The sequence below is a fragment of the Juglans regia genome, chromosome 14 (genome assembly GCF_001411555.2).
Source record: "Juglans regia cultivar Chandler chromosome 14, Walnut 2.0, whole genome shotgun sequence".
Classification (NCBI taxonomy): Eukaryota; Viridiplantae; Streptophyta; class Magnoliopsida; order Fagales; family Juglandaceae; genus Juglans; species Juglans regia.
In genome coordinates, this window is record NC_049914.1 from 511,466 (window position 1) to 581,363 (window position 69,898).

General features: G+C 35.8%; 7 protein-coding genes across 10 annotated transcripts; 3 read left to right on the forward strand and 4 right to left on the reverse strand.

The window, feature by feature from the left end:
- Positions 1-5,478: 5,478 nt before the first annotated feature.
- LOC109001543 (protein DETOXIFICATION 43-like) lies at positions 5,479-15,086 on the forward strand. Its single transcript, XM_018978892.1, has 14 exons — positions 5,479-5,667; positions 9,707-9,913; positions 10,228-10,349; positions 11,588-12,061; positions 12,272-12,465; positions 12,619-12,754; positions 13,040-13,136; positions 13,270-13,370; positions 13,457-13,620; positions 13,734-13,805; positions 14,114-14,230; positions 14,322-14,417; positions 14,506-14,627; positions 14,833-15,086. Exons 2-14 carry the CDS (start codon positions 9,828-9,830, stop codon positions 14,888-14,890), a joined length of 1,839 nt encoding a protein of 612 aa, XP_018834437.1. The 5' UTR covers positions 5,479-5,667; positions 9,707-9,827; the 3' UTR covers positions 14,891-15,086.
- Positions 15,087-17,244: 2,158 nt separating this feature from the next.
- On the reverse strand, positions 17,245-21,717 carry LOC109001542 (zinc finger CCCH domain-containing protein 30-like). The gene is made up of 2 exons (XM_018978887.2): positions 21,312-21,717; positions 17,245-19,971 (listed from the first exon to the last, which is right to left on the reverse strand). The coding sequence occupies exon 2, from the start codon at positions 19,958-19,960 to the stop codon at positions 17,759-17,761; it is 2,202 nt and encodes a 733-aa protein (XP_018834432.1). The 5' UTR covers positions 19,961-19,971; positions 21,312-21,717; the 3' UTR covers positions 17,245-17,758.
- A 4,924-nt stretch (positions 21,718-26,641) lies between these two features.
- On the reverse strand, positions 26,642-27,653 carry LOC109001492. Of its 2 annotated transcripts, none has more exons than XM_018978797.2 (3): positions 27,513-27,653; positions 27,008-27,232; positions 26,642-26,910 (listed from the first exon to the last, which is right to left on the reverse strand). In XM_018978797.2, exons 1-3 carry the CDS (start codon positions 27,564-27,566, stop codon positions 26,782-26,784), a joined length of 408 nt encoding a protein of 135 aa, XP_018834342.1. In that variant the 5' UTR covers positions 27,567-27,653; the 3' UTR covers positions 26,642-26,781. The 2 variants fall into 2 exon arrangements, with proteins under 2 accessions (XP_018834342.1, XP_018834343.1); XM_018978798.2 differs by having other exon boundaries at positions 26,642-26,898; positions 27,513-27,636.
- An 855-nt stretch (positions 27,654-28,508) lies between these two features.
- On the reverse strand, positions 28,509-36,322 carry LOC109018844 (cellulose synthase A catalytic subunit 3 [UDP-forming]). Of its 3 annotated transcripts, none has more exons than XM_035685408.1 (15): positions 36,067-36,322; positions 35,590-35,758; positions 35,049-35,244; positions 34,421-34,641; positions 34,223-34,337; positions 33,927-34,125; positions 33,350-33,616; positions 32,816-33,161; positions 32,539-32,676; positions 32,106-32,231; positions 31,802-32,014; positions 31,372-31,636; positions 30,807-31,009; positions 29,882-30,232; positions 28,509-29,384 (listed from the first exon to the last, which is right to left on the reverse strand). In XM_035685408.1, the coding sequence occupies exons 2-15, from the start codon at positions 35,611-35,613 to the stop codon at positions 28,800-28,802; spliced, it is 3,249 nt and encodes a 1,082-aa protein (XP_035541301.1). In that variant the 5' UTR covers positions 35,614-35,758; positions 36,067-36,322; the 3' UTR covers positions 28,509-28,799. The 3 variants fall into 3 exon arrangements, with proteins under 3 accessions (XP_035541301.1, XP_035541304.1, XP_035541303.1); XM_035685411.1 differs by having other exon boundaries at positions 35,590-35,744; positions 36,067-36,271; XM_035685410.1 differs by lacking the exon at positions 36,067-36,322 and adding an exon at positions 35,890-36,043.
- Positions 36,323-38,001: 1,679 nt separating this feature from the next.
- Positions 38,002-45,915, reverse strand: LOC109018846 (carotenoid 9,10(9',10')-cleavage dioxygenase 1). The gene is made up of 15 exons (XM_019001036.2): positions 45,807-45,915; positions 45,355-45,714; positions 44,261-44,331; positions 44,092-44,106; positions 43,563-43,674; positions 43,151-43,250; positions 42,409-42,471; positions 41,712-41,822; positions 41,444-41,628; positions 41,144-41,282; positions 40,287-40,404; positions 40,107-40,208; positions 39,567-39,818; positions 38,716-38,827; positions 38,002-38,278 (listed from the first exon to the last, which is right to left on the reverse strand). Exons 2-15 carry the CDS (start codon positions 45,580-45,582, stop codon positions 38,249-38,251), a joined length of 1,638 nt encoding a protein of 545 aa, XP_018856581.1. The 5' UTR covers positions 45,583-45,714; positions 45,807-45,915; the 3' UTR covers positions 38,002-38,248.
- A 4,773-nt stretch (positions 45,916-50,688) lies between these two features.
- On the forward strand, positions 50,689-54,549 carry LOC109018843 (polygalacturonase QRT2-like). The gene is made up of 9 exons (XM_019001032.2): positions 50,689-51,179; positions 51,387-51,515; positions 51,766-51,933; positions 52,060-52,080; positions 52,179-52,386; positions 52,551-52,632; positions 52,822-52,930; positions 53,790-53,906; positions 54,058-54,549. Exons 1-9 carry the CDS (start codon positions 50,820-50,822, stop codon positions 54,271-54,273), a joined length of 1,410 nt encoding a protein of 469 aa, XP_018856577.1. The 5' UTR covers positions 50,689-50,819; the 3' UTR covers positions 54,274-54,549.
- Positions 54,550-65,773: 11,224 nt separating this feature from the next.
- LOC109018849 (cytokinin riboside 5'-monophosphate phosphoribohydrolase LOG1-like) lies at positions 65,774-67,811 on the forward strand. Its single transcript, XM_019001040.2, has 7 exons — positions 65,774-66,287; positions 66,428-66,525; positions 66,644-66,674; positions 66,769-66,868; positions 66,957-67,027; positions 67,152-67,295; positions 67,545-67,811. The coding sequence occupies exons 1-7, from the start codon at positions 65,892-65,894 to the stop codon at positions 67,614-67,616; spliced, it is 912 nt and encodes a 303-aa protein (XP_018856585.2). The 5' UTR covers positions 65,774-65,891; the 3' UTR covers positions 67,617-67,811.
- Positions 67,812-69,898: the final 2,087 nt, after the last annotated feature.

The window sequence follows — 69,898 nt, forward strand, 5'->3', positions numbered from 1 at the left end:
ATAAACAAGATCTCTCATTACAAGTTCTCTCTTTCTCAGTAATATTTCTAATACAATTTGGCGTCTCCTCTATCCAAACAATTTATGTATCTAATCGTAATGCTTCATTCGCTAAAGTATGTGCTGCCTCATTTGTATTCTTGTACACGAATTCAACACTCCAATCTTTTCATGATCAGATTAGCTTCTTGCTAGTTTCCACAATGCTCCCATAAACAAACATGTCTTCTTCATGATTATTAACTGCCTTGACTATTAGTTGAGCATCACTTTCAAAAAATCACTCCTTCCATATTCAAATCCCTACATAATTTCATTGTCTTCCACAAAGCATAGCTTTCAGCAACTGCTGGGTGATCTACATTTCTCTGTTGGCCCTCAACTGCAACCAAAAATTCCCCCTCTTCACCTTCAAAAAATTAAGTATTTAATACAAAACTACTTCTAATTTATTAAACTGTCAGTCATCAACATAAAACATGACAAAAAAAAAAAAGAAAAAAAAAGAAAAGGAAAACCCAATTGATTTTAGGTCAGCATATTTTTTAGGTAATAATTTATATAGGGCTCTCGTTGGGTGGGTGCAGAAGTACTTAGAATAATAAGGAATTATTCCATGACATTCTTTCCATTAAGTACTATAGAATCATGTCGCCATAATATCGTGGCATTCACAACACATTAATGGATTCCATCTTCGACATTATACTTAATAGGTGCAAAAGAAAGCTATATATATATATATATATATATATATATATATATTTGTATGTGCGCACACGTACAAAGCATGAGCTAGTTGAAGGGACTCGGCCATGTTTTGACAGAAGTTGGTACGACGTCCGGCCCTGCATATCGTGGCTTCCACACGAAGGTGGATTTAATCATCTCATTGAAAATATGACAAGGCACGATAACAACGCGGCTTCCACACGAAAGTGAACTCCACCATCATATTATATATATATATATATATATATATATATATATATATCTCTCTTACATTTTTGGTTGCTCAACTATGGATCATGTCTTTTCCTATATATATATATATATATGAAATAAAAAAACTATGGATCGATATCTTAATTTTGTGATTTCTCCCTTTTAATACATGAAGAGAATGTAGCTTTTCCTAAGCCCATATCTACAAATTAAAGTTGAAGACCTGCATATTATTATTATATATTATATAATTGTTTGTCTGCATATATATATATATATATATAATTCATTTTTTCTTGTTAATTAATTAGCTTCTGTTCAACAATTAATTCCCCCGGCCCACTTGGAAAGCTATCTGTTTTATTCGGCAATTAATAAACTAAACAAAGCTTAAATATTAATAAAGGAGCAAACACTATTTCAATTTTCTCTATATATTAATTATATATGTAATCTAATCATGACGTATCGTTGAATATATAATGCAGACGTGATGAGCATCATGCATGCATGGGGTACACCGTAGCTCCATTATCGTTAATATATTACTGCTCTTTGTTTTTCTTTAGGACACAGAAAAGTACAAACATGAATTGGCCGGCTAGGATATATAAAAGCTCATGTATGCAGCCCACCTTATCATGATTATATTTTGACTACTTGACTTCATCATGGTGATGATGATATATATATCTCTAATGATGATCTATCATCATTTCGGACTATATATATATATATATATAGGATACACATGAATTAATACATACACGAGTTAGCTAGCTAGCTAGGTTTAAGTCTTAATTATAAGTAGGATAATTAATTTATATCTATTATCTGGGGTGAAATTATACCCTTTTCGACATTTAATTAACAAGCGCTAGCTAGCTAGTTTACACCTCAAATTAGAAAGAATTAACATAATGCACCATTAAACTCTAAGAAATTAATAATAAAAATAAACAAGCACAATTTTCTTTTTCTTTTTTCCTAAAAAAAAAATCACAGATTTATAGCTAGGGATAAAGAATTTACTTCAGTATTCTATCTTTAATTTCCCATATTCATTAATTAAGATTTAACTACTACTAAGATAGCTAGATTGTGTTATATTAATAATTTTTATATATCTTAACATGAATTAATTAAATTGAATAACCGTACTGTTAGTTGTCAATTTTACAGTTGAATAATAATGCAATGTGCATGTCAGTAATTATAGTAATTTTGAGTGCAAATTAAGGGTAATATGTATATATATGTATATGTTAGTTGGAGGATATAAAATTAAAAGTGTATTTTTTTTTTCTGATTTTGTCAAGTTCTGGATGATCTGTTAGAATGAGTAATATATTCGTGAAATTTATAAACATTGTACAATAATCATTAAAAATTAATTATATATATATATATCCTGAATGGAAAATGAATACACAATATTTTTTACAATATTTTATATAATTATGTTTTAAATGAAAGATAAAATATCTTATAAAAATAACATCATTTTATAAAAATATCTCCACCTTATAATATTATTATGAAATACGATATGAAAATGTATTAACGTGTGCATACTCATCCCGATTAATTTACTCATGGATCATGCTACAGCTCCCGCTGGAGTCTCCCGTTGGGAGCTGTAACATATATTTATATGTGTTTTTTTTAAGTTGTTTTTTATATAAATTTTTTTAATATTTTTAAAAAATAAAATAAATTTAGAACATCATTAAAAACACTTTCTTAATCAAAAAGTAAAAAAAAAAATTATTAAAAAATACTTTCTTAATCACGAAGTAAAATAAAAAATTATAAAAAAATATTTTTTATTTTACTTCGTTATTAAGAAAATATTATTTAATAATATTATAATTTTTTTTATTTTTTAAAAATATTTAAAAAATCTATATAAAAAAAAAACTAAAAACTACACATAATAGAATACATTAGGGTACGTTTGGGTAGTGAGAAGTGTTGAGAATGTTTGTAAATAGTAGTAAAAAAGTAATAATAAAATGTTGAATAGTAGTAAAAGGTAGGTGAAAAATAATGAATAATAAAAAAATAGATAAAAAATAATAATAAAATAAAAAATAATAATGAGAAATGTATTCTCACTTGCCAAACAAAACTTACCAGCGGGAGCTAGCATTTTCCATTTACTCATATACAGACGGAGGGACGTGGCAGCTCATGTACTCTTTGTCGACAGAAGCAATTGAACGTAGATCGATGTAGATTACATGACTCTTTGCTCTTGTACTCCTAGTCGTGATGTGACGTACGGGAATTAAATGATCATAGTAGTCTCAGGGATCATCACGATCGATCGGGATCATGTCCTCGATCAATATACCCTAATTTTAATTATATATAGCCTGATCTTGCATGTTAACAAATTGCAAGTTCGTGTATAAGGAAGATAATAAAATATAAAAAATAATAATTACAATCATGAATGTTTAAGTATCATATAATTATTTAAAAAATAAATAAATATCATGAGTATCGCAGAGATCATGATATATAGATGAGACAATTAATTATCTCGTGATCAGGAATAGTACTAAAAGTATTAGACGCCCCCAGCTCCCCTTCCCTTCATGTGGTGGCAGGCAGGCAGGCAGGCATATATAATTGGCATCGCGACATTATTAGTTCAGGCTACCTTGCACGCGAAATTAAGTGGAGTAGCACTATTACTACTACTACTACTATACTCCGCCTTTATCTAATTATATGTCCACACTTAAGTGGACTTTATTTTCTTATCTTAACTATACTACTATTCATTCCGTACGTTTGAAAATGTCTTGATTTAAAGTCTTATATATCAACACGCGACCAGATCATTTTTTTTTTTTTCCAATTATATATCGCACATATATACAGAGAAGATTTTAATTCATTCATCATGATCAGGCTCATCTTTTGCTTTTTCTCCATCCGATCATAAAGCACCGTGGATTGGATTAATTTCTAAGCTGGTTAAAAACCCTTCAAAAGCATATATACATGATTAATGCATACATGTGTGTGTATATATATATATATATATATATATATATATATAAGAATTTAGAAATCTGTACGTACAGTTAATTTATATGAAACTTAAAGATGAAATAACTAACAAATCTGATCTGTAAAGTTAATTTATTGGGACTATTATTAATTGGCAGGCATATATGCATGCATGCATGCATTTTCTTATCCTTACAATTCGTGTATTATCTACAATTTTATCAGACTCTCATTTCATTAATTAACAGTACATGATACTACTCTTTAGTTTCTTCCATTACTTACTAGGAAAAGTTTTCTTGTCGCGCGGTATTAATATATATTATATACTAGGGAATGGTCCCGAGTACGTTAGTCTTGGGGTGCACCTAATATAATGATTTAAATAAAAAAAATGAAAAAGTCAGTAGCTTATTAATTTGTTTGGAAAAAGAAAATACAAGATTAAAGAAAAACAAAAAATCTAAATTAAAAACAAAATCTAAATTTCAACAAAGTATGAGCATTGGTCAACATCCATATTAGATTATCAATTTACTCTCTATATAATAATAAAATATTATTAAATTAATAATTTTTTAATTTTTATTTTTATCACATTTTATAGTTCTACTAATTAAAATATTAATAATAATTATATTCTAATCAAATTAATTAATAATATTCAATTTTAATTTTAAAAAGAATTATATTCTATTAATGGCCTTTTAGTAAAACATCATGATCCTTTGTTAAATTCTACAAGTGAGCTACACGTCAAATAGTCAAGAATTTTAAGGACCATTTGGTAAAACAGGATCCTTCATTAAATTCTACAAGCGAGCTACAAATCAAATGGTCAAAAGTTTTAAGGATCTTTTGGTAAAACATGACTAATTAACGGAAAAATAAGAAAATTTAACGGAAAAATAATAAAAGTTACTATTCACAATTAGATAATCATTTATTATAATATAGTAGATATAACAAATTAAGGTACTATGTAAATTGTATCGCCGCACCGCAAATTTAAGTTATATATTAGTATTAATGGTGGGGAATATGTCGTTATCTAAAGGAGCTTAACAAAACTTTGACGATAGATATACATGATCCACTAGTGTTAATCTCATGCATGCAGCATGCACCAATCTATTAAACTGCATTTTGCGCGGGGTATGGCCTGTTGGGAATCCTACGTAGCCCACCTTTGCAAAAGTTTGATTGCTATCTACATATATAAAGCACTTCAACTTGTAGCACAAAGCAGAACAACATCTTGTATATGTTATACCTTATAATGTGTTGGTGGATTTCCACCTAATTTCCAGAATATGACAAAAATAACATGGGAATCCATAGATTTTCATGCAACCATTGCCGAGATTGCTGTCGTGGCAGTGAGAGACTGGCAACTTCTTTAATTGCACTGATTAATTAATCTTCCCATGTGTCGTTTTTCCAGCCCAAAGGACTGGAAACTAATGCTCATGTGCAATATCTCTGATCTCTTCCTCATGACGCACTGACATATATGCACTAATAATTTTGTAATGGTAATATGAGTGTTGAGAGTGAGGAAGGGGTACTTAAAAAGACCAAGCTGATGATGATCAGTAGGTTGATATATAATTTGGCGCGCGTATGAGCAAAGATCAGAAGTTGGCGTGTATATAAAGAGGACGTTTGTGTTGTTTCTTGGAGAGAGCAAATGCAAAGGTATGCCAATTTTCTCAATTGATATGCTTCTTCCACTATTTACATTAAATTCTAAATTGAGGCGACTTGTTATTTATTATAAGTACTTCCTAGCTCTCAAATATTTCTCCGCATTGATCCATCATATATGTTTTCAGTAGCAGCCATATAATTATATATATTAATTGGTATATATATATATATATATATATAAATATGATACTCTATATATAGAAGCTTTCTGATATTCTTTCTTAGACAAAATATATATATGTATGTGTGTGGATGCATGTGTATGCAAGCTAACTAGCTATGCATGTCTCTATCATTAAATACATCTATATATATATATATATATATGCATTAGTTCATGATCATATGGTAATATTAGTTAGACACACACGTACGTGAACTCAAAATTAAGGGGAATAGGACGTTGTGGTGTTAATATCGATAAGCATCAGGTATATTGTGGTACTTGTATTATCAGAGATCATCAGTACTCATAGATATGTATGTGTTTACATTTACAAAAATTATATATGTATATATATGTGTACATAAATGGATGTATATCTAGTTAATAATGTTATCCCTAAATTTTGTCCGTTAATAAGACCAGAGACATCTATCTTCTCTGAATTGCAAGCAATTAATATTGTCTTTTTCAGACTTCAAGCTACAAGAACAACTTCCAACTCACTAAAATCTGAAAATTGCTCCGATCCATTGAGATTTTTTCTGCATGTTTTGTGCTCATATTTTTGCTGCCCATTAATCTGCAACATATATTAACTGTATACGCAGTGCTTACATTAATGTGGTTCCTTTTTGTTCTCATAAATGCTTTTCTCCATCAAATCTCCCTATAGTTAAAATTAGTTTAACGCAACATATAATATTTATTAATTTGTTAACTTAACTGTATGTACGTATAACGTGCTTTTTGGCAATTTGAGATGTTAGGGATCGAGGACGACGTCGGTGCATTAATTGAGCTTTTGGAATCCACTGTTTATGGAGCTACTAATTAAACACGTATTCTTGGGAAGTCTCACACGATTTAGAAACAAATTAATTATGAGTTTTATACAGAGTTATTTTACTCTTCTTATTAGGCCTTTTATAGGGAGAAATGAATATTTTTACATAGTATTAGAGTTAGGTTAATCTATGATTAATGATGGACTCTTGCGACCTATCCACGATGATAGTATCGGATATACCGGCCCACAAGTGAGGAGGCATGTTGAGAAGTCTCATACGACTTGAGAACAAACTAATTAATCATGAGTTTTATAAGAAATTATCTCACTCTTTCTATTAAACTTTTTATAGGAAGAAATGAGGGGTATAGTTAAAAATATTTTACTAGAAAATAAACGAGTCACTCATGATTCATCACTGGGGGTATGTGTTGACTCGTTTCACATGCATGCCCTCATTTAAAGAAGCATAGTCAGAAATGCTCCAAATTATAGACAAGTCTTATTATTTATTAGTGAGATTAATTATTTTTCAAACAACTTACATGTATGAAATTTTTCTACTTGAAACTTTTACCTAATATCAACTTGTCTTATTATAGACAAGTCTTATGATTTATTTGCATGTATGAAGTCTTATTATATACACGTCATCAGAACCCCAGCTTTCGATCGAGCTCCAGATCGCAGTTTCGCCGTTCTTAGTCATAGAGGGTGGAGAACGTCCGTACAGGGTCCATCTTGGCCGTCAACTCAAATTAGACAGATTACCTAACCAAATGGCTGGATGCAGTAGAGTTTCGGTGGGAAACGTAGGTTGTCAGCATTGACCAAGCTGCAGAAACGTGACTCATGACCTTAATTATTAGTACCCGGAACCAAAAGATACATCCCCAGTTAGTATTCATTCCTTAATTGACCATTTATTTATTTGGTGATTATTCGATCACTCCACGTACTGCACATACAAGTATGTAACATAATATATACGAGCGATCGATGTGACCAATATTATAATAAAATTCAAAGGAAACATACCGCGAGGTACCACATATATATATATATATATATATAATATAGTTCTTTGTTGAAAATTAAGGACTAGCTAGTACATGATTTGAGTCAAAAAAATAATTTTTTAAGGTTTCACTTGTTGTGGCCTTCAAGTTTTTTAATTCCAATACTTTAAGGTTAGATTTGGAGGGTGAGATGATAATTTTATATTTTGTTTTGAAGTTTAAAATATTAAATTTTAATATTATTATTGTTTTGAGATTTGAAAAATATGTATTGAGATTTAAAAAAATTAAATTGTTTATTATATTTTGTATGAGGATTTGAAAAATATGTAATGATGAGATGAGATGAGATGAAAATTTTATGTTTTATTTTATGCCCCAAACTTACCCTAAATCACCCTGATGCAAGAGATATATATATATAACAATCCGTTCAGTTGAACTAGCCCCAGCAAGGTTCGTTGGTTAATAAATGACGCGTTTAACAGTATTAACACATGACATGACATGACATAACATGATATGAGAATACTATGCTAGCTAGCTGCATGCAGGTGGGAATTAGCTAGTTATAATATATGTTTGGTTGGTTAGAAAATTATGTCCGAACGAAGAATATAATTCAGTCTTGGAAATAAATAAATTAATAGGGATTAAGTACTAGAGGAAAAGTACTACTGCAGGCTGTGAGGCAATAAGTCTTCCGATCTGTAGTAATTGTTTTCAGATATGAGATGAGATGAGTTGAGATTAAAGTTAAAAAGTTGAATAAAATATTATTAAAATATATTTTTTAATATTATTATTATTTTAAAATTTGAAAAAGTTGAATTGTTTATTTTATTTTGTGTAGAAATTTAAAAAAATTATAATGATAAAGTGAGATGAGATGAGATGAGATGAGATGAGATGTTTTTGGAAAAGGCCAAGAGACTCGCGAGTCTCTTAATTTCTTTCCGTGCTAGTTCTTTGTTTATCCTTATAAAGTTGACGCCCTTTCAGTCTAACTAGCTAGCTAGGGGCTTGGTACTCCCACTTTTCCTTGGTAGGTTTCACCCCAATATTATTGCTATGGCACGAAATAGAAGGTCTAGAAACAAAACAAACGTCGGAAGTTTCGCAGTACTTCTGGCGAGGCTTAATTAATAACTCATGTTAAGAGATCCGGTCAAAAAGCCAGTACTGAAATTGTTTCCTTTCATGATTTTCCACCCTTTGATGCATTAATATTATTTTTTATGGTCCAAAAAGCAATCCGGGTCCATATATAAGTACTCCATATATAGTTTAATCATTCTTTGTGGTTCACCTGAGGATGGACGGGTCGAATCTTGTTGCACGATAAGAAATGCATATAAACATATATATGGATAGAGTACTGGCCGGCCGTTCTCTCTCTTTTGAGATTATTCTGATTTTTTTTTTTAGTACTCTATGTAGATTCTTGTCGTAAACGCTAGCTATCTGGAACATGTGGAACTGAGGGAGGTTAATCCATGCAATCCCCAAGTCTCCGTCGGTGACATCTCTCTAACACCATTCATCGTTAATTAATGCATACAAATTACAAAAAGGTACTGTACTTATTTCATGTAATGATCTTTGAACGTACGTTCACCTAAATTGACTGCACCATACTGAGGAAGGTTCAACTTTGATAAGGAACGTCGTCTGATCAGAGAAGTCATAAAGCTATATTAGTTCTCGAAAACTAACTTGAATAAAGAACCGAGGGAGGTTTCAACTATCACCGAGTTATAGATTTATTAGTTTAAATTCATTCTCTTAACTTCCTTGTAGAGTGTGCCTTTGTGTCATTGGCCTAGGAATATATAGTACTTCTTAGGCCGTGTCACTAGCTAGCTAGCGGGCGCTTCGTGATATGCATGTTGCTTGATGGTCGTTAAGTGTTCATTTTCGTTTCAAATTCTTTAGACACTCATCAACCACTGCATATCGTATGGAATCACTTGAATTGTTTAAAAAATTGTTATGCACATGCTTCTCTGTTATAATATTCGAGTAACAGGTATTAAATTATCTTTCACTCTGCAGATTATATAGCCTGCTGGCATCTTATATTCTCAAGTAGTACTGAAACAACTGCATCAGAAACGCACTTCCAACCAGCTTGGAGTTAGAAATTTAACATTGAAGTTGCTTGGCACTCAATATCATGGCTGATCAGGACAGTATTTTACGTTCAGCTGAGAGAAAGTACTGGAAGAGGATGCCCATCTTTGTTTTCTTTAGAGATGCAAGGTACGATCGATTTGATCAATGCGATGCATTTTCAAATATGTAAATGCTGTCTATTTGTGTCCAAGATGCTGCATGCTAGCTAATGAATTATATACAGTGGGTTGATTCGACTATTAATATCATGTATTAATATTTAGAGGCCTTGCTGTTATATACCTAGCACATGCATGTCTTTTCCCTGGAGGAGCGAACATAAATTAAAATGTGAAATCTATGTACGTCTGTGTGTGTGTGTGTCGGAGATCATCTCTGTTTGTGTTACAGACATATGTCGACCTAATGCTTGGTTAATTTCACGAATGTGATTGATCCAGACTGGTTTTCAAGTTGGATACTCTAGGTTGGGAGATACTGGGCATAGCATTACCTGCTGCCCTCGCCGTGGCTGCTGATCCCATTGCTTCTCTGATCGACACTGCATTTATTGGTCATATAGGTACGTACTAGTTTCATATGTATTATATATACATACATATACATTACATATTCTTCGTGGTTTAATTAGTGAGCTCCATGTGCTTTTGTTTCTATCTGACATTATCATTTATAGATTATATATGAACGAAATCCTGATCGGATTTATATCTCTTTTCACGCTGAATTCTCGAATTTGCCTCGCTCAACAATTGTCATTCAAATTAGCATCCTTGAGTTTCACGAAAATCTTAGCCTTAGCGCAGTAATATATTTTATGTATAGAACCTCCTAGGTTAATTGGAAATATTAAGTTTGGTCACTATATTTAATATTCAAGGCCTCGTTTGTTTTTACATGAGTATATTTTAACTCAACTCATCTCATCACATCATTTAATTATTATAAATTTTTTAAATTCTCGTACAAAATAAAATAAATAATTCAACTTTTTCAAATTTCAAAACAAAATTAATAATATTAAAAAAATATATTCTAACAAATTTTTATTTAATTTTTTAATTTTAATCTCAACTCATTTCATCTCATTTTATTCAAAAACAAACGAGACCTAAACTTCTACCATGCATGTGGGGTTTTCCATTATGCTGGGCCCTGGCCACCATCTGGGTAGAGATCTTGAAAGGTAAATGATATGTGTTCCTAGCTGCTTGTTCTTTTCCGCTTAAAACAAAAATCATTTGTCGTTCAATTTGCATGGCCGGCAGCTTTGGTCAGCTTTAGACGGGGGCCAGCGGCCCTTTTGAGTCAATTGTTTTCATACTTTTTTGTAAAGCAGAAATCAAGTTAAGGGTGATCTGCTTTGTTATTTTACTAAAACTGGCTCCCAAAAATACCTAATTCTATTAATTTGACCCCCCTAAATTTTAATTCGTCCCTGATGAACAGTGCCTGCATGCACTAGGGGGCCAAATTTGGCATCTCGATCCATCCCTATAAATGCATGCATGGGTGGTGGCTAGCATCAATAAGATGTGTGTGTGTGTGATCATAACAAGATCCAAGTACTTGGGATGTAGGCACTTGTCATAAATTAAGCTTAAGGGTTTGAAAGTAGAAAAATGTCCCCTATGAAGGTGAAGTGCTCCAGACCCGTTAGCTGCGCCATTAGCTACTTCAGCTGGTTCCAATGAGAGATTTTGATAATAAGTGGCCTCATTTATGATATATATATATATATATATAAATATATATATAATGATCTTGAAGCATATTTCTTCTTCTTCTTCTTCTGTACAGGACCAGTGGAACTTGCAGCTGCAGGAGTCTCTATTGCCTTGTTTAATCAAGCTTCGAGGATTACCATATTCCCACTGGTCAGCATTACAACTTCTTTTGTTGCTGAGGAGGATACTGTTGCAAGAATCGTTGTCAAAGAAGCAGATAGGGGCTCTGGTAAGCACAGTGAAACAAAGGAGTGCACACCCGAAGTTGACAATATGCTTGAGGATATGGAAAAAGGTGAAGCCGAAAAAAAGGGACATCGTCAGAACTTGGAAAACAGTTCAGTGGAAAACAGTGAAATGAAAGAGTTTATGCCGGAGGCTCTTAAGCTCGACTTGGAAAAAGGTTCAACCAAACAAAATCATGTCGACAATGCGGAAAGCAGTAGTACTTCAGCCCAAGAGAGTCAAAACAAAGAATTAATGCAGCCAAGTTCTACGCTAGCGGATCATCATATGGACAAAGATGCAGCAACAAAATCAGAAAATGGTACTTGTACTTTTTAACTTTCAATTTTAATTGCGAAATTAATTTGTGCATCGCCTTGGCCGGGAGAGCTAAAGCTGCGTCAGAGTGACATTGAACTTAGATTTCATATTTTCAGGTGTATTACAATGTTCAGTTAATTTATGAGAAACACAATGAATGATATACTCATTCGATCGACATGTTAATTCTTGGTGAATTGTTAAATTTCAGATTTCGACACAACTGTGGACAGCAAATCTGCTATTGGCTGCAGCAGCAAAAAGAAGACCAAAACCAAAACGGAGAAGCGACATATTGCTTCAGCATCTACAGCACTACTTTTTGGTGCAGTTCTTGGCGTCTTTCAAGCTGTAGTGCTTGTTTTTGGGGCCAAACCTCTCTTGCATGTGATGGGTGTGAAATCTGTGAGTGTTCATTAATTACCAGTACCATGCTCGTAGTACATGTATAACGTGATAATAATAGCATGTACCATTTCAACACCTATCTATTGAGTATATATATGGCGACAAATGAGTCTCTTATTTTCCTCTTTTTTAATTAACCTCTCTGAACAGAGTTCACCTATGCTGGTCCCAGCCCTGAAATACTTGAAATTAAGATCACTCGGTGCTCCTGCAGTTCTTCTATCGTTGGCCATGCAAGGGATCTTTCGAGGGTTTAAGGATACAAAAACTCCTCTATATGTCATTGGTAGGCTCAGTTTTAGTTTTCTACCCCCTGCTTCCTTTTTCTCATCCTGCTTTACTAAACAAGACGTACTGTAACAGCATGCAGAAATTAACCCAAGTTCTTTATGTTGACCTATCTATTGAAAGATATACTGGTGATATTAGTTGTTCCAATCTATTGAAATATACAAGAACATAGGTCGAAACAAATTAGCATCTTTAGCCAAATTATTAGCTAGCTCTAACTTGAGATTAACGGACATCTCCCCTGATTCTAGTTCATTTCATCATTTGTTCTTAAATATAGTTGTGGGCTATACAACAAACATCATTTTGGACCCGATACTTATCTTTGTCTTGCGTATGGGCATCAGCGGTGCAGCAATTGCACATGTTCTCTCCCAGTAAGTACTAGCAATTATTTTTTCTTTCTTTCAAAAAATTCAAATAATAGAAAAACTTAAGCATCCATTTTCCAAGGGATCTGCAGTACTGATCATGCTATTATTATCTGACGGCTGATGATCGAAATTGTAGGTACTTGATTTTGTCAATCCTCCTGTGCATGTTAATGAGAAAAGTTTATCTCTTACCCCCAAGTCTTAAGCAATTGCAGTTAGGTCGATTTCTCAAAAATGGTAAGAGGCCTAATTCCTACACATGATCCTTAAGTATTAATTACGAGAATGAATAATAATCTGTTCATATATTTTCGTGGACGCAGGTGGTCTGCTATTAGCAAGAGTTGTAGCTGTGACATTCTGTGTGACGTTGGCAGCCTCATTGGCAGCACGGTTGGGTCCAACGCCTATGGCTGCATTCCAGACTTGCTTGCAGGTCTGGTTGACATCATCCCTTCTCTCAGATGGCTTGGCTGTTGCTGGACAGGTAAATTACCTTTTTATTGTTCTCTTCTCCCTCGATCTCTGTCGATCAATGGCTAATATATTGTGAGCAATCAGTAAATCATTCTTATCTTTTTCCTGTTAACCTGCTCCTAGGCAATTCTAGCCTGTGCATTTGCTGAGAAAGACTACAAGAAAGCAACCGCTACTGCAAACAGAGTACTACAGGCACGAATTTATCTACGATAGGCCAATATACATGCCATATCTAACACATCTTTTTGAATAATTAAACTTATCATTTCCAATTAGCTATATTTTTGCGAAAAAGTGGGGATTTACATCATATAATAGCAGATACTTTAGAATTCGAACTTTGACTCCATTTTACTTTCCAGTAGATGAAATCCACAATTCCCGATTTCCGATCGAGTACATTAATATTAACTTTGTGTATCATATTTATCAATAGTGATATTGTAATTTCTTGAATTTATGATCCGGTCTCTTAATTTATGAGGAATTTTGTTGTGCAGATGAGTTTTATTCTTGGGGTGGGGCTTGCTCTTATTGTCGGAATTGGTCTGTACTTTGGAGCAGGGATCTTCTCCAGAGATGTTAACGTTCTACACCTTATAAAAATAGGACTCCCTGTACGTAGTACTCCAACCTAAAACTTGTTATAATTTTCAGAAACTTGATTGAATTTTGTCTCTCATGCCATTGCACCCATGCATGTACCAGTTTGTTGCTGCTACACAACCTATCAACTCATTAGCTTTTGTCTTTGATGGAGTGAACTTTGGAGCGTCTGATTTTGCCTATTCTGCGTACTCTTTGGCAAGTTCATAAAACAGAGAGAGTTTGACATTATGTAACTCATTGCCTTTCAATTTTGATCTTTCATAACATGTTCCTAATTGTTCAGGTTCTTGTGGCCGCAGCAAGCATTACAACCTTGTTCATTCTTTACAAAAGTAACGGATTTCTAGGAATCTGGATTGCTCTAACCGTCTACATGTTTCTGCGCACATTTGTTGGTATTTGGAGGTAATTATATTTTCCCGTTAACTAATTACTTTCTAGTTACAGTTTCGTAGTATATACATTAAGCTAACCCAATTTAGAGAAATCAAAAGTTGAAAACATGCTAAAAAAATATACTTGACGTACGTACCTCAGTTTGTTCCTGGGATTTCATAGCTTCTATGCATGCTTTGAAATAGTTTATTAATGAAAGGCTGTAAATTTGCAGGATGGGCACTGGTACAGGACCTTGGGGCTTTCTCAGGAGTCGATCGTTCTGGTCCTAGCTAGCCAGGCATTCCAACGACCTCAACCAACGTCTTTACGTTGCTCTTTCTCTTTTCTTTTCCTTTTTTTTATTCTTGTCATGCTATGTAATTGGTACTCAGAACCTAATATTTCTTTGCATTTTTCGCACTACTCCTTAATTATTTGTATCAGTGTTGGACCTATATATTAATATATGTTCTTGTTACAACGTTATTGTGGTTTTTTACCCTTTATCAATTATGAATATTCATCTTGGTTTAATCTAATAATTAATTAAGAATAAATATAGATAGAAGTTACTATTGAGAGCATCCATTTTACACATATGATGTGACATCATTTAGACCACATCTCCTAAGTGAGTATTAGAAATAATCAATTAGAAGCAGCCACGCAGTGAATATAAAGTATGCACTGTTATAATAGCTTCTCTCTAATATTACTCATTAATTAATATAAAAACTGAAGTCTCGAGTAGGAGATGGTTTACTTCAATTTTTTTTTCCCCTCATAAAATAAATTAAATAGGAAAATGACTTCCTTTCATTTCACATTTATTTCTTTATTTGAAATCATTTTATCAAAAACTAATTCAGCCCCAAAAGGTAGTCGGAACAACTACCCAAGCACTTTCCAACCACTAGAGCCGAACGTTTATGTTGGAATCTGGTAATTCATCCACATGATGTTTGCGCACAGTTACCGGTACCTGTTGGAGGCAATGTTCCTTATGATCAATATCGTTTGATGTTAACAACTATAATTGCAGGATGGGGACAGGTCAGCAACTTGTCCTTGGCGCTTCCTCAAGAGGCAAAATGCATCCATCCATCAAAGTTCGTAACTCTCATGAATGCTATCTGCCACCTCAACTACAACTTACATAGAATGAGACACTGTTCGACCATTTAGTTCTTTTAGTTATATAAAATTAAATTATTTTATTTTATATAATTATTATAATATTTTTAAATTTATATAAAATATAATAAATAATTTAATTTTTTTAAATTTTAAAAAAATAATATTATAATTTTATATTATAATAATATTTTATTTAACTTTCAACAAAATATTTAAAATATCTAATCTGATGATAACCAAACTAAGAGTTATCGTCCCTAAGCTTTAGCAACAGTAATTATAGTGAGCAGCTACAAAAGTACCGCGAGCCCGGGTAAAAAGGAAAAAGCATGAGGAATACTAACTTATCTCCTTTCTGAAACGATTTATCTTTTAGATTCGGCTGCTTATGAAATATTTATTGAAAAATTATAGTAGTGTACAAGCACCGTATAATTATTTTAAAAAAAATAAATAAATAAAATATCCACAACTACATATAACATTAATCATATTTATTATTTCCTAGCGAGTCTTTACTTGGAATGGTCCGAATAATATATGCTACGTTTTGCAATGTGAATCATGTTGCTGTTAACAGCTCCGTTTCTTGTTTGATTTCAAAGAACCAAAAAAAATCCATCATGCCTTGTCTTTGAAACTGGAAACTATCTGAAGCAGCATAACGTGCGACACCCATTGAGGTTGTTTCTTTTACTTAGTGTAAATGCCAGTTGCTACAATTTGCTCCCTCTTGCGCTCAGGAGACATTGTCTTTTATACTATGGTAAGAGGTCGGGTCTCTCAAGTTCTTATGGAAACTGTGGAGCACTAATTAAACATATAATACCGTCTAAAAAAACTCACCCAAAAAATTACTAAATGCTGTGAGGCTTTCATGTTTCTAACTCAAGTTCCCGTTACCACTCCACTTCCATGGCCTAGGGGGAAAGATGAACTTATATCAGCCCTACAAAATTTTGGTAGATGCTTTGAAAACCACAAAACATGCAATACAAAAGTTGGTGGAAATCATCAATGATAATGAAGCATTGGACCCAGCGGAACCAAACTGATGCTGGCGACGATGAATGATATGATGATACAAAGAGCTAAACCGCCAAGACTTGGAAACTAAGCATCAAAATTCTCTACCGACCATTAAAAGCAAAGCCATGGAAGTCCTACCACAAGCCCCACAAATCACTATACAAATTCAAAAGTATTGCACACGACTATTTACTTTACTAATCCATTGCCATAAAGACCCTACAACCACGCTGATGGGCATCAATCAAATGTACAAGATACCCCACTTCTTGAACTACTCATCCATATTTCTTATTCAAGAAAATCTGTATCTCCAGACCGATTTAAAGAATCCAAATATATATCCACTCAACCAATCCCCATCCACTGGTAGGACACCTTTTTAGGTGTAATTCAACGGGTAGGACCTACCACGGCAGGATTCCCAACACTTTCTCAATAAATCAATCTTACATACTAAAATAATTGGGAGAGAGAGGAAAAAAGAGAGACGGGGTACATCCATTACTGGGGAACAAAAAATAAAGGTATCGATATCATAACAACTTTAGTCAGTTTTACATCATCAAATAAACATATTGCCTCCCTCTTTTCTGTCACACTACCCAATACCGAGCTAACGACCCCGTTGCAATTTATCATGCTTCCCTTAAGGTTGAATATGAAGTTCAAGAATAACAGTAAGCCTAGAAACAGATATTTAGAGAGATACCTAACCTGGACTAGATTTCTTTAATATTAGCCCAGAGTAAGCTTCTTTCTCTTCAGAATTCAGCTGTAAACAACAAATTGTGAAAAAAAAAAAACGAATCATATCCTCACTTTATCCAGTCATTCTTCACTCTTAGGCCTTAACCACCAATTTCCAACTTTCCTACTGTTAACTTCTCCACTTGACCTTCAAAACCGGCAAAAAGTAACCCACAAAAAATTTTATGTACCCACCGATTTCTTTTAACCAATCTCAATGAACAAAAAAGAATTTACTTTCGTCATACTACGAGTTGATCAAGCTGCATCTGCTCAAGCCAAGCTCCTAATACAGAATGATCAATGGATTCACTTTGAGAATTAGAATTCAAACCTTCACCAGATGATGCAGCCCTAGAGGCTGAAACTGCCAACTTCTCTTTCATCAACTCAGTCGGTGATTCCTTAACTAGAGACTGAACCCATGACAAGTCAGGCTCCTCCCCATTGTTAGCAAGCTCAAATGATGATGATCTACGTAGTCGCCCCATGTCATCTCCATTAACTAACAAATCCAATTTTCCATTTGGCGATCCCCATTTTGCCCAAGAATTTACAGGAGAACAACCAATGGAGGCTTGGTTGTTGCTTCCAAGATCCCGCGAGCTGAGGCTGTGCAGCTGTTGATGCTGTTTCTCACGCTGCGCAAATGCAGCGAGTCGAGAGCCGATTGGGGAGATTGGCTCCACACTTCTAGGCGACATCCTTCCAGGGGATTGGATACCAAATGAAGCCTGCAATAAAGGGTGATCGACATTTTTGGGGGAGAATACATTCGTGTTAATGGGTGATAACATGCTCTGCTGCTGTTGGAATTGATTAAGAACAGCAGATTTGTGAGCAGGGGAAAAAACAACAGAAGCTGCTGCATCAGAATACCGGGGAGATGAAGAGATCTCCGCACAAAATAGCTCTTCAAGGTTTGAAGGTGTTAGTGTCTTGGACCGACCAGGACGGTTAGCAGGGACGTTATTGGACCATGACTGTGAAAAACAAGTCAAGTCATTAAGAAGATGTTGCTGGGCATCAAAATCCTGCATCACACTCAAATGCTCAGGTGGGATGTCACGGGCACTAAAGGATGATCTCAAGCGACTGGACTGAAGATTGCTTCCAGGAAGACTAAGGGTTGGTACATTTGGCTGGGGCCATGCAATGGATGACTGTGACATGCCATTATTTGCAGATGGAGACATGGGTTGAGCGAATGGAGAAGGCGACAGAGCAGAGATAGATGAGGGAGACCCAGGTAATAAGCTCATTGCAGCAGCCATGTCCATCACACCATGAGCAGAGGCAGATGAGCGAGGTGATGGGACAGCAGATCCGGTAGATAGATACAAGGGACGAAGCTCCTCGGCTGTGTGAGCAAAAAAACAGACCCGTCTATTGCAGCTTGTACCATCCTTGCAGAGCCGAGTCCGGTATTGAGCCGGGTGGAGCCAGCACTCAAAAACTCCATGAGCATATTCACACATATCCCCACGCCTACATGCCCCCTTTCGGAACTCAGGGCAAGGCACACAGCTGTAATGGTACTTCCTTGGGTCTCTTCTGCGAGCGTTTTCTCCAGGGTGCACAAAAGGGCACTCAGTCCAATCGTGGGAGTACGCTCGAGAACAAGGCCGAACTTTGAATGAGAACATGCGGAACTCATCTGTTGCATAGATACTGTTCTTAATGTCAGGGAGGGAAGGATCAACAGGGTACTCTTTCTTCTCCAATGCATAACTAACAGGTATATCATTAAACTTTGAAGCCATTAGAGAAGATACCAACTCTGAAGGATAAGATGGCAATCCATTTTCCGGGGATGAGGAAAGGGTTGGTGAGTCTGAACAAGAGGAACTAATGGATACTCGCAGATGGTGCTCACTAAATGAGCTGTCGGAAGCATTGTTAGAGAGAAGCTCTTCAACAGCCACTCTCATGCTTTGCATCTTTGGAGGAACAATAAGAACATCAATGGGGCGAAGACCATTGGCATCAGTACGATTTGGATCAGCACCCATTAATAAAAGCAGCTTCAGAACATCAGCTGTGTTAATTGATCCACCAGAAGTGGCGCAGTGAAGAGCAGTGGTTTTATCTTGGCCACACGAGAAATTTACATCCACCCCAGAATGAGAGAGTATAAATTTAAGAACATCAACACTTCCATAGGTTGCAGCAACCATTAATGGAGTTCTATGCTCAAGAACAATTTGTTTTGAGCCTTTCTGGCGAACATACCAGAGTCCAACCTCATCAATTAAAGAAGCATCCTTCTCTGCAGATTGCTTAAAGCCTGCAACATCATTGTTAGCAGCAAGATCGAGTAAGCTGGAAAAAGAACTTTCAGCTTGAACAGTTGGGTTATTCATGTCTTTGGTGTTAGATGTGATTTCTACAGTTGACACAGATGGAGTCGATGACGATTCTGATCGTTCTGGACCACTGCACATGCTTCAATTGGCTGAAACGGGCAAACAAAGAGAAAAACCTGTATTAGTATTTAGAATTTATATAAGAACCCAACCCACTAAAGTATTTTGTTAATAACTAAAAAGGCCAAAGCTAAGGTCAATTACCAAACCTAGAGAAAAACATATGGAAAACAGCTACATGTCCATTAATCTAAAAATCATACACGTCTATCAATAAAGCAGTAGATTGTCAGGCCTTCTAACTGAACTGGAAAAGCAAATATACCCAATCAACTGACAGGATGGTTCCTCATTTCTAGGGATTAAGCACACAGCAACGACTTGGAGTTCAGAATTTCTTCATCTTTCTTCCCAATATTGTCCAAGGAAATAAAGCCACAGTAAGTAAAAAGAAACGTGGAAAGCTACCCATCGATTCTGGGATTTCACAAACTCGCAAGAATTTAAAGTTGAAAATTTTGGAAATTAGAAATTACCAAACTCATACGAGAACTAGCAAATATCCAATGGATCATAACGAAATTCAAACACATCTACGTGCGCAGAAAATTTAGCAAAGCAACAATAATTCACAAAACCATATTCCCTACACTCAAAAAGTTAGAAGATTGCCCGTGCCAAAAGCATGAACCCGGGCAACACAATCTTATAGCTCGGGTCAAATACCAGATCTGCTGTTCATCTACAATCATCTAAAGTAAAATCCATTATAGCTAATGTTCCTTTGAAAAAGGAAATAACGCAGAATCGTCATTATTCTTCTCCAACGAAAAAAGTACGATCTTCCTAAGATTACGAATAAGAATAAAACTAAAAGATAGAAACTTAGATTCCTTTAAGAAAAGCAATATTTCTCCAGAGGTGAACTTTAAAGAAAATAAATAACTTTGAACGGTGAACTCAAATGCATGAAATACGAAAGCTAGAGAAGAATAACTAAAATTGTGTTCATTCCGCATAAAAACTAAAATTTAAATTCCACACTTTCTCGCTTTCCAATGGACTTAAAGCAATAATTTCTAGTATAGTCGTCCGAAACAATAATAACTAATCATCCCAGATAGTTTTGCCTCTCTTATTTCCCTTCATTTTTCTCCACCTTTCCCAGCAACCAAACAGTGAGGAAAAGTAATTCAAGATCAGATCACGAAACACAATCGCACAATAACCAAAAAGACAGAATTCAAAACCAGAGACCACAACTTTCATATAAAAAAAATTGAGCTTTACCAGCTCAAAAAATCAAACACCGACCATTATAGAGGATGGAGAGAACTCACAGTTAGCATCTATGCGAAACACTTCATTTTTTGAAAAAAAAAAAATCCAGTCTAAAGTAAATTACACGATTTCAACAAGATCTACTCACCTCTATATCACCATCTGGATCAAATTTCAGCAAGAGATCTAGAGGGGAAAGAGAGTTACAAGCACTCACGATCAGGCAGCGAAAGAGCAACGGAGAGAACAACGCAATAACAACGAACAAGAATAAAAAAAATAACAAAAGGTCGAAGCTTCTACTTCTACAATAGATGGTACCGAGGAAACAGAATCAGAGCGAGAAAATGACGTCCGGCAAGGTGAACGTGAAATTGAAATGAAATGAAAGAAATTTGGGTTGAATTTAAATTTAATTCCCGGAGATATAGGATAGGAGGAGAGATGAAATGAAATGGCATTGAAATGCACGAGAAATGTAGTCCTAAGTTTGAAGTTTGGGGGGGTGACCGGTTGGGCCGGTGGGCGGGAAACGGGTATGCGGGTTTAGTGGGGTGAGAGTTGATGACTGGTGGAGCAGGTGGATATTGGACTTTGGAGTGGACGTGTTGAGGGTGGAGTAAAGTGGATTGTGATTTGGTGGGATTTGGAGTCCGCCAATGAGAACCTGCAGCGTGTATATCGTGCGTGGCGTTTCATCGTTGGCGCCTACTCCAAGCCGAAGGTAAATGGGATGAACTGTGGACAGGTTTGGAGGTGAGATGGAAATTTTATATTTTATTTTGAAGTTTAAAATATTATATTTTAATATTATTATTATTTTAAAATTTAAAAAATATATATTAGGATTTGAAAAAGTTAAATTTTTTATTATATTTTATATAGAGATTTAAAAAAGTGTAATAATAAGATGAGATAAGATGAAAATTTTATATTTTATTTTGTACTCCAAATCTGCCCTAAGGATGAACACATATGAACAGGGAGAGAGAGTTGGAGACAGACACACACCCTGCATGTTGTGTGTTGGGTTTTATTTTCGTTGGGGAATTTAGCAGGGGCAATCAGTTGGTTTGGTCTGATTTTAGATAAATTTTAAAATCAAATCGATATACACTAATATTATATTTTAATAATTGATATCGTATCCATTATCCTCCTAAATCGATAGTTCTAATTTTTTCGATTCCAGTTTAATTTTTCGGTTTCAATAAGTATCAATGTGTCATAAAAAAAATATGTTATAAAAAAAATGCTATATAAAAAATCTGAATCTTCTATAAAAAATACTTCTACAAAAAATAGAGAATGAAAATCTACAATAAAATAAAATCTACTATAAAATAAAATCAGCTATAAAAAGTCTACTATAAAATAAAACAAGTTCGGAAGCCCATATTACAAATTTGAAATTGAAAAATCTAGATACAACCGACTTGAGAACCGGCGCCCACATGGCAAAATGAAAACGCCTCGTTTTGCATAAACTAAACAAAACGACCCTCCTTTCTACGTATAGAATCTCACTTTCTCTCTCTGGCTTCCTTCGATTTCTCCCCCCCCCCCCCTCTTCCGCATACATAATTCCACTTTCCCTTTCTGGTTGCCTTCGATTTCTTACCCCCATTATCTATCCCCTTCCTTCTGCGTACGATATCCCACTTTCTCCTTGATCCATTCAATTCCTTCCCCCTTTCTCCTCAATCCAAAGTAGTCCATCTTGTTTTACGAGAAAGCCGCAGCAACACCCACGAACTCTTGGCATCTTCTTCTTCTCCCTTCGTTTTCGAGAAAGCCGCAAATCAACCCATGAACACACGGCACTTTTATCACTCTGTCTCACGAAAACAACCACAAACACGGTCGAATCGACGATGGGTCTTGTGAGATTCCTAATTTTCATGTGTTTTTAATTCCTTAATTTATTTTATTTAATTGTGTTATTTTATTTATGTTGTTATTTTATTTTATATTTTAATTTTTGGTTGGGCTTGTGTATAGTTGTAGTAATTTATTTTTGGGCCTTGTGTGTGTGTGTGTTTAATTTTGACCCAACTCGTGTGAAGTGAAAACCCAACCCGTGTGTTTTTCTTAAGGGCCCAGCCCGTGCAGTTGTGAAGAACCCAGCCCAATCCCCTACTTAATTGGAACAACGCCGTTTTGGGAGAAAATCCCTTAAGGTTTTATCTTCTTCTTCCTTGTTTCGTGCAACCCCTTTCTTCCTCCTTATTTTCTTCTATTTTCTCTTATTTCTTCTATCTTATTCTTCTTCTACCTTATGGCTTCTTCTTCTCCTAAACAACTGCTGAAGCCATTTTCTTCCTCCAATCGGACCATTGCCACATTTTGCAACCCGTGCCTTTGCCACCAACTCCTTCCTCCACCTCATGGAAGCTCCGTGTCTTTCGGTTGTGACTCCGAAGGATTGCTGTCGAGCTGCCGCTTCACGCGGCCACCACCACCTTCCACCTCCTTCTTCCGTGAGCATCTATGTGGCGTTGGGCATGGGCTCCAAATGTGCTGTCAATGCCGCCGCGCCACACGTCCGTGCCACATCCCTTCACTTCTCCACGACTTGTGCTGCCGTTTTTGCTCTTATTCTACCCGTGCGACACATAGCTCCTCAAACCTTCATACTTGGCCTATAAATAGGCCACGGATTCCTCGAATAAATTATTTCGAGTTCCTCTTCCTCCCTATCTTGTCTAAACTATTTTCATTTCTAAGTTTTTAGATTATTGTGTTGTGAATTTTGGTTGTTAATTCGAGAGTTTGAGGAGTTTTGCCAAGTTTTGTTTGGTTCTAAAATTGTGAATTTCACTTAGTTTCATGGGAAATTTTAGGCTTGTCGTGAGTTGCCTTTTCTTTTTTTCACGTAGCCGAAAATCCCTTTGAGAGAAAACTCACCAAAACTGTTGTTGTTTTGCCCTTGAATCACTGCTGTCGCCGCTGTGCCGCCACCTTGAGCAACACCCATTTCGAGTGATCTTTCAGAATTTTCCATCTTTGTGTGTATATAATTTTCCAACACAAATTCATGAGTTTTAAGATAACGTTATTAGCTTTTAATTGTAAATTGTTGATTTGTTGGAATTGGACCTTGGGCCATTGAAGTGTTGAGATTTTAAATGTAGTTATTGGAATTGGGCCTTGGGCCAGATTAGAGGAAGGGATTACGCGTGTAGTTGGTTGTAAACTGTATTTTTGTAATTATTGTGAATTTATAAATGAGCAATTTAATATGTATTCCAATAACTATTGAAATGTATATTTATCCTCTTTAATAAATTGTGTTGTGAAGTCACGTTGTCTGTTTGGAATTGAGACTGAATATGTGGGAGCGTGTGTATCACAACCCCAAGCCGAGATATGGTATTATCTCGGTGGAGCTCCTTTGGTTAGGGCTGAGAAAAAATTCGACAATTCGACAATTCGACTCTGAATCCAACTTCACTCTAACTCCAACAAGTTGGAGTCGGAGTCAGAGTTTTTTCCTTATTGGAAATCGAGTCGGAGTCATTGATGAACCGACTCTGACTCCACCTCCGCCTTCAATCTGACCTTCCAACTGTAAAAGGCTTAAATTTTACATGTAGTTGTAGTTTTATTAATATCTAGATATGTAAACTACGCCAGGTCACCGCTAGTATATTTATATAACTTTTCTTTTGGGATTTTATATTTTCTAACTTATCCTTTGATGTGGCCGGCTCAACTCTTATCAATGCATTCTTCTTTCTTCTTTCTCAAGTGTAATTACCATTTTTAAAACTATAGCACATATTCATATCAGAGAATGATGATCCGTTACAAAGATACCAAAAGAATAGATAAATGAATACTCTTTAATGTCGTCTAAGAAAGAAGAGCAATACTACACATCCTCTCCAACCTCTACACACTATTTTTTTTTTAAATCTTTATATTTTTTAATTTTTTTTTTGAGTTTATTCTTTTTAAAATAATTTTATTTTTCTATTCATTATTCATATATTAAAAATTTGATGAAAAAAATAATAAAATTTAAAAAAATATGTGGTGTGTGGAAAATGGGAGGTTGTTTAGATTTTTTCAAGAAAGAACGAATACTTCAAATTTAAGCTAATATATAATAATTCTGTCCATCTAACCTGCTTTTAATTTTAAATTGAGTATTGAACAAGTATATTAAATTATGGGCTGCCTTCTCTTCATTGCTAGGAGAATGCATGTGTGTTGGCTTTGAAAATTTATATAATTTATTTAAAAATAAAAAATAATTATGTCAAATTTTTTTTTTTTTTTTTTGTAAATTATTTTTCATAATTGCAGGTCTACCCCTTCACATATAAAAATGAAAAATTCTTTTTATCGACCATTATTTATTATCTTATATTTCACACTCTATAAAAAGTATTCTTATATTCTAAAAAAAATTTATAAATATAAAATGTAAAAATAAAAAATAACTGATACATAATATTCATTTACAAATATTTGTTGTAGCTGCGAAATGGAGAATGCCACCTCAACTAACATGGGAAGCAGCTAACCGACGATAGAGATTAGCAAACAAATCCCAATTGGTCCCCTTTTGAAAAGCCAGTTTTGGTCCCTAAATAATCCAAATATACACATCCATCTCTCTTATCAACAACAAGAAGCATTGTATCCACATATGTGACACAGACCCAAGCTTTTGGCCTTTTCAATTAGCTCCCCGTAGTGGGAACCAATCTGATGTGGACCCATTAATTTCTTGACCTCTAATCTCCATCACCGTTCACTTGGCATGCCCATCATTCATCAAACGGTGTGCTCACTTTGTGTGTTTGTCAGTAGGTTTCGAGTTCCTTCACCCATCAATTTTTAGGCTAAGGAAAATGACACCTCTCTCTCTCTCTCTCTCTCGGAAACGATTTTCTGTCCCTCTGCCCCAACAAGATAAAAAATCGTTGGTTTACAGAGGATAGTACATGTCAAGGACCCACATAAAAAAAAAAAAAAAGGAGATTAATCTCTGGATTTGATGCTGACTTTATGAAGCAATATTGGCCCTCCGATTTGCCGAAAGTTTCTTGAAATTATTTGTACTATCGGACAAGAACTGTCTAAGATGGGTCCCCCACCCCAATCCATCTCTATTTATGAATGCCAAATGTACTGTCGACATTTAAAATTATTGAAAAGCTTTAATTTGGGTGGCCAAATCAATGAATGGGTTGAATGGCTTCCGAGTTCCAGCTCCCTTTGTACCTGCGTGGCTTGGCTTCGCAATTGGATACACGTGCGATGTGTAAAGCTCCAATTCCTGCCTGCTTGGTTCGAGAGTAATGGTCCATATGCCCTATCTTGTCATGGCCATTTGAGGCCGATTCATTGAGACAATGCTGTATAAGGTTTGTTGTTCCTGGCCTAATCTCTGTTATGGACCCAAGACTTGGTAGTTCATAGGCCCAGCCTCCTTCAGGCCTCAAAAAACATGCTGACACAGGTTCATTCTCACAAACTCGGCTTCTTGTTCACTTCACACACAAAAATCTTTCATAAAAATGGGAGATTGATTTTAGGCACAGAGACATAATACAAGAGAGGAAAAGTAAGAGAACGCTCGTTCTTATAAAATCACTCATTGCTTTTTAATATTTTCCTTCTCCCTTCACACATTGTTTGACAAGTTGCTTTAATCCCTTCAGCTTGTGGGCCTTCTTTTCATTTTTCTCCTCTATTTTCCTCTCTGACTCTAGTAGCTCCAACTGCAAACACAGCTGATACAAATACATTCAAAACTTCATCGATCAGATCAACACATGATCAGACAAATGGTCTGCACTGCATGGCTCAATGTTATTTTTTCATGTTTACCTTTAGTACGCGGTCTTCTATAAGTTCAAGCCTTTCAATGAGCGTTCCTTTAACTTCAGTTTCAATTAGTACGTGCTCTATTGGACGGCTGTGCTTCTCTATGCTCTTTGGGGACAGATTTACAGATGATGCATGCCCGTCGGTCCCGCTCGACGCTATGGATGCGCAAGAGCGCCTCTTTGGCGATGATCTGTTGCACCCTCTAATTTCCTCCAAGTGCCTCAGCTGATCATGGTGTATATCAAACAAGTACACGTTAAAAGTTGTACATGAAACACACGGAAAACAAAACTAATACGAAACTTTTCAATCTGACAATCTGAATGCCCTAATATTTTTGTTTAGCCCATGATCTATCATCATGACCGACTTCTTTTTCAAGCTTAACCCAACTTCACTCGTGCATGAAGCCTTGAATCTCTTCAATCGTGATGTGATTTTTTGACCAAATGTATTGTTATAAATCAATACGCTGCCAGAAAGTTTACTGTAGAACATGACTTACCATGTGATCCAAACGATCAAGCCTGGAAGTAATAGGTTCCTCTACGATGGCCATTGCCAATACGATGCAATACTCTCTAGTACCAGTGGCAAACAGAACTGATCTTTTGACCTTTTTTTTTTTTTTTTTTCGAAAAGGGGTAAGCCTGTCTGGATTGATCAGACGTTCGCTTTAAAAAGGAGAAGATGACGTGACATAAAAAGTAATAACATTTTGCCACGTGTCCAGCATCTAGAGTAGGTGTCAGTGGTGATAAAGAAAACGTGTTACACTGATGTGGGAGTAGTTAATTGGGATGAGGATGATAAATGATTGTGTATGGGTCGCCACGTCAATAGATGAGGTGTGGGCACCTGTGGCCATATGTGAACTACTGAAGCTAAAGTGTCAGAAATATACATGTTAGATAAAAGAATGAGATACCTACACAAGATCTTAGCCAAAACGCCGAGAACCAAGATGACATATACGCAGTACTTGTTTCCAGAAGGGTCGCGTGCTCGTTATATATTCCGCATGGAAGTCGTCGCTGCAGGTTTATATGTGGTTTTATCTGAATATATAACATATGTTGGCATGCTATGTTTATTTCGTTGGTTTTGTTTTTGTTCCTTTTGCATGCGAGCTTGGTTGTAAATGATGACCGATCAAAAACCTTATTATTATTATTTTTTTTAAATAGACTTCATTTCATATCATAAACCGAAATTAGAGCTGTATCTTATGAATATATAAAAAATCTGAAATTACAAATCAAACTACACATACTCTGAAGCACCCCGTACACAAATTCATTTATAACAGACATTGTCTTAACTTCTATAAAACTCTCATAACAGCTGGAGCGCTATGTAAAAACAAAACTAAACGATCGAACTTATCAAAGCTGTGAAAATAAAGCAAAATATAACAACAAAAAAAAAAAAATCATATAATAACAGATTATAAGTTGAATAATGCAGTGGGACGATGCCAGGTTGCATCCATACTTAGATGTGTATACGTATAATAATTAAATTGATTCCATAAACAGTGTCCATTGTTCAGAATAAGTTGTCCAAAAGTAATACATAAAATCACTCCTGCAACGACAAAATGATTTTCTTTACCACCTATGATCTGCACATAACGTAAACTTCACAAGCACAGACAGGCTCACATACAGAAGGTTACAACAAAAATATGAGACACAATTACATTAACTTCCCTCCTCTCAAACTCTTGTTGGGCAAGGAGAATAACTTACAAAGAACGGATTTTTGGTCTTCCAAGCAGCCTTAATTACTTCTAGCAGTTGATTCCACACTGCACTATATCTGGACCAGTAACTCTAGTGGTAAATGGATCTATCCGCACCCACAACAAAGAGAAAATGGATGCGAGAAGAATTGACCAGACGACAACAATGGTGGGTGTTCGGTTCTGCCGACCCATCAAACCTTTAAGGAAGGGATAAAGATGGACGATCACCCAAAAGGCAAAGAATAGCTTGCCAAAGAGCGGACCCCATGATTGGTAACCACTGTTGATGGCATAGGAGATCCCCGCAACGACCCCAACCAAGTTTATGATAAGTAGAGTTGTTGGTGGGATAAGAAGGGTTGTCCACTTGAACATGTACAGTTCGGTAAAGTCTCCCTCTTCGTCGGATGCCTTGGATGTAACAGTGAAGTTGGTGTCAATTCCGGCTAGTACTTTGAGCAAACCTTGGAAAACGGCAAAGAGATGGGCTGAAACACCACCAATAACCCAAAACTGTTCATTTCTCCACCATTCGTCAATTCCAACACCACTCCACCTCATTTCTAGGATACCAGTTGCAAAGATGGAAATAAAGAGCGATATAAACCATATACTTGCAATGTTACTGATCTGCAAGCAAAATTGAGAAGCAAAAGAATTTAGCACGCATTCCAAAACGGCATCATTAGACAATATTGTATTACACCCAGACTCTCATATATTAGAACATCTCAAGGTAAAATTTTCTCCCAGGAAACGTGAAAATACAAAAAGTTTTTATTCTCCAAACTTTCATTTCAAAAAGAGAAGCTTGTGAGAAACGTGCATTCCTTTCCCGATAAATCACTTGGACATTTGGTCCCTGTAAATTATTATAAAAAAAATTGGTATCTGCAAATCCTGCTATCAGTAACTCATGGATGCATGTCCTATTAGTTCGATTCAATTTAGATGTACACTGTTCAATATTTTTGAGCCAGACCACTGCAAACTCCTCAAATAACAAGACAAGGTAAACTGTTGTAAGATGCAGGGATTGCAACCAGGATTACTGCCAGGACAGATGAAAACAAGCCAACATATTGAAAAGAACGTGTAGAGATAGTGAATTTGGTCATATAACGAACCTGTGGAATGATGAACTTGTTAGTGAGTAGACAAACAGCTGGCAAAGTACAATACATAAGAAGAGGAATGGCAGTAATTGGATAGATGGTGGTATTCACATATGCGAATCTCTCCAGCCATTTAAGCCTGCCATTGTAACCATACCAGATAGGGCAATGTCTACTGAGAAGAATTTCCACAGAACCTAGAGCCCATCGTAGCACTTGGTTCAGACGATCAGAAAGATTAATAGGAGCAGACCCTTTAAAGGCTGGGCGCTTGGGCATGCAATAAATTGACCGCCAACCACGAGCATGCATCTTGAATCCCGTAAGAATATCTTCAGTAACAGAACCATAAATCCATCCTATCTGCAGTGCATGGGACATATTAATTATTTAAAAAAAACAACATTTTACCATATCTAATGAGACAACATACACAACTCAGGAAGTTATAGTGTTACTGTGTGTATGTGTTGCATGTGGGCATTGGATGATGATGAACGAGGCGGCTTGTTTGTCAACCCTAACACCATAAGAGATGATGTTATGTTTTTCATTTAATGGATGGTTCCTACAGCCACTCAATATGAGCAGAGGAATGCTACCCCATCAAGAATCACATGGTAGATAATAAAACTGTCATCAGCTTTAATGGTCCTGATTGAGAGCATCTTAGCGGTGGATGTATTTGAACAGATTTCTAGCTTTAGAAAGTCTCCACACCAAATTTTACTCAAAGGTTAATAAATTACAGACCAGATTTTCACTCATCTATAAACAAATTCCTTTATTTCTTTTATATGTAGAGAAGAAAGTAACAACAAATTTCTTTATATTGAAGCTGATGCTTTGTAGAAACAAAGTTCTTAATGCAAGGAACGCTAAAATAAAATAAAAAAATCGATGACAGGGTTAAATAATTAATAGAAAGACCACATACCTCAGATCCCCAGTCTGTTTTGTCCTCATAACCACAGCTGATGACATGAATAGCCTCTTTAAGGAGATTCTCTGGTGTTGCAGATTGTGGAACGCCACCATTCTCCATAAGTGTTGAGGCAACAAAAACAGCAGACTGACCAAACCTTTTCTCCAGGCTCATTTGTGACATGAGTAGTGACTTTTCATCATCAAATCCAGCGCCTTAATTGAAAAAAAGAACATTGAGTAAGAGACGGTCCTATCTAACAAAATTAAATGTCCATTACTTGGTGCTGCGGCCTTGTAAAAATATAGTTAAAAAAAATTACTAAGTTGATCTACTTACCAGAAATTCACCGAGTTGATTTTAAATAACATTTATTGTTTATGTATTAAGGTTGACGGCATAAAAGAATCAAAGATAAAGAAGATATCACTCTCCTTATAAACATGTCAACAAGGAATACATAGTTTAATACACAATAAAACCAAAGTTGACAGTGGAAAAGAGTATTCACCGGTATGTAGATAAACAGAATACGGTAAAAAAAAAAAAAAATAGGAACAATATTCGACCAATGTACCTTCCACACCCTCCTCTATATCGTCCAGACTGAAAATAGGCACAGTGGGGTCTGCATGCTTGCTAGATTTCTTCTTGTCTGAACCCTTTTTACTGGACTTTGAACTCTTCTTCCGTGAGCCACCACAAAGTGAAGACAGAACTCCAGCTTTCTTATGCTTAGGTTTGAGAGGTGGTTCGTAACCATATAATGCTGTTCTGTTAAACACACATCCAGTACCCACATAAACAGGGCCTTGAATGCCATCCAAGCCTCTCAAGTTTATCTGAAATTTACAATAAAAGGAGAGAATTTTTTGACAAATTTTCAAATGTTTTCCAATCACTAAGGAACATCAAACACAATTAAAACTATTCTGTAGCAGCAGAAAGAAACAGAGAGTCTTCCACTTAATTTTTTGGGAGGGGTGGGGATTGGGTGTACAACTTACATCAAAGAAAACAGTATTACGGTTGGCATATCGGTCATTCCTATCAATACCATCAAATCTCTGTGGAAACTGGACATAACAAACATGTTTCCCAAGGTTTGGATCCATTAGGAAACACATAGCTTCCCTCAAGGCCTTGCTGTTGTTGACGTAGTGATCACAATCCAGATTCAACAAGAAAGGTCCATTGGTAAGGACTGCCGATACTCGAACCTGCAAGAGAGAATTGACCGCCAAACATTAGATAATTATATAGACATCAAGAAAATCAAGTCCTCCAGATGTCATCTTGTTAGTTACTCACAAGCGCATTCATAGCACCGGCTTTCTTATGATGTTGAAAACCAGGACGCTTTTCACGAGAAACATAGACTAAACGTGGCAGTTCATTACCCTCAGCATCAAGCCCTCCGCTTTGGCCCAAGAAAACCTTCATATAATGAAATATATACCAAGTAAACCAAATTATATTTGTACAATAGAACAGATACACTAGAATCCACTTTAGAACCCTCGTTGGAGGATGACAGGAAAAGGGAGGGGGGCGGGGGACTTAAAGACGATGAGGCAACTTGTGTAACAAAAACAGAAGGTGCTGAGGAATAAATGGCACCATTTGTTACATATAGTTTGTTCTATGAACTCCAAGGAAAAGTTGTCCCCAAATAAGAACCAAATTCAATAATAGCTAGCAATGTTCACCATAAACAGATCTACCAATGTGAGGGAGAAGATACCTGGATCATTCCTGGATGGTCTCTGATGTTGTTTCCAGGCCATGGTGTGCCGTCTTGCATAATCCATCCTTCTTCAGGAACTTTTTGTGCCTTAGCAACAAGCCCATTAACACGGATTTTAAATTCTTCATATTCTCTCTGCAATATGGCATGAAGACGCATTATAAGGACACTTTTAAGGGGAGAAATGGAGTGGTAGGGTACACTATGATGGCAAAACAATCATATGCCACTTTTATCATTACTAAAGTTCTTATTTACTAATAAAAAAAACTACCTTCATAGCTCTACGGTCTTTGACAAATGATGGTTGAACCTTGTCCTTCAAGTAGTCGATCTTCTGTGTGAAGTACCATTCTGGGGCCCGAGGCTCAATGCTATACTTCTTGCAAAAAGGAACCCATTTCCTTGCAAATTCGGATGTTTCGGACAAAGCTTCAAATGTCAACATGGCAGCTCCATCATCAGATACATAGCAAGAGACCTTATCAACAGGGTAGTCAACAGCAAGAATGGATAGCACAGTATTGGCTGTCACAAGAGGAGGTTCCTTCAAAGGGTCAACAGTACTGACAAATATATCAACTGCAGCTAACTGTGATGGTTCTCCTTCTCGGTCATATCTGTAATTCATATAAACTTGGAACTAAAACTAAATATAATAGGAAGAATAAGAATGAAAGAACACAACTACTTTCGACACATTAATGCAGAATTGATCACCAAGTATAATTAGTTTTCTGGATAAGTAAGATAATAATTTGATCACCAAGTATGATAACGGAAAGTAGACTCTGAAAGGCAATCTAACCTCAGTGAAAGCCTGTCAAGATATGTCTCGCGGTTTACAGGCAGCCACTTGGGGAACTGATCCAGTATCCAAGATATTGCAAACCAAATCTCACAAATCACAGATATTAACCACAGAGCATAGGCATTGGGCACAGGATTTGTGATTCGATAGTGCAGGAAAATGCAGAGAATAATAAGACGCAGAACAATGACCATCCTATAAGGGTTGATCCTAGAAGATGGAATAGAAACCTTTCTCGAGAGAGGTTGCCGAGCTTCATCATTCCTACAAAACAAAAAGGGATATGGCATTAGTTGCAGCCCTTCTCTTCGCTGAAATTAAGAAAAAAAAATTATAATCATAGATACCAAACTTGGGAAAACTGACCAGTCAGCTATACTTGGAACTCATGCAAGTATTGCTAAAAAGCAATAACCAATGTTGCCTAGAAAATAGTATTATTCTATAGAATAAAGCTAATGTAATCAGGAAAACAAACTATGAAGTCTTAAACTTGCATTACAAAGTGTAAAGCCTCAACTAAATACAAAAACAACAGCCAAAGATTCATAATTTTAATCAGGAGAGGACCCACAGTAAAGAGTCATCCACGAGCACATCAGTGCTGGCATCAATATCTCCAACCCCCCTTTCAGAATTGGCTTGGCCGGTGCTCATTGGAACCACATTCTTTTCTTGCTTCATCTTCCACCCATCAACTCTCTCTTTCCACGCTACATTGCCTAATCCCGGTGAGCCAAATTCCCTCGCTGGATCCACAGCCCTAACATTAGCTGCAGAAAAAGAATAACCGACGCCCTAAAATCAATATTGATAAAAAAACATAAACACGAGTATAGGGTACCAATTACATATGAAGGAGAGACATACGTGACTGATTAACATCAGACGCATAAGGAAGAGGATGGACACGCTTTCCGCCACCAACTCCGGGAGAAGCCATAGAAAGATGCTCAGGTGATGCAGCAGACAATTCTCCAGAAACCTATAAGTTGGTAATGGCCAAAAGAATAATTCAATTTTATTTCAGAAGAAGGAATTTGCATGTCAGAGGCCTTTTTTTTTTACCTCCATTCCATTAGTGAGCAGAGGAATGTGGTTATGAGAAACCCCTTTATCGTAAGTGGGGGCCCCAACATCCTCTCCACGTCCATATGTCATATGCCAGCTCAACATGCGCTCTGCAATCTTCTGCTTTTGGTTTTGGTCTTCTGAAGTGTAATTGAAGTCACTAGCACCATCATCAGCATCAGCATCCTCTTCTCTATCACCGAGAATTGCAGGGCTGCCTGGAAATCAACAGCACAAACAGAAACAATATAGTCTGACTATTCTGATTTATAACATATTCATGGGTTTTCAGAGATTGATATGTTACAGGAAATACCAAATAAACTGTCTTGAAATAAGTTCAGGGATGAAAGAAAGAACATGCCACACAGAGACACAATCAGAGTTGAGAATGCATGTTATTTAACAATTCAATCAATTTTAACCTTTTTGCCAGTCTTTTCATTTTCCGCAATTGAACAATATCAGACCCAAATGACACACCAAAAATAGTTGGTTGCAGTTAACCTTGTCCCTGGGGGAAGATAATAAAGATATTCTAAAAGAACACGGTTTTGTCAAAAATCATGTTATTCCCATGTTTCCTAGAGTGGCAAACATTCCAGTTATATAGCATCTGACTTACCTTTGTGCCTTTTATATTGGGTTTTGCATTGAGGGCATGACTGATTCCCATCCTTCCTCTCATACTCGTAGCAAGGCCTGCAGACAGGGAAAGCGCAAACATGACAGGCAATGAATGGTTCGCCATCTATACTCTTCCCAACATTATCACCGCAGATCTGGCAGACCTGTCCGCCCAGGTTCTTTGTGGCTTTTGCCTGAGTTATCACAATAGAAGATGAAACATTCAGAAATAGGGATACTGATAACAGTTCCATCTATGAATGATTCCCATGCCGCGGCTGCTGAACAAATGTAGGAGACGGAAGGAAAGAAACTAAAGAGTATTTTACACTGTCCATCATAAAGGACCTGAGATAATGACAATGTCCACTCGACTTACATATTCGACTAGATGAGGGCAAGAATTTTCAGTTTGACAGCCAAAACAGCACAAGGAATTTGATTATCAACATATTTTAACATTTTCCTTTCCCCGTTTTTCTGATCAGCTAAACAATGGGCAAATTGCAAGCTAAATCTTAATTTCTTAGGAAGCTCACCCCAGTTTCTCCTTCTGATTCCATAGGCACCCACTTCTCTTTGCCCAAATGTGAACAATAGATTAAAATATCACCTCAGTCTCAACAAGATCTATGCATGCCTAAAGCACTATGCTTCAAAAAGCAAGCATTTTTTCTCAGATGAAAGCCCAGATCTGCATAGAAATAGCTGAAAAGAAATATAAGAATCAGATTTTCTCTTTCAACGGTGATCAATAACCACTGTAAATGAAAATATTTAAATATTTATTTTCTGGTAGCTGAGAAATACGAAAAGAAATGGGAGGGGGTCAAAATTACAATCTTGGAGGATTTTCATTGTTCATGAGCTGAGCAAACAAAGCACTTTACAAACACCACTCTGTTACTCGTTTTTCTCAGCACCCAAAATCATAATTCTACTGAATATTCAGAAGAACGCAATTCGCATTTCTCATTTTGCTCAGCAACCAAGCATATCCCACGGGCAGCACTTACCTGAAAGACGCGATCTTTGTGCTAGAAACAACGTGAGCAGTTAGATTTGCAAGGAATCCAATTGAATTACCCGGGATAAATCAGCAAAATCTCCACCGGATCCCGTACCAATAATCCAGGAGAAGAAGAAAGAGAGAAAATCGAAGTCAGGGAGACGGATCGAATGGACCCAAGGGGACGAGCAGAGCAATGCAATGCGCTCTCTGTGTCTCTCTCTCTCTCCCGCAGTCTTAAACCAAGTGTGCTTAGCTGTCAACGACTGTATACATATAATAAAGAAGGAATTAGAGGAATTGGTTATAAGAGAGAAAACTGGAAAGGGACACAGCACCAACGAGGTTAGACGTACTTACAACTCCACCGACAGTCTCTACGCGTGTTTATCACAGTAAGCATACAGTCCAATCATTTCGTTTCTATTTATCTATATCTAGTTTCTATAAATATAATAATATTTTTTATTAAATTTAAATTCATAAAATCAATAATAAAAATTAAAGTAATATTATTTTATTATATAATAGTAAGCCTATCATTTCTTTTCTAAAAAACAAATTATATATAATTACAACACGCACAAAATAAAATCCTACAAAGTGAAAACAATAATATAATAATTACTTTGGTATAGCAACAGCTTAATTTTAAAAAAATGCTCCATAATCTAAAAGCTAGAATAAAACTTCTCTCAAATAAATAAAATTTCTCATAAAGAAAAAACAAAACAAAACCTTTAGAAGAAAGATCAATGGTAAATTAAAATTTTAAAAAATTGAATTATTTAATATATTTTTATGAGATAATTTGTTAAATCCTATATATATTTTTGGAGAATTTAATAGAATAATTCGAAGGAAATAAACAGTTTATGATACATAACTTATAAACTTCCAATATAATGAACAAATGGGATTGGATGGTTTTATCTCACAGTGATATAAACGAGGGAACCCAGAGCATCCATCCAACTATAAAATGTCAGCAGCTGTATTACTATATTATATTTGGTGGTTCCACATTCATGTCATGTGTTTTTTAATATCATCTCTGTGTCGGTCCTACTATACCTACTGCAGCCCCACAGCATATATTGTGTAGATTATTGATGCTCCAAACCACATGATTTGTCAATTATAAATACAGATTCTTGAAGTTAATTATCTAATCAATCATCTCAATTTGATAACAAGATGTACCCCACCATTACTCACCCTTTATAGCTAAAATTTTAAAGTAATGGATCTCTCGAGGAGGAATACGTAACAATATGAGTCCAAATCAATGAATAACCTTGATGGGTGTGTATGCGCGCGCTGAAGTAAATCTTTTGCCCAAATGGCCGAAGAAAGGCCTGAACTTCTAACTAAGGTTGTTCGGAAAATATTGTCAAATTAGTTGTGGGCAGTATGATTGCCAAGTGAACCATGCATGACTAGAAAAAGATTCAATAGAGTTCCTGAGATACCGAATTTAGGTGCATAATTTGTAAAATTAGAAGAATAGCAAGAATAAGAGAAACTACATAGGTATGGGTTGTGCAGTTATCTTAATTTTCTTTTGTTTTATCTGAAATTTAAAGAATTCTATACATCAATCACTATTCACTTTCACACTGCACACTTATAATTTTTTTTTTTAATTTTATTTTTCTTTATAAGATGTGCAGAGTGAAGTAGTGACAAGAATAATTTTTCAAGTTATTAATATCGACAATCAGAGGTACTTTGACTCACTATAAAAAGAGGACTTGATTTCCCTCCACTTGAGTAAACTTTGTGAGATGTTTCCATTACTTCCATTTAAAAATCGGGGTCTTAATATTCACACTTTTTAATATTTATATATCTTGTAATGACTTGAATATCATTTAATAGTTTTTATTTGTAAATTCATCTACTCTTGTGCAACGAACATAGCTTCAAGAACAGTGGAAAATAAATCATAACAGAGGTAAAGGCTGCCATTAAGAAGTATCATGAATTTGCCTCGGGTCACCGGGGAAGAAAGACATCGTACATACTTCTTCCAGGTCGAGATAGTAATTATTACAATGCGTATGATGTGTGCAACAATATCGTCAAAGTAGCATGTGCTGCCAGAGAGGTTTCTTGCGTCTAATTTACATGGATCCGCCTTCATTCTCTATTTAACATACACTGTGCAGTCTCCAACTGGTAGAAAATCAGAGTTTTGCCTGATCTTGAAGTTGGTCCTGTCCAAAAACCATGAATACAACTTGGAATCAGCGGAATAACAAGAGTGCCAGCAAAATATGTTAAAAATCAAGAACCATCTGAGATGTATGTAACAACTAACAAGGCAGCTTTGATAGTGAACTAATAAGTAGGGAAAAAAAACACTATAAACTGCAAGGCAATCATCTGGATAGCAAATTTCTCGTCCTATCTTCCCTTGGCGCATCTGATCACGATTGAGTATCTCCTAATTATCATTTTCCAATGCTTCTTCTGTTCTAATCTTACTTTCTATGAGCTGCATTTTATGTTCTATATCAATCCTGTTCGTCCTAACCTTTTTATCCTCAAAACTCTTTGAATTTCAACCTTGAAATTAATTTCCAACTCTAGAGTGATAAAATGAAAACTAAAAAAAGAAAATAAATCCCGAAGCAATTAATTCAACACTCACCTCTGTCACAAAGAAGGCATGGAACCCGTATGGAACTCGGTGGGGCAACTCAACAACCGCAATAGGATCAGCTGACATTGTTTTTGCATCAATTACATGCACTGATGATTTTCTGCATATTTTTAAATCAAGATATGAGACTATGTCCTCATCATAAAAAACAGGTAAAAAATCAAACTTAAAATCTGAGTCACTAAGAGACAGTTAATAATTACACCAAGCTTCTGAAAGAAACACTGGCTATATAACTACAATGAACACTACACTGTTACTTTGCTGTCTTGCACATCATTCTTAGCGATGTTCACGGTACTTTTATTTCCAAATTTGATTTCTTAGAATGCACCAAAAAAAAGAGTAAAGAAGCATAGAAGACTTCTTTTCTCATTTCATACGAGTCAACGCACTGTTCACAGTAATACACGTACTATTCATCTGTTCACTTCTAACTCACAACTCAATAGTTGTTGTAGAAACAACCTCATGGAAAATATTTAAAAACATGGTTTCATGAGCTTCATTTGACCAGCAGAAGAGTTATTAACATAGCCCCTTGAGCGACACTATCAGTTTCCAACTACTTTGTTTTGCTCTGTGGAACTAAGCATGGTATATGAAAAAGCGAGTACATCTTGAGTGGATCCAAACGAGTCAATGCTTTCTTATCCATAACATTAATGATTTTCACCCCCCTTGAGTAGGTTTTATAGCCTTCTCATTTTGTCAAGATCGTCATTGAACTAACTTTCAGAACTTGGAAATGTTGAGACATTCAGATTCCTCACAAATCAGTTTCATATTCTAAAAAGCATTTCCTCCAGTTAGCAAATAAAAAAAAGCATCAATCATACCCTGTATTCTCATCATGCACAAAGAATATTAAGTAGCCATCATCTTCTTCAGAAGTAATGCCAGGCAGGCGAGGGACAAAAATAGCCTCAGAACCAAATCTGCTGGGTCCCAAGTCATAGATGCCTTTAACATTTCCTCCAACTTCAAGCTTTGTTTTTCCAGTCTCTGGTTCAGCATGCAGATCAAATTTGATAATCCCCTTGACTTTTGTAATGTTGTCAAGTATGGTTCCATATACATATTGCTGTCTCCTGGTTACCCAAAATATAATTAGTAAAAACAAATGATGGAATAAAGAAGAAGATAAGTGATTTGACGCCCATGAGAACATAATGAATTAAGCATGGCTGGGAGCAAAATGATGAAAGGAGGCAGCGAAACAAAAATAAATTCCTGAACATACACAAAAAAAATATCAATAATAATTTTTGATAAGTATCAATAATATGGCCTTTCAGTATTGAGCTTTCATCAGCCGCTTCCAGAAACCAGAATTTTTGCAATCTTGAACAGATCTATCACCAAAATTTGATGGATACCTGCCAGTGTAGCTCTCATTAACCCTTGGGAAATCAACAGCAGATGCTGATAACTTCTTCTGTGAAGCTAGACCAGTTTTCATATTGAATCTCATCTCATACCTGAAAATAATACTGTCAGAAATACTGAGGCATGCATAGAGCTTTGAGTTTTCATAAAATGGGAAAAAGTTGTCCTACAGCTCGTTGCAGAAGTTTTCAAGATTTTCTTTGATAGTCCCACTGACCATGTCCAGATTTGGATTCTCAAGGCGACAAGTGATCATAACAACTTCATCCTCCTCCTCCCATGCATTGGCTAATGAAAGGAAGTCACTAAAAAGGTCAGAATGGACATACGAAAAAACAGAATTAACTTCCATTATAGCTCAATCATAAGTCACACATGGCTATATATTTACAAATCTAGAAAGAGTGAGATCAACAAAAGCTCAATAGATGGCAACGGATAATCTTGCTCCTTCCAGATTGACTTGACCAAGATAGAGGCCATAAGGCTAATTCTAGAATTATCATCAGCATCTCATGGAATTACGATAACAGTCACAGGCTTAAGTAAGGAAAATTCACCGCTTTCTATCAGTCAACAAATAGGTGTAAGATCAATGGGAAAGAACTGTCATGGCTTAAAGAAGATAGAGAATGCTGCTCAAAATCAAGGATAGAGCTAAATAGATTCAACAAGGTTTTTGCTGGAAATAGAACTGATTGACCTGAAAGATTTGGGTAGCCAAGCCAAAGTGGTAAGGATATCTTAATGCGAATAACAAACAAATAGCTCAAAATAATTGATATCCGAATAATTTAGTAAGAGGGGTAAGCAGGTCACATTGTCAATTAACGAGTCTCGATAATGCTAACCAGGAGCAGAAATAGAATCTTAAAAGCTACTGCATATTCTAGCAGTTCTACATTATTAAACATAATCTCCGGGCAGATATTATTGGTTTGCCACCAGCAAACTTCATCTAATAAACAGTATGAATTTAAAGGACATGTTGGCGTTAAAGAAGAGAGAGCAAGGCAAAAAAACATACCATTATGGAATATGAAGCAATTTGGAAGCTCAAACCATTTGATTAGCAGCTCATCCTTTGCATACCGAGGAAGTACACCAAAGCGAGCCTTTTTCGTTGCATCAAATGTGAATATCAGCTTGTTCTCCTTCACCATTTCCTGAAAACCAAATGTGATGTAACTGAAATGATGCTTGACAATGTCTTCAGAAAACGAAGACATGGTCTTTCATCACTACGCATCCAAACTTATGTAGTGAATATAATGGTAATTTGAGCAGGTTAATATTTTTAACAGTACCAACTTTGCATGTGTCATACCTTTGGTCTGAAATACAATGGAAGATCCATGAAAATTGCATAGTTCTCAGTAATGGCAAAGTCATGCATCATGATGGGATCTGGTACTGTTATTGGTACCGGGTCATGCATGAAACCATCCTTTGAAATTACTCTGTAAGTGATATATGGTGGTGTATGTGCATAGCCAAATGTAAACATCTCGCCTGCATGAAGATATTCTGGAAGTTAAAAGGAAGTCTTCCATTACAGTGGCTTAACAAACTTCTGTCGAGGATGATGCCTTTACCAGTGAATGGATCAACCTTTGGATGGGCAGTGAAAGAATGAGTCAATCTCTTGTCATAATCCAGCATGCCAAGTGTTTGGAGATCTCCATCTTCCAAAACTTTAAGGACATCTACATAATGCAATGACAACAATTTCAATCCCACATCAGAAGCAAGAAAGTTGCAGAAAGTTCTCTGCTGGAGTCCATGTGGAGTGGTTTGGATTCAGAGATGAGTTGAGATGATTTGTAAATAGTAAAATAAAATATTTTTAGAATATTATTTTTTAATATTATTATTGTTTTGAGATTTTAAAAAGTTGAATTGTTTATTATATTTTGTGTGGGAATTTGAGAAAGTTGTTTTGGGATTTGAAAAAGTTAAATTGTTTATTATATTTTTGTGGGAATTTGGAAAAGTTGTAATGAGGAAGATGAGATGAGTTGAGTTGAGATGAGTTGAGGTGGATTTTGAATTCAAACAGCCCTAAATTGGCATTTCTCCATAGTCCTTTTTCCCCACCATGAAAATCATTGAATTTTCATGTTATTACCAAAGTAATGCAATCCATAAATATCCAAAGAAAAATCTCTGTGCTGGTCCAATGGGAATGCATTTGACATCTCTCCTCATCAGGCTCTCTAATCAATGTCAATCCAGAGAAATAAATCATTTTCTTTTTATTTTAGAAGTAGCAATGAAAGAAGGCAAGCTTACAAGGTTTATCTGCCTCGGAAAGTGCTAGAAGTTTCCCATGGTGATATATGAGTGCCGTATTACCTGGACGTGGGTGACAAACAGTTCGTGTCTGTCAATTCACAACAGGATTACTTAAAACAGGAAATAAATATATGAGACACACCAATACAAATATTCAAAAATTGATTTTGGCATGGCACATTTAGCAGAGATACTTATTGATGGATCCACACATGCCACACAGGCGCATTAAAGTGGTATACTCGTGTGTTTGCTGGGGAAAATGCCTCTTGAAGTGGAGCTCAGCAGTCTGAATCTCTCTCGCTCCCATGGGGCGAAACTCACATTTGAAAGAGAAAAATAAATGATGGGGAGAGGCTGTGTAGCTCAAGTTCAAATCTTAAGCATTAAAAATAGCATAGTTTTTTGTTTTTTTTAGAATTAAATTAATGGAAATAAAAGTGTAAAACACAGTATGTAAAATTATAGATTTGCCAGCCAAGGTTTAAAAACAAGCATTTGGAAATCTTGTTCCAGTAACCAATTCCTGTACTTCTGTCCTAATGTTTGGGGATTCAATGAGAAAAGACCTATCCACCCACTAATACCCAACATAGGAGACCAAGCAAATAAGCAAAATCCAGAACACAAAGAGTGTATATATAAGGAATAATGTTTTTGAGCTTTACTAAAAATGTGTGCACAATCACAGCATATGTCTTTCCATTTGAGCAATGAAATGAAAACAAGGCTAAAGTACCTGTTCCAGTTCCATATGAAACATCTAATACTTTCAGTTTTGCTCTCAGCATTTGCATGTTCACCATGAGTAATCCAAACAGCCCCTTAAGATCTCCAATCTGAAAAAGGTATTAAGATGAACACATAAGACCTCCGAACTAAACAAATACAGCAAAAGATTATCTACTCTTGAGATTCTTAACTCTACAATCCCTAACCACCTTTTCTTCTTTATTGATGACAATTTGTTTCCTCTGTGACCCCCATTGGCAGTAGATTTCACAAGCACAGGCATGTAGCACAGACACAGAGAGAGAGAGAGAGAGAGAGAGAGAGAGAGAGAGAGAGAGAGAGAGAGAGAGAGCCTGTGAACCACCCAAATGAACACACCAGAAAGAGGAAAAAAAAAACTTTATAGCTAACTGTTGTACCTTCATAAATTTAGCACCTCCAAAATACTCTTCTTGTTTAAGTCGAGATGTCCTCACATAGCGGGAGACATAGGTTGCTTTCCCATCTTTGATGCGCAGACCATGAACCATGCTGAAATGTTAAAGATATCATCTAATTTCCTTATTTCTTTTACTTATAAAAAAATTCTCTTCTTGCTTTAACAGATTAATAGTAGATGCATATAATAAGTTCCAAACAACTGTCACAAGTCTCCAAAATAAAAAGAAACATTGGGCAGGCTATAAAACATGGACAGAATATTGGAACATAAACAACTATAACGGAGATTTTCCTTTCAGATCATAAGATGTCCGCAGATTGTCTGCAGATTAATTGCTACTTTTATTTTTAACAACATTGGGAGTCTCCACTGAAACATCCACATATTAAATACACCAAGCAGAGAGACAGAAGCTATTAGTGGATAATGAAGCAACATGTTTAAAATCTATCTTCAAGAAAACTTGAAAGAACTTCTGTTTGAATATAGGAAAAAAAAATACGCACCCATCTCCATCAAACCTGCAAGAGAGCAACAAAGAGAATAAGTACAATATTTGCCGGGGGGGAGGAAAGACATAAATCTAAACTCGATATATAGCAACCAGTTAATTATGCTTCTTACACTTGACAAAATATCATAATAAATATTTCTATAGAGGGAAAAAAGACATACCAGTGATATGCAGCCACAGGGGAGAATTTTGGGTTGGGACCCACCCTAACAAACTCTCCATTCAAGCAATCCTGCAAGAAATATTTCTCATTCCATGTTATGGGAACGGAAGCATGATAAGATACAGCGTGAAGCAATAGAGAAATAAACAAATAATTGTTCAAAATCTCAGCCATCTTTACTAGAAATAAATGAGTACATCTTTACAAAGGGATAACACATATCGGACTCAAGGTGATAGGAAGTGTTCCAGACGACTAGTTCATGCACGACAGGGACAATTAATTACATCCTTGATAAGGAGGTAAGAGTACTAGGAATCCCAAAAAAAGCTTGTGCCAATGAGGTGAGGCAAACATAACACCTTGTCATTTAACCCCCTGTGCATTTTTGTGTGCCACAACAAACAGTGGCCTATCCTGTTTTGGTGAAATTTATCTTCACACTGGCAGCGAAATGCTCAGGTAAAATTAACGACAGGAAACTAATCAGCACATTACTAAATATGCCTTCTTATATTATTTCTAAAAACAGAAATACTCTTTAGGTTCACACAACGACGTGACACTTACATTCCTAGACGCGAGACTTTTAAATCAAACATTTGCACCGCACAGGAAAGCCGGTTATCTATAACATGCACACTTCAGACACTAGTCACACTACCCAAACATAATCGCTCATTAAGCCAGAATTTGAGTAATATTTCATAATCTATACAATTCCAGACCATTAATATAAATTTCAATTAAAAAGATTATCCTATCTGAATTTATGATACACCGAGATTAACACACCATCAGACAGCAAAATATACTAAAATTTCCCATAAAAACCAAAATGAAACTCCGAAGTAAATTTCTTTTTAAGCGACGTCCAGGAAATTAAAATACCATTTAACTTCAATTCTATGACGTTTAGGGAAAAAAAAAATTGAACTCCATAACACTCCGTATGGTTGATAAAAATTGGTATAGCTGTTCATCCCTAAATTATTTCCATTCTCACCCAATACCAAACAAACCCTCGAGTCCTCAATTCAAGCCACAATGATTCACACACACAATCAGTGGAAGAGAGTTAATTGTCCGCACCGGGAGGAAGCCTTTGACGAGGAGGTCGGTGGCGGGAGGGGTCTCGTCGTGAACCGGAGCGAAGTTACCGGAGAGATAATGGTGACGCTGAGAAGTGTCGTACATGAACTTGACGATGAGCTTCTCCAGAAAGTCCACCACCTTCGAAGTGAGCCCTTTCCTTGGCTTCGGGTCCACCACCACTACCGCCTCTCCTCTTCCGCCTAAGCTCTGCTTCTCCTCTGCCATATTTCTGTGTGTGTGTGTGTATCTCTGAGTGCAGTAAAACGTAATGTTGTGAGGTTATAGTCCCGACTCCTGTCGTTGGTGGATTATGGCCGTGTGCCGTCTCTTCCACTCTCAGCTTTGTTGGTGAATATACTGCCACGTTGCTTGAATTTTCCAATTAATTGATTGGATCAAGAAAGCAAATAAAAAGAAAAATGATTAAATAAAAAGAAAATGAAAGATACCCGCGTCTTTTGCCGTCTCGATTAGAAGATCCTCACTTGTCTGCCTCCTCCTCTATCCTATTGGCAATGGCGCGTATGTTATTGTTGCTGGACATGGAAGCATCATGCATGCTTGGTTTTAAGCAAAACTGCTCCTGCCATATATAATTTGTTAAGTAAATCTATTCATCATTTAAAGAATTGAGATCACGAGTAATATTATTCATAATTTATTTGTTAATTCGATTGTATTTTGTGGCTCAACAGCGAGATGATTCGATGCGCCACAAAAGCATCCTGGGCCGAGATATCTATATTTATATATATATAGGTCCATTCATGGATGGCATGCGGAAGGTTTCTAGGAAGTAGGAACAGTCACTTAGTAATTGTTTGGGCTAGATGCATTAGAGCATAAACTGATTTTACGAGGCTTAGTAAGCGCTTAATCCACAGAAAAGTAGGCCCATTAATGGGTCTATTGGGCCCAACAGACCTACGAAGAATAAAACAGCTGGAACCAAATTTCTAAACCAGTGGGCGGAGGCGGGCACAAGTTGGGCTTGCAAGCAAAATCTATAAACAATAGAAATTAAATTTTCCAAAGTCTCGGGCTATGGTTGGCTTGCAAGCAATAGCATTGACAAAAACATGAGCTGAGTTAGGCCTACTGTAATAAATCCGAGTCAAAATGGGTCGAATTCTTTGCTTTCAAACAACTTTTTTTTTATAAATCCTTAAAAAAAATCATGATTGAAGAATGGTAACCACCTCTATTTTGGAAAAATTAATATTCCAAAGCCTATCTTCTTAATTAGCCTAACTGATCATAATTATGATCATGAATAAATGTTATCGCACGGTCAATAATATATATATAGGAATGGATTATAGTCATGTACGTGTTTGTCTCAACATGACTATATATAATGTAAAATTAAGATAAACATGGTATAAAGTTTCAAATATGGGAAATTTTATTCTTCTAAATGTACCGAATTCATCCTACCTACACGACTCATGTTCTTTAATTTCCGAAATGATCATGGCAGGATTGATCTGGTAACAGAACCACAACATTTTTCAATTCCTACCCACAAATTTAATCAATCACTCCTCTATCAGCGGAGGAATCATCCCACCAAACTTCCGATCGATTAAATAAAGAAATTGCTTAATTAGAGATGATGCCATCATCATCATCAATCTGTAAATTAACTACTACGAAATTGAGGTCACTTGGGATCCCTTCTCAACCTCTCAATCTTACTGCATGCATGCATGCCCCGTTCGTTGTTTGTTAGTTACTGTTAGGTACGAAAGTACTCTCGCTCTAGCTAGCTTGCCTGCCTCTAACGTACTGTTATATATCGCAATTTGCAAATTTATAAGGTAGAGAATAATTAGGCTTTTTTTCTAATAATTTGTGCAAAATGTGAAGATTTAAAATTCCACGTTTAATATATATATAATAGCTAATTAAGGTTAATCATTCCCATTTTTTTTTCAACTCCGTGTTTGAAAATTGAATTAATGGACGCATGGTCTATCAACTGATTACCGCCGAAATATGTGGTCAAATTAATCGATCGTTATTTTTATTATTTTTATCATGTGAGCTACGAGGTCTCAAATTCAACCTACAAGATAAGTAGATAACTACCAAATCGGTTGGTATTTTTCAGATCAGGGGAGAAAAAACTCGATCCCTGGCAGTACGTTGGGGATCGATATATATAAATTTATAATGTTTTATTTGGATAGTGAAATGATAATTTTTTATTTTAGATGAAAGTTTAAAATATTACTTTTTAATATTATTATTGTTTAGAGATTTGAAAAAAGTTGAATTGTTTATTATATTTTATCATGTGAAAATTTGAAAAAATTGTAATGATCATCATGACATGAGAATTTTGTATCTCATCTCACTTGCCAAACATATCCTAATCTTTTTAGAATAGAAGTTTGGTTTCTTCTTTAACTCAAAAAATATTCTATTTTCTAAAACAAATGCAGTTTAATTTGGATATGTAATAAAATTATAGATAATATATAATTTAAAACTGATCTATTAAAAAAAAGGAAAAGATTAATTATATATAAAGCCTTATTTAAATAACTTGAGGATATATATATATCTCTCTCTCTCTGATCTCTCAGGTCAATCATGAATAACGAAGATCGATCATCGATGTAAATAATGCAGCAAGCAAGAAGTGACAAGGACATAAAACCTTCTTGGAGTGGGAACAAATTAACCCAAGTCACAAGTTATTAACGACTCCCCTCCAAACTCCCATCCCTCGTTGCATATTAATTATATCTTTCCCAAACACGTACACCACGGCAAGTCATAGGGACCGTGGCCGCCCGGCCAAGTAGTGGTGCTAGCTTAATGATCTTGATCTGATCTAGTAGGACTTGAACCCTGGCCTGGCCCCAAAGCACACGCAAATCCCATTCTCTTACCACAATCGTACCTTCTCTTTCCCTTGCAAAAAAGGCCTAATTCACCTAAATATGTAACTGCATGCATGCTAACTTCCCTAACTTTCTATGTTTCGGTAAGTAAATGCGCACTTCATCCGTTAATTCACTCTTCCAAATACAGCCCCCTCAATTTGACAACATGGTTCATGGAGACATGACAAGCATGGTCATAGGGTCATAAACTAATTGTAATCATGATGGGGTACTTGAATATATAGCATCATGTATACGTACTTGTAACTTGGTACAATGTTGAATTAATGATTTTATAATGACTATGTATAGTATGTTAATTACCAACCTCGATCCAAGGCGTAATTTACGTACACATGAGCCTGAAAAATTTAAACCGCATAACCCGAAAGTACTTTTGACTTTCAAGTACTTTATATATATACACATATATATATCGATGTCATGAAATAAAAATGTTGGTGACGTACGTTGAGGTCATTTTTTAGTTTAACTTCGGAAACCCTGGCCTGCCTTTTGAGATCAGCTCTCTTTTCCCTTTTTTTTTTTTCCCTATATATGCAATTAATTATTGGTTGATCAACACTATATAGAGAATATTATTGGAGTCCCAGCATTGAACCCACACACACACACACATATATATATATATATATATATATATATATAGTCCTAAAGATCCTAAGGGTGTTATATATATATATATTCGCGGCATTTGATAATTTTATATTTGGTTTTCCAAAGTGAAAAGATCATTAATTTTCGGGTTAATATATAACTAGATGTGGGGCCTATCTAGATTAATAAACTGCTCCTAATAAATTAATATTGTTACTTTTGACATGATAATTAACCCGGAATTTCTACCTGATTTGGTAGTTAAATTGGTGGTTGGAATTTGAAAATTTTGCATACAAAGTTAGTTCTTATTTAAGAAATTAGGATCGATGATGCATGGTGTACGTACGTACGTTGAATTAGAATTCACATCTTTTTACGTAATTGGCGCCGCATGGACCAAACATAGTCTAATGAAATAGTTTTTTATTGTCAATATTTTCTCCATTGTTCATAATTACTACGATGCAGTCTTATTTGGACTCGCATAGGTCGATCGTGTTCTACGCCTGTATAAATTAAGACCAACATATAATATATTTGTATTTGACTTTAATATATATATATATATATAGCTATATACATGTCAACCGGCATTTACTTTCTATGTCATTAAATAACTAAAGGTGGATAAATACCTAATTCTATTTGTGCCAAAATGGAAAAATAACGATCGATCGAAGACCTGCATATTATCGCATGCATGCATGCAGATCCATGCTGCATGTATATAATATCATATATGTTGTGAAAATAATTATATATATAGATAGATGTGTATTGAATGTATACTCGTGTGTGTGCATATCGATCGATATATAGAAGATAGATGAACTCAACTTGTTTACAATATCGACATCAATAATATTCATGAGTCATGATGACCTAATTAATTACTTAAAGTCATGATTTAATTTTCGTCCTAATTATTGAAATTAATTAACCTAGTAATTAATTAATAAATATCTATATAAATGGATCACTCTCCACTTCGTTAATGATATCTATTACGTACATATGACCTTGTTTGTTTTCAGGAAATATTTAAATTCATCTCATTTCATCTCACCTCATCATTACAACATTTTCAAATCCTCACATAAAATAAAATAAACAATTCAACCTTTTCAAATCCTAAAATAAAAATAATATTAAAAAATATATTATAACAATATTTTATTCAACTTTTTAACTTTAATCTCAATTCATCTCATCTCATCTTTGAAAACAAACCAACCCTATAAAGTCAAACTTAATTAAGTTGAAAAATTTTCTGGTTACAAAAATACCATACAAATATATATTAACAAATAAAAAGTAACGTCTCGTTATTGATTTGCTATATATATATATATATATATATATATATATATATGCATGCATACACATGACATGCATGATATATCTAATAGATCATACATGAGGCCTGCACCATGCATCATGAACACGTGATAAAATGCAAGTGAGGTTTACATGTCAAACTATTGGTCAACAAGCACGCACGAACTCAGTTTGATTTTCTTTTTCTTTATCCATTGAAAACAAAATGTGAAACGTCCCAAAGTAGTCTGGCTACCGGTCATTATTCCTTGCACAGCGCAATCTCTTCTCTTAATGTAAAACCCAATAATAATCTATTAGCTAGAGGATTTGTATTCTTTCTCGTAAATCCTAATCCTTATTCTCTGACCCAATCTATTAGAAGTCCTAGTTCCTCTATGACTCGTATTCTTTCTCGTAAATCTTCATCCTTCTATGATCACTAGCTTGTACCTTTTCCTTCGTCTATAAATAGAGCCAATCTATCTCTGTTAAAATCAGGAAAGCACCTTTCTGTAAACATATACCAGCAGCGGCCCTTTCCTACAAAGCACACTTGAATATTGTTCTCTTCCAAAATCCCGGTTGTTGATCTTGAAGATTTGCTTTTCTCCAGATCAAGTGAAAGATATGTCCCCACAAATCATTTTTCTCGTACTTTTCATAATCTTAGGAGCCCCCTTCTCATCCTGTTTTAGCAGCTACCAAGAGGGCCCACTTACGATTGATCATCTAGACGACACTCATGGTTCTGATGATCATCGTAGAGCCTACACCACATCAATAAGCAATAATATCGATCATCATCATCAGGACCAGGATCATGACAAACATGAGCCTGGGTTTGTGGACCTGATCGTGATGTCTGCGGCCAAAAGGTTTGGTATGAAAAGAAGGCTTAGACAAGCACAAACTCCTTCGACCTCACCAAGCTGGCTGGTCAGTGTAGATCACTTTGGAGCTAAAGGTGACGGAAGAGACGATACTGAGGTACGTACCCCATTTAAGTTCGACCATTCTTCACGATTTTCCGTTTTCGTTTCTTTTTCTCTGTAGTTGGTTTGGGATGATCTTTTTTTTTTTTTTTTTTTTGTGGGTTTCATGATAGTGGTTTGATTTCTCAAACATTTATGTTTGGCTTTTTTTTTTTTTTTGGGTTTCATGATAGTGGTTTGATTTCTCAAACATTTATGTTAGGCATTTCGGAAAGCTTGGAAGGCAGCTTGTTCTTCTGCAAACAGTGTTCTTGTGGTCCCTAAAAATGGGAACTACCATCTCAAGCCAATTACATTCTCGGGTCCCTGCAAATCTGATATGACATTGAAGGTGAGTTTTTATGCATGCATGCGTATCATGAACCATATGTATATTATATATGTATATGTATAGTCCATATGTAGTATAAACATGCATCATCTTAAGCCGAATAACATTTTACGTACATACATGCATGCGTATGAACATATCGATAATATAATATACATACATATATATATGTTACTCATGCAATTAATTAACATTTTATATATTTTTCCTGTGGAAATTAACGAGTCCTTGTTTATATTTTTTTTACTAGGTCTACGGAACAATCAAAGCTTCTTCTCATAGATCAGATTATGCAAGAGATACACGACATTGGCTTGTTTTTGAAAATATTCAAAATTTTGTAGTTGAAGGTGGGGGCTCCATCAATGGCAATGGGAGGAAATGGTGGACAAACTCATGCAAAATTAACAAAAACCTTGTATGTCTTATTATACTGAATTCTCCCATTTAACTTTCGTGCCTTTATTTTTGTGGTTCCCAATCATAATTAGTAAACTAGTTAGTATTATTGACACTTCTGATCTCTTCCATTGTTTTTCTACAGCCTTGCACGCACGCACCAACTGTAAGTTCCTGGATCTTCCATTCTCCATGGCTTTTCTAACATTATATTTAACTTTTTCCTTTGTAATGTTTTTTTATTGATTTAATAACTGTTTGTAGGCTGTGACCTTCCTCGGCTGCAACAATTTGAGAGTGTCTAATCTGAGAATCCAAAACGCACAGCAAATGCATGTTTCATTTCAGAACTGTGTAAACGTCAAAGCCTTGAATCTCTTGGTGACTGCACCAGGGAATAGTCCCAATACGGATGGAATTCATGTTACCGAAACACAGAATATTAATATTCAAAACTGTGTTATCAGAACAGGTACACCCACAAAAAAAAAAAAAAAAAAATTAGGCCTAGAAACTTCAGTTTTCTATAATTTAGTAACAACTAATTACTATTTAATGTATTGGCAAAATATCTATTTTTTACAATAAATTCTGAACCGGGTGGGAAGTTAATCATTTTATTTTTATTTGTTGAAGGTGATGATTGTATTTCAATAGTGGCTGGGTCAAAAAATGTTCGAGCCACAGACATTACATGTGGACCAGGTCATGGAATAAGGTGATGATCATCTCTCATGCACTATATGCTCTAACTTGGTTTTGATCACCTAATTAATAAAGTTGAACTAAAGTAGTTCTACTAGCTAGCTAGCTAGCTAGCACGATGCATGCGCATAATATATATGGGGCTGGTTTTTGTTATTTTCTCTGTTAATTATTACTTATTAGTTTGGATATCGGTTTGCAGCATTGGGAGCTTAGGAGCTGACGGTTCCAGCGACTATGTTTCAAATGTGGTAGTTGATAGAGCAAGACTTTCAGGAACTACTAACGGAGTGAGGATTAAAACTTGGCAGGTAATTATTAAGATCAATACTTGGTAATTTTCATCGCTACCCATTCTGGCTCCTGGTCGGGCACTCCCGGCCAGACTGTTTATAATTAAGGAGCTATATATATATATAAACGTAGGCATCAATACGTACATTAGGCAGACTGATCATTTTGAAAAACTTGTGGGTACGTACGTGACCTTTTACAATTAATTGGTTAAAAAGTTTAAAGTTGCATCAATTTAGGCGCAATATATAATATTGTTGGGCGCCGTAGGAAATTCTCATGAAAACATTGCGAGAAACAGATGATCAGAAAAAAAGAAAAAGAAAAAGAAAGAAAGAAAGAAGCAAAAGTTGATGGAAAAACAACGGAAGTAGTAAGTACTTTAGAAATGATCACGAAAAATTGGGTGCAAAATGATTAAGAGAGGTCTTCCATGCACCCTTATTTTTCCTAGCTCCTTTAATCCCTCCACCTTACAAGCTGAAACGTCGTCCCCCGGCCCCCATGTTTACTACTTACCACATACTTAATTCTTGACTTGTGCTGATCATGAACCAATTAACAAGTTTACGTCTTTCTTCATTCTTCTTTCCTGCTGCTGACCTACATATATATATAGGACCCACTCACCAAAAGTACCAGCTGCTTGTATAACAAGTTAAATTACAAATAATATTAATTACCACTTCTTCACTTCTTTAATTACCGGCCACATGTAACGTCTCTCTCTCTCTCTCTCTCTCTCTCTCTCTCTCTCTCACTCTCTCTCTCTCTCTCTGCATATAATTATATATATATATATATATGTTTGCGTATATTTAACAGTTCCACATATTTGTTATAATTTTCGATTTTAATCCATATATATATGTGCAGGGAGGCTCTGGGTATGCCAAAAATATCCTATTTCAAAATATCGAGATGAACAATGTCAGCAATCCTATAATCATAGATCAAAACTATTGCGATCAAGATAGTCCATGCAAAGAACAGGTAATATATATATATATATATATATATATATTTATATGATCCCAAATTAAAAGGCTCTTACACGTAAAGCACAGTCCCAAATTAAAACATGAAGCTGATACCAATCATCTTAATTATAAATTAATGATCTATTATTAATGCATGACTGCAGGACTCGGCTGTGCAAATAAGCACTGTGATTTACAGAAACATCAAAGGTACTAGTGCTTCGGAGGATGCTGTAAAATTCCACTGCAGCGAGAGCATTCCCTGTCAGGGGATCTCATTGCAAAATGTTGATCTAGTACGCGCAGGAGATGCAGCTGTCAAAGCTTCTTGTGACAATGTTGGACTGGCAAACAAGGGGAAAGTCTTTCCACGGTGCTGATCATGAATTATTCGGTGGAAAAGCGAAATCCAAATATACTTCTTTTTTTTATTATTGACAGTACTGTAAATTAATATAATTGGCTTAGCATCAATACGCCGGTACTGGTCGATTGTCAGATATCGCTTGCTGTTTTAGTCGTAGAAACATAGAAAATAGGGAAAGTGTATGAGTTGTTGAATACAATTCAAATAATTGCATGCTTTTGCTTCTTTTTTTCCACATCATGTTGAGGTTCATATATAAATAAAGTATATTTATTTGTTTTGGAAAGTATTTTCAAGCGTTTTGGTATTTCGGAAGTTTTTTTTGGGCCCCACAATTCAAATAATGCATGCGTTTGGATCGGGCTTATTTAATAGTGTGAGCGCCCTAACATCGAGAGAAAGAGAAGAGAGAGAGACAGAGAGAGAGAAATGAATTGGGCTTATATTAATTGCACAACAGTACTAATTCTTTTCCATCGAAGGAGGCCATTATATAATGAAGCACGATGGCTTGATCACGATGGTGCGAAAAGCAGTATTATAACCAGGTGATGGAGATCCAAGAAAGGATCATTCGTAATGTCATTAGGAGGGCTAGGCGTGCCGAGGCTAGGAGGGTGGTATTGGAGTGCATGCATGGCTCGGGTGATGTGTCCTTGGGTGCCCAAAACAAAGTCATTAGAGGAGGATCAAATTGTTAACCAAATTCCTTAATTTTAAAGGTTGATTGACAAATTTCTTGAATTTAAGGGAGGAGGCAAACCCCTTGATTTTAGGAGATTGGATGGTTGCTAGAGGATTGACCGAATATCTCCTTCAAATTATGGAGATTATCTATTTGTTAATTTGTTTGAGTTTGTTTCCTTTATTTTAGGAGTTGTTGAGATTGTTTCCTTAATTTTAGAAGTTTGACTTGTTTTGGGATTATGATTTCAAATTTCAAAAGAAGTTGTTAGAGAGAATAAGTGGGGGAAGGCTAGCCGAACCCTAGTACTATTTATTTCGAGTTTGTATTGTAATTGAAACATTATGCTATTTTCAATAAAAATGAAGCTTATGCTTTGTCACCCTAATTTTTGAGAATTGAATGCTAGCCCGAGTTAGTCTTAATTTTCACCATCATACCAATCGGATCTTGGTCTTGCCTTGAGGTAACTCTAGATTCAATCACCCAACACGCCACAAACACTTGAGTGAGAGTGAGGCTTCCATCATTGGTGCTTTCATTGAGAGCGTCCAACCCAAGGAGAGGAAGCCATAGCCGATCGACAACCAACTCATAGGGAGTGGATTGAGAACATTGAAACCACTTTGGAGGCACAACACACCGCCACCAATGAACGGCTTGGAAGGTTAGAGGAGGTGTTCCACCAATTGGTAAATCAAAGGAGGAATGGAGAGAGAAGATGCCATAAGAGAAGAGCCCATAGTTTGGAGGGTTCTGTTGGATTTAGAAGATTCCAACACCGAGAGAGGGTGGAAAACTCGGATTCATCTTCTCAAGATTCCTCAAGCACTCATGAGGAATCAACCAAGGAAAGTGAAGGAGAATGAAGGAACCGTGATGAGAGGAGAGGAGCACATATGGGGGAAGTTCTCAAGCCAAAGATATACTTTCCAGAGTTCAATGGACCTGAGCATGTGGGTTAGTAGAGCCAAGCAATACTCTGAACACAACCACATGGAGGGCCATGCAAAAGTGTCCTATGCCACCTAGCCTACTTCCTTGAGGGGGAGGCCAACCAATGGTGGCAATGGATGAGGAAGACGTATGGGGCTCAAAGGAGGGAGTTGAAATGGAGAAAATTTGTCAAGGAGCTTTTGAGGAGGTTCGGGCCAACCGAGTATATGGACTACCATGAGACTCTCTCAAAGATCAAACAAACCGGATCTTTAAGGGATTATAAAAAGGAGTTCAAGTACTTATCCACTAAAGCAAATGGGTGGTCGGAGAAGGCCCTCATTGGGACCTTTGTGGGCGGCTTGAAAAGTGAGTTGTCGGCAGAGGTAAAACTTAAGAAGCCGAAGACCTTGATGCAAGCCTTGGAGGTTGCACGGATTAAGGAAGATCAACTCCAAGATTTGAGAAAGAATAGCCGCTTGGAGATGAGGAAACCACTCCCAATGGTTTCCAAGTTTGATGCAAACCAAACTTTTAGCAATGACTTCTCACCGGGAGGTCCTAGTGGAGGTGCATCAAGTGGAACCAAACTATTACCCGCGGGAGTGAAGAGGCTACCTTGGGAAGAGATACAACAACGAAGAGAGAATGAGCTTTGTTTCAATTGCAATGAGAGGTTCACAATCGGCCACATATGCAAATCCAAGCAAATTTTTCTCATAGAGATGGAATCAGAGGAAGAGGAAGAGGAAGACATAGTAGAGGAAGAGCAAGAACAAGATGAAGTCATGAGAGGAGATCCTCAAATTTCTATCCATGCATTGACTGGTGTTGTGGGCCTAGACTGATGAAAACACAAGCTCATATTAACAAGATAGAGATAACGGTTCTTGTTGATAATGGCTCATCCCTAAACTTCATCAACACTAAAGTGGTCGAGGGCTTGGGGTTGCCTATGACTTCTATCACTCCATTCGAGGTCAAGGTAGCTAGCGGAGAGAAGATGAGATGTAGAGAAGTATTTAAAAAAGTATGTTTGAAAACACAAGGCCTTGAAATTGTAGTGGAATTCTATTTTTTACCTATTGTGGGGTTGGACGTTGTGTTGGGTGTGCAATGGCTAGAGGAGCTAGGGAATATAGTCTCAGACTATAGAAAAATGACTATGGAGTTTATGATGGGGGCAAATAGGTGATCATCAGGATGAATGGAAGATGGGGATGTAAGGTCGTGGGGCCTAATGAGATGGAGAAGCTATTGAGACAAGGGGACAATGTTTTACTATCACATTGGCCTCCCAACCGAGGGGCTTGAGTGAGGGACATGAAGTGAAAGATGGGGGCATGAAGAGGGAGTGAAGGGCCAAGGTTCCTAATGACTTGAGGGAGTATGTGAGGAAGGGTGACCAAGTGGCAACCGAAGCCTTGGTTCAATGGAGGGGACTCCCAATCGAAGATGCTACATGGAAGAGTGTTCGGCTTCTCAAATGATCAATTCCTAGATTTGGACCTTGAGGACAATGTCGGTCTTGAAGGGGGGAGGATTGATAGAGATCCAAGAAGGGTCATTCGTAATGCCACTAGGAGGGCTAGGCGTGTCGAGGCTAGGAGGGTGGCATTGGAGTGCATGTATGGCTCGGGTGATAGGTCTTTAGCTGCCTTCTGCTACAGGTAATGTTACAATTTTTATATTAATTTTTACATCAACTTTTTACAATGTAAATATTACAATGTTACTTTTACATCAATCTTTACAATGTTACAGGTAATGTTATAGTTTTTTAGTTTAATTGTTGCATTCTGAATTAGATTTTTTTGGTTACAATGTTACAAGTTACAATTCTTCAGTTTAAGTAAACCTTTTTTGACTCTTTAGAACCTGTTTTAGTTTAGCATCAATTCAGTTTAATGAATTACAATTTGTTTTTGTTTTTCCCTAGTTTAGCATATGAATCACAACATGTCTACATTTGTATTTCAAAAACACAAGTAATGTTACATCAATTTTTATAATGTGTCATTATAATGTTTCAGTTTAATTAAACATTTTTGGTCTAATTAGAACCTGTTTTTGTTTGGACATCATTTCAGTTTCTCAAATTACATCAACTGGTTTAGCATATGAATCACTAGTAATTGTTCTTTGGTTTTCAAAAAACACAAGTAATGTTACATCAATTTTTACAATTTGTATTCTAATGTTTCAGTTTCTCAGTTTTTCAGTTTTTTAGTTTCTCAGTTTTCCAGTTTAATTAAACCTTGTTGGTCTAAGAGGAACCTGTTTTTGTTTAGCATGAACTTGTTTTTGTTTTTCCCTAGTTTAGCATCTGAATCACAAGTAATATGAATAAAAACTTGTTTTTTTCCCCCCCTTTACTTATCAAAACAATTGGTCTTTCCTGCTTACTTGCACATTCTGAGATGGCCTTCTTCTAGATGTCATCATTACCATCATCATCATTAATAACTTCTTCATCCTTTGCTAAACCTACTGTCGGTCAACCATTCTGCTATTGTGAGGTTCCAGACACATTGAGATACTCACATACTGGAATAACCAAACAAAAAACTCGGTATCCTCACTGGAAATCAAGGCAGCTCCAAACAAAATTGACTGTCCATGGTGGTTTACACCAACGAATGATGCAAAGGGCATACCATATCTATTTGTCAGGTACGTGGTGTCTAATGTGACCACATCACCAAAATATTGGTAAGCTGCTCTACTACGAGGGTCTGCCTAGAAAATATTTTTTAACTTCTCATCATCATCTATATTCATTAATGTAAAAAATTCAGGATTTTTGTACTACATCCGTAAAAAATACTATTGAAGTGCTCCAACGCCACCTGTGCCAAGTCGTAGATGTCTAGCCTTGTCGATGTAGTTACGACAATCATTTTCCAAAAACGGAAGATTCTTAAATCCACCGGCGCCAACAACAAGATATCCGAAACTCTTATTCATTCGGATCTCAGTCAAATCATTTGTATCTAAGACCATTTTTACGGCATCACTGACTTTTCTATTACATCGAAAAAAGTGGGATTCCCTTAGATTGAGACCTTGGTTATGGATATTGTGCACTGTAGTCAACCAAAACTTTCAATCAGATTTTAAGGCATTAATATTTGCCTTACATTTTGTCTTTCTTGTCGGACGTGGGTTAGCAACATTCAAAGTCCTATTTCGGGCCTTCCCACCGCGGGCATAAGTAAGGGTGGCATATCTAACAGTCTCATCATCTCCTTTCTCAGTCCTTTTTGTCATCATCCCAAACTCACATTTCTTACCATATTGTTTATAGTAACTCATTAAATCTTCAAGGGAATTAAACTCCATCCCCTACTTTGGCTCCTCAATCATATCATCACCATCCATCTGCACATTCTGAGATGTCTCGACACTGTCATTCTCAGTTTCCCGTGAATTTTTTCTATCCTCATTACTTTCTTCAACTCTAGAGGATGTACATGCTTCAATTTTTCTACTATCGGGTCTATTATCCTCTGAACCAACTGATTTGCTTGTAGTGAAGTTTGTATTAGTGAGAGGAGTCGAAGGTTCCAACGAATGTTGAAATGGGTAAACGTTCTGAAAAAAATATTAAGAAAAATAAGGGAAATAAAACTTATGAAAAGAAGCCAACTTATTTAAATTAAATAACATGTTATCACCACCTGTACGTTGAATGAATATTGGTTCCCAACTGGATATGGCAGAAAAGTTGGTGACCACACAGGCATTGGTCCATAGTAACCAGACATGTAATTTGGGATGTTTGGACAAGTTTATGGTATGTCCTACCATCATTTTTCATTTAAGTTATTGTTTTTTTTAAATAAATATTAACTCAACAAATTCTAATTCACTTTTCATATATTAAATGAAATAACATATCACGGATGGTGGATTTGAGCTAGATGGTGTTAGCGTAGATGGATGTTCTTTCTTGTTTCCCATGCTAAGATATTGACGATATTAAGTTCAGTACATACAAATTCTTAGATATAGCATGAACAATATTAAGTTCGGCACATTCTCATTCGTTACTCTATTTTAAATAACAAGAACAATAACATGTACTGCTTGTAACGCAAAGAAAAGAAAAGAAGTCATGTATTGTAGAACATAAAGTCATGTACTGCTTATAAGTGTTTGTATAAAGATGTCCGGCCATCTAAATCTAGTTGTGAATATATTTCAATCCAAACAATGATGCCTACCCACATTCCCTGTTCTGATTCTTGCACTAACTTTGGAACTTTTATGGTTGCAATTGTGTGGCCATTTCCTATTAATCAAGGTTACCTTTTGCATTCAACTACTTTCTCAAGATAACATGCAGCTCATAGCCTCGTAGAAGATCATTTCATTAAGAAAAACATTCAAATCCAACTTTCAGATTGTTTGTTCCAATATTGGAAGTTTGTTCCAATATTGAGGGAACTTTCCCATTTCCCATGATGACACATAAATAAAGTCATTAAGTATACACAAACATTGCAGCAACATCACAGAAAGAGTAAAGTACTATAATATCAAATGGTCTTTTAGATCGCAAATATCGTAGCAACATTTCACTTCAATTTCATTGAGATTCCAATGAGATAGTACACAAAAAAATCTAGAAGATCAGGCTTTTGATTAACTAATAAATTTCACCGGCTTGAAGAATCGACGAAAACTCTCACGACGTTCACGCAGACCTCTCTCTCACCCACGACGCCGTGACCCAGAGACTTGCAGGCTGTGACGACGGCGACCGCGGGACAACGACCGGAATGGGCGAACGGACTTCCTTCAGAAGCACGACGATCTTCCTCTTCGATTTCGCTCGAAATCTCTCTTCCTCTGTTTTGTTTTCGTTTCCCTCCCAATCCGAGTATAGTATGTTTCATGTCATGTTTGTTTTTCTTTTATAATTATTTTATCAGCTAAGTCACACGTCAGCGTGAAACTGTCACGTTAGCTGATTCCGCGCTCGGTCTTCATGAACCCGGTTGTCTATAGAAGAATTGAAATATATATACACCAAGCAGTAACTAGCTAGTTAGCTAGGTAGTTGGCTTGAAGCTATCGATTTTTAATTTAATTAATGAAGATGGCTTTAAACATCCACGGCCACTACTGTGTAATCTACTTATAAATTGCACACATATATGCAAATATGATCGGCAACATAGAGAAGAATCTATATATATATATATAAATAATATATATGGCAAAATTACGTACTGAGATTTTAGAAAATGACAGTATGAGGATGATTTGACTTTAAGGGACTTTTCACGCATGCATATGAATCTATGATCATGAAGCTAGCTAGCACGTACACATGAGGCTATATATAAATGAGACCTAAGAAAATAAAAGCGACGTCCGGTATGGCCGGTTGGTTTCATGGCTTTATTAATTCGATCATATTAAATATATATATATATATATATATATATGGTGATCTGGATGGTACCTATGATATATAGGAACTATGAGTAGGTTTAAGTAGTAACAGATATCTCTATATATATAAAGAGCCTATGAAACATAATTTTCTTATTTTAACATAAATTTCTTGTTTTAACTGAATATGCTGTTTTTTATTAACTTTCCATCCGTTTGTAATAATTACAGAACACAGAGATACAATTGTATTTTCATTTACATTCTATTTATAGCTACTTTTATAGTTTCTGTTGGTTTCTATTCCACTATTAATATCTTTAAATATGTTAATAAAATAGATTTATTATAATAATAATTATGGATTCAATTTCCAATTTAAAAATACGTTATAATAGGAAAACATATTTATATAGATTTGTCTTTTCGTATTTATTATAATGGGAAATCATTATAATAATTTTCAAATAGCCTATCTTTCAATAACTTTTAAGATATATATTAGTAATAAAATAATAAGATATATGTATTTTATTTTTATTTTAATAAAATATATTAATACTTTGAACTGCGCATACGTGCCTCAGGCACGTAACATCTTACTAGTATAATATATATGTATATATGTTTCTTTAAATATGTATCCAATAGAGTTATATATATATATATATATATATATGTTAGTTGGCCATTTAATAAAACCCTAGCTGCATAAATTACTATGCTAAACCTACTCGCTGATCTGTCTCTAGATGTCTAAGTACTAGCTAGGAAATTTTATGTAACTATATATGTAAAGTTTTATTTAATACCAGCTTGGATTGAATTATTGGAGTTTAATTATGTGTCAATTCAAGGTGACATAATATATAGCTAGGCTGCCAACCAAGCGTTGGCCAGCAATTAATGAATATAGAAATCTTTTGTCATGTAGAGGTAGATGGACCTTTATATATATATCAAGTGTGTGTGAGAGAGACGAACAGGGCTGCTGCATGGGACCTTGCTAGCTAGCTAGAGCTATTAATTTGTTTATTGAAGAGGCGTTCTTCTTCTTCTTCCTCTTTCTTGATCTTCTAATTCGATCTTTTTCAGTTCCAAGTTCCATTCCAAAGTCTTAAGCATTCGTCATTTGGGTATTTTTTTTTTCTTGCCAAATCATTTTCATTGAAGCTAGCGCTGCTTACAACACCCAAAATAAGAATTAAAAAAATCAAATTCCTCTTCCAAATATTTTACTCATGCATGCAGCCTCGATCTCATGATGTCGGTCACTAGAGGCCGGTGTTTGATTAGATATTGGTAATATGGTTTTAAATGAGGTCATCTTATAAATATTCTTCTTCTAAAACCCGGCTTGTAAATTGGATTTCTAAGTTTTGTTAGAAGAAAATATATGTCGCCATCCAGCGTGAGTACGTCGTCGTGGGCGTTGCTTTTGTTCGTCGTCGGCACCCACTTTTGTTCGTTGTGAAGGATCGGGCGTGAGATGGAGAGAAAGAGGGTGGAGAGAAGGTGTTGGAGAGAAGACGCAGGAAATGAAACAGAGGATGGGAGAGGGGGAAAGCAGGAAATGTAAAGACTGATCGAGTGTATGTGAATTCAAAATTAGTCTTCTTGAAATGTCTACGTGGCACCATATAATTGGTTGGTGCAAAAATACCTTTAACACCTATCCGCCCCAAGTTTTTCTCAATAACAATATCTAAGCTGGAAACATCAAAATCGAAGTGACCAGTTAATTAGTACTGCATGGCCGCACTGTCAATGGTACAAGTTGTACTATCGATGCAAATTCAGTTCATTCGAGTTTATTGAGATTTTTCTTTACAACAATGCTACAGGAAACTTTCGAGCGTAACCATTGGGTAACTGGCTGACGTCAGCCGATATATTTATTAAAAAAAAAAAAGAAGAAAAGTAGACGAAACGAGAGGGAAGAATTCATATTTTCAATACAGCAATAGAAAACTGAAAACCAATCTCGTTTGCTCTATGCGTCGTTGTCGTCTTTGGGTCTCCCATTCATGAATCATAGCTCTGTATCCTCACTACATCGTCTCCATGTTTGTCTCTATTCAACCAATTTGACTAGTTTTACACATTCTTTATTGTTCTGGATGCGTGAAGTTCATCCTGCTGCCATTCTACCATCATTTTTTTTTTTTTATCTAGATGCCAACACCCACAAGTTCAGCTTTTTCTCCTTTTTAAGTGGTTGGGAGCCTCCTATTCCACTCTCTGAATACAATGCTTCTCAGCTCTCTAGTGCTTGGTATGAAAATTAACTTCAAGCAGAGTTTTAACTGCATTAAATTCTAGTTTGCAAGTATTCAATACTTTCTGAATAATTTTTTTTTGCTTATTCACTTTGCGACTGTTATTTATACGGGTAACTTGCCATTCACAGACCAAAATAATCACAAACAAAATCTCACAGACCAAAATAATCAGAGAAAAATATAACTATTTGAATCTCCACCAAGATATCTTCTCAAATCTCACATACCAAAATTAATTCTCCATCGCATAATGTTACCTAAAGGCCTTGATTCATTTCCTAGTCGAAATGATTACTCGTGAAATTGCTTCCTTAAGTGTTGCTAGCTTCATGTGTGTGAGCTTCCTTCTGTTTCGTGATTGTCTCCGTCATTGGTTTCAGGAAGGGAGGGAGGTCAATGGTATTAGGGTTAGGGAGAAAAGGGTGCACGGAGAAGGGAGAAGCTACAACCCTTCGAATTCATCTCAGTCAAAATGGTGTGTTTTGCTAACTCAGTGAAACACATCATTTCACTAAGTCCCACTTCCCTCATTTGAGAAACCGGATGTCGATTTTCTCTTCAATGAAACACACTATTTCATTAAGATGAGTTGGAGGTTACACACTGGTTGCATGAGATGGTTACATTCAACATTTTTCTTTTCTTTAATTTGTTTTATTCATACTTTGAATGGATGGTCACGCCCATGCAAGCGGTCCATATAATTATAAAATATCGTCTATATATGATTATGTTAGACTTTGTATATCAAATACAAAACCAAATCAGATAAACAGATCCGGATCATGATGAAATCCCAATTAAATTCAAATGATAACCATCGATCGCCTATAAGTCTAGCTATAGCTAATTCCCTGGTGAATGAATGTACGTACGTAGGTAGGCGGAATTAACAACAAATTAAAAGGTGGTTGGGTAAGATCATCTATATTAATGTAGATCCAACGTTGAAGTATTCAAGATATAATATAATTTTACACATGGGCGGGCGTTGCGTTATAATTTCAAATTAATTAAGAACATTGGATATTGATCATCATATGCATGGCATGTTTCATGGGGACGATTTACGAATATCCATCATCATTTCAAACGTGCATGGTTCATAATTTAGATTTAATCTTCATAAGAGACATGAAATCATAATGTTTAAAGACAACATTTAATGATGCAAATCATGTTAATTTATATGATCTCTATACAAATTATAAAATTATATTATAAATTAATCAGAGAATCATGCAGGTATAAAATGGTTGGAGGTGTCGTTTCGATTATGACTAGTCGATCGTCCCATCAGTCAAATTTGACTAAAGCTGGTGGGGTCATCCATCTACATATTAAACCGACACATTAATGAGAAAGAACAAAGGTGAAAAATTGAAAACCCCCCGTCCCAGGCCCCAACGTACCCCGACAAATTATTTGGTCCCAAAATTAATTTGCACCATAATAAAAAGTAGGAGAGAGAGGGAGATTAATTCTATAAGGAGATGTTCATAAATTTGAAAAAAGTACGTTAATGTCGTTCAATAAAACTAAGTACGTACAATAGTATACGTCTTCTCCACACTACTACTACTACTACTAAAAGAGATCATTAAAAACAGCAGGGTACGTACCATTATTTCTGTTATTATTAATAAGTCATATAAAGCCTCAGGACATAGAGCAGTTGGGATGGAAATTGGAAGTAATTTATCTTATTCCCATAGGACTAGCTAGTCTACAATTAACGGAACTATACATGCAAGTTTGTTTATAAAAAAAAATGAATTATTATCTTCACGATTTATATGTTTGACCAAGATAGTGGCAGAATAATGATGTATATAGTTTTTTTTTTTTTTTAATATATAGTTGGGGTTAGCCTATCTCTCTGATTAACGATTTAACCGATTCCAAAGAAAAAAAAAAAAAAAAAGGTGGCATTCAGGCTTGGAATGTAGGAAAGACAAGCAACCAACATAGGAATTAGTTGGGTCGGGCTTTGAGTTTGAGCCATGCATGCCTCTCTGCCTATTAATTGAGTGGACCTAATATGTCAAACATTTAATGGCCATGCTTTGATTGTGTGCTCAACGTCCATCAAGGATGAGAGAGAGCTAGACAGAGAGTCAGAGATGACAACAAAATGATAAAAGCTAAAAGTAGTGGGCAGATTAACACGAAAAGAAAGGCAATTGTATGGGCAGGGCAATCTCTAGAACTCAACAAAGTTCTACAAATATTTATTGAGAGAGGGAGAGAGAGAGAGAGTGTGTTTGTGTGTGCGCAAGATATGAGGATCAGGAAGGTAATTTAAAAGAGGCCGGGGAGACTGAGATGGGCACTTGTTGGCTCTTCTTGAACACCGAGTACTTATTTAAGCAGACAAAAGGTCTTGACGATAAAGTAGTGGAGTTTCAAGGGCAAGAGTGTCTCACTTCTGCTTTCTTTAAACTCTATCTTCCTCGTATCTCGTCTGCATTCCTCTTCTTCTCCACCTTCTTCTTCTTCTTCTTCTCTCTCTCTCTCTCTCTCTACATTGGATTCACACACTATCTTCTACTTATAATCCTTTCGGCCAAAAGTATCTTTGGGAGAATGGAAGGAGGAGCAGGGAAGTCTGCACCAAAAGAAAAGAAAGGAAGATTAGAAAGAATATGTGTTTTCTGTGGTAGTAGGCCTGGATACAAATCTGCATTTAGTGATGCAGCTCTTGAGCTTGGTAAACTGCTGGTAATATATTCATGTCCAATCGACCCAACCCAGAGATATAAATTCTTCTTCTTCTTCTTCTTCTTTTGATTTTTATACATTCCTTTGTCATTTTTTGGAGAATTTGCACGTCACTCAGATTGAGGTTTTCTAGTTAACAGGTTGAGAGAAAGATTGATTTGGTTTATGGAGGAGGAAGTGTAGGTCTAATGGGTTTCATCTCTCGGACAGTATTTAATGGAGGTTGTCATGTTCTCGGGTATACTTTTATATATTTTTGCATTAATTATTGGTGCGTTAATTCTATTCTCGGGTCTATTGGAAGTCAACATGATCATGTATATATCTCAATAATTTTGTTTCTGTGCTTTGTATAGAGTGATTCCTAAAGCTCTTTTGCCTCATGAGGTACGTACTATTTCATTCCTCTACTTTATGCTTTCATTTGCTTATCAACTTCCATATAAAGACTCAAACTGACCAACCCGGCCCACTATTGCAGATATCAGGAGAGACCATTGGAGAAGTGAAAACAGTTGCAGATATGCACCAAAGGAAGGCGGAAATGGCAAAACATGCCGATGCCTTCATCGCACTTCCCGGTATTTAGGTCCATCTAGCTATATATATATATATATCATGTCCAACTTATAATAATATTATACAAATTAACTTTCAATATCCTTTTAGGTGGCTATGGAACCATGGAAGAATTGTTAGAGATGATATCATGGTCTCAACTTGGAATCCATGATAAGCCAGTGAGATGATTCTTTAGTAATTTGAAATTATGCAGATCTCTACTTAATTCCAAAATCGTTAAAATTTTATATATATATATATATATATGATTAATTTTCATGAATTTCTGATTGTTGTAAACAGGTGGGATTATTGAACGTAGATGGGTATTATAACAGCTTGCTTGCCTTATTCGATAAAGGAGTGGAAGAGGGTTTTATAGAGGATTCAGCAAGGCGTATTGTGGTTATCGCAAATACGGCAGCAGAACTCCTAAAGAAGATGGAGGTACGTACGTACGTATAATATCTAGGATCAATTGATCAAACTAATGCAATTAATTATTTTCTTCTTGAAATATGATCAGTAACTTCCGAATTAATAATTAATTAACTATTAAAAGGTAATTTAAAAAATATATATATTATTAGTAGGGCCGGTCGGGTTTCTGAATTATTGGAGAGGAAGACAAAACAAAACAAAGTTGCAGGCAGAAGTGGGGAATGATTTGTTTTTGTGTATATATTAATAATGCAGGAGTATGCACCAGTCCATGACAAGGTAGCACGCAAACAAAGCTGGGAAGTGGACAATTTCTTACATGAGTGATCGATCTACTACTCCAACTGGGGAAGCCCTGATACCTTCCTTAGATCTTAATTATCATCCATCCATCCATCTCTCTCTCTCTCTCTCTCTCTCTCTCTCTCTATATATATATATATATAGACACCATATTTATGTGCCGGATCAGTGGTTTCATTTTAATAATAATAAAAAAAAACGCAGCAGAATGGGCCCAAATACATTTGTGTCTCTCTTTATCTCAAGTGGGAAATCCCAAGATCCCAAATCTTAACCATTCATTATTGTATATTCATCACTGTAATATGTGTGTTGCAGTTTCATCAAAAGCAGTCAGTAAAAAAAAAAAAAAAAGAAGAAAAAAAATCTCAAGATTGCTACGTACCACTCTCTGATGTTTCAATCATGTCACAAGGCCATTGACCCTTTCAAGAAAAAGCATAGAACATGTGATTTGGGACAAAGTTGGGGTGGGGGGAGATCGAGAAGAAAACCTTCATGGCTATTTATTTAGAGTATTGGTATGAACACAACATTTTCATAATATATTTTACAATAATATTATAAGATGAATATATTTTTATAAAGTAATATTACTTTTATAAAGTATTTTATAAAAATACCTCTCATTTAATATTATTGTAAAATGTATTGTAAAAAATATTATGTATAAATCATTTTCTATTTATTTATGAGCGGTGCTACTCAGGCGCCTGAGTAGCACTAAGTAGCACCGCTCCAAGTGACCGATAGGTCAAATTGACATTTTAATTTTTTTATTCATATTTTTTTTATTATTTTAAAATATTTTTAAAAATAGAAAAAAAATTAATATATTAATAGTTACTTTCTTAATTATTAAATAAAAAAATTAAAAAATAAAATAAAATAAAATGAAGGATTAAAATAAAGAAAGAAATTGAGTAGGCAAATTTGTCCACTGGATTTTCTTTTTTCCCTCAAGTGTGAATCGGAGTTTGGTGTATTTTTGGCTTGATAGTTCACTGACCTTCTGTGGCCCAGCCAGTACAATCTTGATAGGTTTGTAAGTTTGTTTGTTTCTTGGTGTCTTTTTTCAACTCCTAAGTTTAATCGATTGGACAGTACTGTTCAACACTTTGAGTACTGTTGGAGGTAGCTAAATCCCAAATTTCATGTTTTGTCCTACACTACTTGGGCCTGAAATGAATGGCACAAAAGGGGCCTAGTGTCGAATCATGTGACGCCCGGCCTTCATAACCAAAAGAAACACACGTGCTTCAATATATTATTATTGCATGCTAAATTTACAATGTTTCAAAAAAAAAAAAACGAGAAGTTGCCGTATGGCAGCAATTCAATGCAGTAAACCATAATAACGGAGAGGAGGGGGATCAAAATATCCACTCGGGCAATCCCAAAAGCCATCATTAGGTTCATAAAATTGATAAGAAAACACAGAGAAAGTAGGGAGATTTGACTATAGTCAGCCTAAACAGCCAAAGCAGTAGTACTGTAGTGCGCTGAAGTGCAGAATGAGTTCATCAATTAAGCTAGCACTGCAGAAAAAGCAGAATACCTCAAAGGTATAGAGTGGTCAAAAGAACTTTTAACAATCTATTGGATTGCTCTTACTTATAGTACTACAAAGAACCTCAATCGCAGATATACTTGAAGCAGTCTTCTTCATAATGTTACAGGAATTTATATGTGTACTGTGGTGTGTGAAGTGAAAAATGAGTTATTAACTCGATTGGTCGTTGACAGAATTTAAGTTCATGGCTAATGATTTGATGACGAACTGCGTGAACCCTACAGTTAAAGAGGCCCACGTACACAGGGTTCATGCAGCTATACATGGCAAAAGCTATAAAATTAAATATGCTAGCTAGTGCTGTGTATATAGATTTGGATAGCGGCAGCGCGCGGCACCATGCATAAACGAGAAATAAGTGAAAGTGTAAAACCTTCAAGATGAAAAATCACTAAGCACGAATTTTTTAAAAGAACCAACGCACTTGGGAGCATGCCTACAACCGAATACATTCATGGATAAGTTTTTCAAAATAATGAATATGATAACTGAAGACTTGTATAAATTGTGGTTAAGGGCGATCACCTAAGAGAGCAAAACAAAGCTTAGAGATCAGGAAGAAGAGGCACATCTAAAAGCAAAAACAAGAGACTATTGAAAGGTAGTCAACTTGTCAAACCTTGAATCCGAGAATCAGGTTCTATGCCAACAGGCATTGGTTGCAGCAACAAATTAAGGGGGATCTCTCTGAAGAACTGAGAATGTAAGTCTGCAGTTTTTCAGTTTTCTTCTC

What these genes read in the sequence shown, in the direction of transcription:
- LOC109001543 (XM_018978892.1), top strand. Translation starts at nt 9,828, where the DNA reads ATGGCTGATCAGGACAGTATTTTACGTTCAGCTGAGAGAAAGTACTGG. An exon ending in GTTTTCTTTAGAGATGCAAG is followed by an intron (nt 9,914 to 10,227) that starts GTACGATCGATT and finishes TGATTGATCCAG; the next exon opens with ACTGGTTTTCAAGTTGGATA. An exon ending in ATTGCACATGTTCTCTCCCA is followed by an intron (nt 13,137 to 13,269) that starts GTAAGTACTAGC and finishes TCGAAATTGTAG; the next exon opens with GTACTTGATTTTGTCAATCC.
- LOC109001542 (XM_018978887.2), bottom strand. Translation starts at nt 19,960, where the DNA reads ATGTGCAGTGGTCCAGAACGATCAGAATCGTCATCGACTCCATCTGTG.
- LOC109001492 (XM_018978797.2), bottom strand. Translation starts at nt 27,566, where the DNA reads ATGGCCATCGTAGAGGAACCTATTACTTCCAGGCTTGATCGTTTGGAT. An exon ending in TTGATCGTTTGGATCACATG is followed by an intron (nt 27,233 to 27,512) that starts GTAAGTCATGTT and finishes CACCATGATCAG; the next exon opens with CTGAGGCACTTGGAGGAAAT. An exon ending in TAGAAGACCGCGTACTAAAG is followed by an intron (nt 26,911 to 27,007) that starts GTAAACATGAAA and finishes TATTTGTATCAG; the next exon opens with CTGTGTTTGCAGTTGGAGCT.
- LOC109018844 (XM_035685408.1), bottom strand. Translation starts at nt 35,613, where the DNA reads ATGGAATCAGAAGGAGAAACTGGG. An exon ending in CTTGACAGGCTTTCACTGAG is followed by an intron (nt 33,162 to 33,349) that starts GTTAGATTGCCT and finishes TATGAATTACAG; the next exon opens with ATATGACCGAGAAGGAGAAC. An exon ending in TATAGAGGAGGGTGTGGAAG is followed by an intron (nt 31,010 to 31,371) that starts GTACATTGGTCG and finishes TTTTCAATTAAG; the next exon opens with GCGCTGGATTTGATGATGAA.
- LOC109018846 (XM_019001036.2), bottom strand. Translation starts at nt 45,582, where the DNA reads ATGGCAGAGGAGAAGCAGAGCTTAGGCGGAAGAGGAGAGGCGGTAGTG. An exon ending in GAAAACTTCTGCAACGAGCT is followed by an intron (nt 40,209 to 40,286) that starts GTAGGACAACTT and finishes TATTATTTTCAG; the next exon opens with GTATGAGATGAGATTCAATA. An exon ending in GTGCATGATGAGAATACAGG is followed by an intron (nt 38,828 to 39,566) that starts GTATGATTGATG and finishes AAAAATATGCAG; the next exon opens with AAAATCATCAGTGCATGTAA.
- LOC109018843 (XM_019001032.2), top strand. Translation starts at nt 50,820, where the DNA reads ATGTCCCCACAAATCATTTTTCTCGTACTTTTCATAATCTTAGGAGCC. An exon ending in ACGGAAGAGACGATACTGAG is followed by an intron (nt 51,180 to 51,386) that starts GTACGTACCCCA and finishes CATTTATGTTAG; the next exon opens with GCATTTCGGAAAGCTTGGAA. An exon ending in TGAGGATTAAAACTTGGCAG is followed by an intron (nt 52,931 to 53,789) that starts GTAATTATTAAG and finishes ATATATGTGCAG; the next exon opens with GGAGGCTCTGGGTATGCCAA.
- LOC109018849 (XM_019001040.2), top strand. Translation starts at nt 65,892, where the DNA reads ATGGGCACTTGTTGGCTCTTCTTGAACACCGAGTACTTATTTAAGCAG. An exon ending in GGAGGTTGTCATGTTCTCGG is followed by an intron (nt 66,526 to 66,643) that starts GTATACTTTTAT and finishes TGCTTTGTATAG; the next exon opens with AGTGATTCCTAAAGCTCTTT. An exon ending in AAGCTCTTTTGCCTCATGAG is followed by an intron (nt 66,675 to 66,768) that starts GTACGTACTATT and finishes CCACTATTGCAG; the next exon opens with ATATCAGGAGAGACCATTGG.